This window comes from Rhinolophus sinicus, linkage group LG11 (assembly GCF_036562045.2).
Source record: "Rhinolophus sinicus isolate RSC01 linkage group LG11, ASM3656204v1, whole genome shotgun sequence".
In the NCBI taxonomy this organism is placed as follows: Eukaryota; Metazoa; Chordata; class Mammalia; order Chiroptera; family Rhinolophidae; genus Rhinolophus; species Rhinolophus sinicus.
Genome location: NC_133760.1, coordinates 3092284 through 3160870, shown reverse-complemented (window position 1 = coordinate 3160870; position 68587 = coordinate 3092284). Strand labels below are relative to the sequence as shown.

General features: G+C 45.0%; 3 protein-coding genes, 1 non-coding gene and 1 pseudogene across 8 annotated transcripts; 1 reads left to right on the top strand and 4 right to left on the bottom strand.

Moving 5' to 3' along the window:
- Positions 1–14559: 14559 nt before the first annotated feature.
- LOC141567588 (non-histone chromosomal protein HMG-14 pseudogene) lies at positions 14560–18548 on the bottom strand (annotated as a pseudogene).
- A 148-nt stretch (positions 18549–18696) lies between these two features.
- Positions 18697–28022, bottom strand: LOC141567586 (uncharacterized). Of its 5 annotated transcripts, none has more exons than XM_074315393.1 (4): positions 27772–28015; positions 26949–27281; positions 22015–22141; positions 18697–20504 (listed from the first exon to the last, which is right to left on the bottom strand). In XM_074315393.1, the coding sequence occupies exons 2-4, from the start codon at positions 27066–27068 to the stop codon at positions 19111–19113; spliced, it is 1641 nt and encodes a 546-aa protein (XP_074171494.1). In that variant the 5' UTR covers positions 27069–27281; positions 27772–28015; the 3' UTR covers positions 18697–19110. The 5 variants fall into 5 exon arrangements, with proteins under 5 accessions (XP_074171494.1, XP_074171497.1, XP_074171496.1 ...); XM_074315396.1 differs by lacking the exon at positions 26949–27281 and adding an exon at positions 23194–23232; XM_074315395.1 differs by lacking the exon at positions 27772–28015 and adding an exon at positions 23194–23232 and having other exon boundaries at positions 26949–27022.
- A 6852-nt stretch (positions 28023–34874) lies between these two features.
- LOC109437576 (uncharacterized) lies at positions 34875–59566 on the bottom strand. Its single transcript, XM_074315380.1, is given in 10 exon segments — positions 34875–36814; positions 36817–38349; positions 39991–40117; positions 42946–42987; positions 44758–44804; positions 50153–50308; positions 51530–51656; positions 53551–53795; positions 54643–54739; positions 55341–59566. Coding segments are annotated over 7 exon segments (2010 nt in total). The 5' UTR covers positions 51564–51656; positions 53551–53795; positions 54643–54739; positions 55341–59566; the 3' UTR covers positions 34875–36743.
- Positions 59567–59699: 133 nt separating this feature from the next.
- On the bottom strand, positions 59700–68129 carry ZNF304 (zinc finger protein 304). Its single transcript, XM_074315381.1, has 3 exons — positions 67611–68129; positions 65359–65485; positions 59700–63538 (listed from the first exon to the last, which is right to left on the bottom strand). The coding sequence occupies exons 1-3, from the start codon at positions 67641–67643 to the stop codon at positions 61719–61721; spliced, it is 1980 nt and encodes a 659-aa protein (XP_074171482.1). The 5' UTR covers positions 67644–68129; the 3' UTR covers positions 59700–61718.
- On the top strand, positions 66857–66963 carry LOC141567751 (U6 spliceosomal RNA). The gene has a single exon (XR_012490580.1). It is a non-coding gene; the product is annotated as a U6 spliceosomal RNA (small nuclear RNA).
- Positions 68130–68587: the final 458 nt, after the last annotated feature.

The following is a 68587-nucleotide window of genomic DNA, read 5'->3' as shown; positions in this document are numbered from 1 at the left end:
GAGTCCATAAGTGCTTCTGCTGAAAGCGGGACCTAAGGGAGGATCAGAGCTTTGTTACTTTCACTTTCATCATGGCCACAGACAAAAAAACAAAGATAAGTGATTGAAACACTTAGTATTTTAGGTGAAGAGAAAAATAAAGCATGTAAAAGAGAGGAAAAAATGTTTATGGACTTGTGCCTTGAAACCAAGTGCAAAGCCCCTCCATAGGGGTCATAGTTGGTGTGCTTAGTAGTAGCAGTCACAAACCTAGTATAGTGTGGCAGGACCCCCACTCAGCCAGAAGAGAAGGAGGAGTCATTGGACCAATGGTGGCTGCAGATGCAGTTCACTGGCCACCATGGCTCTAGCAAACACAGGAGGGGAAGAGAAGTTGGGCTGCACTTTACCTCCCTGTCCCTTCCTCCCTGCCCGTCATGTCAGAGACCCTAGAGCTGGCTAGGAAGCTGTAAACAACCCAATGGTGATGCCATTGCTGGCGCTCATTCCAGGGGTGTAAGCATGGTTCAAAATATGCAAATCAATGGATGTGATATACCCCATTAAAAAAATAAAGGATAAAAATCATATGATCATATCAATAGCTGCAGAAAAGCATTTGACAAGAGGCATCAAAACATTCAATTCAATGAATACAGAAAGAAAGTACCTTAACATTGTAAAGGCCATATATGACAAACCCTCAGCTGGTATCAGACTCAATGGTGAGAAACTAAAAGCTTTCCTCTAAGATCAGGAACAAGACAAGGATGCCCACTCTCACCACTTTCATTCAACATATCCCTGGAAGTCCTAGCCATGGCAATCAGGCAAGAGAAAGGAATGACTAAATTATTTGCAGAAAGACATGACTCTTTATATAGGAAACCCTAAAGACTCTACCAATAAACTAGAAGAAAGAATAAACAAATACAGTAAAATTGCAGACATGAAAACCTGTAGTATCCCTATATACTAACAACAAGATATCAGAAAGAAAAGAAAACAATTCCATTTACAACCCCAACAAAAAGAATAAAATACCTAGGAATAAACTTAAGAAAGGATGTGAAGCGTTCATAAAAATGGCGGCGTGAGGTGAGCCTCTTGAAATATCCCCTAGAATTTACAACAAATTGAACAACTATAACTCCACAAAGGACTCCCTGCACAGCAGACAGGCAAGACGAAAAGGCTCACTACTGAATTCACCTAAAGGTGGGCAAATTGCATGAGCAGGGGAGGAGGGAAGGGAGAAGTGCGGAGACGGAGCCGCGCAGGCGCAGGACGCAGACCTAGCTCAGTGCTCCGAGCTCGCCGCTTCCCGGAACTACCGCAGCTGCGGGAGAGGGAAGAGCTCAGACTGCTAGGGCTCCACTTATGGCCCACAGGGCTGAGGGGGCAGCATATAACACGGCTGAACCCAACGCTCATGGCAGAGACCTCGGAGCAAAGACTGAGGGAAGAAGGCTGAAAACGGTGGTTTAAGCCCTAACTGCCAAGCAGAGAACGGAAGCCTTAGGCACTGAGACAAGCCGCCCCCTCCCTACCCTACCAGAGCTCGCCCCAGCCCCACCTGCCCAGTGCTAGAAGCAGAATAGTAGCGGTGTCAGATCAAAAGAACAGAATATTTGCAGTTCTAAGAACTGTGGTCTGCAGATACAACTCGCAACCCAACTAGTTCCGGCAAAAGGGAGGGAGCCGTGGAAACAGGACTGGCTGTGGTGGTGGTCGCCGCCATTGCTCTGGACCACCTCTCACAACTCACCCCGCCCCTGACCCCACCTATCTGGGCGGATCCCTGCAGGAGTAAACAGAACTGCTGAAACACACGGGCTCTGAATTTGGTGCAGGAAGAGCTTTGGAACTTCAAAAGCTCTCCACATCCCCCCACAGAGGTGGCGCCCTATGACCCAGACGCACAGTTTACAGAGGAGAAGCCTGCCGTCCAGGGAATCCCCCCCATTGTGTAAGAAACCAGAATAGTGCAGAGAAAACATAACACTACAGTCTGAGAGAGAATAAAAGGCTGCAGTCAGAGAGAAAATAAAACATTCTCCCAACACCTACTGGAAAACAAAAGAAAGAACTCTTCCTATCAACCTGTTGCAGAACCCACTCCTGTAGATGTCTAGGAAGAGAAATAATAAATCATTGATTGCCATGAATAACCAAGGCAACAAGACAGCTCAGAAAGAAAATGAAAGTCTACAGAAAATGAATTTAAAGATATGGAAATATGTGATTTAAATGACAGAGAATTCAAGATTGCAGTTCTGAAAAAACTCAACTAGATGCAAGAAAACACAGACAAGTAGTTTAATGAACTCAGAAACAAAATCAAAGAACAAAAAGAACATTTTACCAAAGAGACTGAAATTTAAAAAAAAGAACCAAATAGAATTAATGGAGATTAAGAACTCAATAAAAGAAATGAAGAATGAAATAGCCAGCTTAGGTAGTAGAGTTGACCAGATGGAGGAAAGAATCAGTAACATCAAAGATAGAAATCTGGATATAACATGGCTGGAAGAAGAAAGAGACTTGAGACTTAAAAGAAATGAAAGAACTCTACAAGAACTTTCTGACTCCATCAGAAAGAGCAGTATAAGAATAATGGGCATATAAGAAGGAGAAGAAAGAGAGAAGGGAACAGACAGTATATTCATATAACTAGTCGATGAGAACTTCCCAAGCTTGTGGAAAGAACTGGATCCTCAAATCCAAGGAGCAAATAGAACACCTAATTACCTCAACCCCAACAGGTCTTCTCCAAAGCACATTTTATTGAATCTGTCAAAAAGTAACAACAAAGAAAGAATCCTCAAGGCAGTCAGGAAAAGGAAGACGGTAACCTACAAAGGAAAGCCCATTAGATTATCATCAGATTTTTCAGCAGAAACTCTACAAGCCAGGAGGGAGTGCAATCAAATATTCAAACTATTGAAAGAGAGAAATTATGAGCCAAGAATAATATATGAGGCAAAGATATCCTTTAGATATGAAGGAGGAATAAAGACCTTTCCAGAATAAAATCGCAGACATGAAAACCTATAGTATTCCTATATATTAACAACAAGATATCAGAAAGAAAACAATTCCATTTACAACCCCAACAAAAAGAATAAAATACCTAAGAATAAACTTAAGAAAGGATGTGAAGCTGAGGGAATTTTCTAACACACAACCTGCACTACAAGAAATACTGCAGGAGGCTATTCGAGCAGCAATAAACAGGGATAATTTGTTACAACCAAAACATAAAAAGGTGGAGAGTAAAGGCCTGAACCAGAATATGGGAATGGAGAAAGTAAGCGTGCTGAAGAAAATGGAATACTCTAAATATGAAGCTTTCTTTTACATAAACTTAATGGTAACCACTAAAAAAAAAAAAAATCCAGAAATGAAATATATAATGTAATAAAATAAGAAACAGAGGGAAAAATCATAGAATACCACCACACAGAAATAATAGACAACAATAAAAAGACAAAGAAACAATGGAGACAAAGTCGTACCAGAAAACCAAAGATAAAATGATAGGAAATCCTCACATATCAATAATTACCCTAAATGTAAATGGACTGAAATCACCAATAAAAAGGCAAAGAGCAGCAGGTTGGATCAAAAAAACTAAACCCAACCACATGCTGTCTCCAAGAGACACATCTCAGCTACAATGGTATCCAGAGAAAATCAAGTTAGCCATACTGATATCAGATGAAACAGACTTCAGGATAAAAAAGGTAACAAAAGACAAAGATGGACATTTCATTATGATAAAAAGACATTTCATTATTACAACAAAAAGACATAACAGTCATCAATATTTATGCCCCCAGTCAGGGAGCACCAAAATATACCAAGTAACTACTAACAGAACTAAAGGGAGAAATTGACCAAAACACAATTATACTAGTGGACCTAAATACACCATTGACACCTATGGATAGATACTCCAAACAAAATAAATAAATAAATAAATAGCAGCCCTAAATGACACATTACATGAAATGAACATAATTGACATTTGTAGAGCATTTCACCCTAAAACATCAGACTATATTTTTTTGTAGTGTACATGGAACGTTCTCAAGGATAGACCATATATTAGGACATAAAACTAGCCTCAGCAACTTTAAGAAGATTGAAATCATACCATGCGTATTCTCTGCTCACAAGGCTTTGAAATTGGATATCAACTGCAAAAAGAAAGCAGAAAAAACCACAAATACATGGACATTAAACAACATACTTTTCAAGAACAACCGGGTCAAAGAAGAAATTAGAGGAGAGATCAAAAGATACATAGAAACAAATGAGAATGAAAATACATCCTACCAAAATTTTGAGGATGCAGGGAAAGCAGTTTTGAGAAGGAAATTTATATCATTACAGGCTTATCTCAAGAAACAAGAAAAATTCCACAGAAATAACTTCACGTTTCACCTTAAAGAACTAGAAAAAGAAGAACAAATGAAACCCAAGATCAGCAGAAGAAAAGAAATAATAAAAATCTGAGCTGAACTAAATGAAATAGAGAACAAAAAGACAATAGAAAAAATTAATGTGACAAAGAGCTGCTTCTTTGAAAAGATTAATAAAATTGACAAACCCTTGGCTAGACTCACTAAGATAAAAAGAGAAAAGACACTAATAAACAAAATCAGAAATGAAAGAGGGGAAGTTATCACGGATGCCACAGAAACATAAGGTACATCCAAGAATACTATGAAGGACTATATGCCACCAAATTCAATAACCTAGAAGAAATTGACAGGTTTTTAGAAATATATAGCCTTCCTAGGCTGAATCACAAAGAACTGAAAATCTAAATAGACCGATCACCAGTAAGGAAATTGAATCAGTAATCCAAAACCTTCCCAAAAGCAAAAGTCCGGGACCAGATGGCTTCACTAGTGAATTCTACAAAACCTTCAAAGAGGATCTAATACCTGTCCTATTCAAACTCTTCCAAAAAACTGAAAAAAAGACAATACTCCCTAACTCGTTTGATGAGGCCAAAATTACCCTGAAACCAAAACCTGGTAAGGATAACACAAAAAAAGAAAACTACAGACCAATATCTCTGACGAATAAATATGCAAAAATCCTAAACAAAATTCTACCAAATTAAATGCAACAATGCATTAAAAACATTATTCATCACAACCAAATGGGGTTCATCCCGGGGCACAAGGATGGCTCAACATACACAATCCATCAATGTGATACACCACATAAACAAAATAAAGGACAAAAATCATATGATTATATTAATTGATGAAGAAAAAGCATTTGACAAGATACAACATCCATTTATGATTAGAACACTAAATAAAACAGGTATAGAAAGAAAATACCTTAACATAATAAAGGCCATATATGACAAACCCTCAGCTAATCTCATAATTAACGGTGAAAAACTGAAGCCTTTTGCTCTACATTCAGGAACACGACAGGGCTGTTCCCTATCACCTCTGCTTTTCAACATAGTGTTGGAAGTCCTCGCCAGAGCAATCTGGCAAGACAAAGAAATAAAAGGCATCCAAATTGTGAATGAAGAAGTTAAATTGTCACTCTTTGCAAATGACATGATGCTTACATAGAAAACCCTAAAGACTCCACCAAAAAGCTACTAGAAACAATCAATGAATACAATAAAGTTGCTGGCTACAAAATCAATGTACAAAAGTCCATTGCATTCCTATATACTAGCAATGAAATCTCAGAAAAAGAAATAAAAAAAAAAACACAATTTCTTTTGCAATTGCAACAAAAAGAATAAAATATCTAGGAATAAACTTAATCAAGGATGTGAAAGACCTATATGCTGAAAACAAAAAGACATTTTTAAAAGAAATTTAAAAAGACACAAGGAAATGGAAAAACATTCCATGCTCATGGATTGGAAGAATCAACATAGTTACAATGACCATATTACCCAAAGCAATATACAGATTTCATGCAATCCCCATCAAAATCCCAATGGCATTTTTTAAAGAAATAGAACAAAAAACCATCAGATTTGTACGGAACCATAAAAGACTCCGAATAGCCAAAGCAATCCTAAGAAAAAAGAACAATGCTGGAGGTATCACACTCCCTGACTTCAGCTTGTACTACAGGGCAACAATCATCAAAACAGCATGGTATTGGCAGAAAAACAGATATGTAGATCAATGGAATAGAATTGAGAACCCAGAAATAAACCCCCATAAATATGGACAGACAATTTTTGACAAAGAAGTAAAGAACATACAATGGAGAAAAGACAGCCTCTTCAAGAAATGGTGCTGGGAGAATTGGAAAGCCATGTGCAAAAGAATGAAATTGGACTGCTATCTGTCACCATGTACCAAAATTAATTCAAAATGGATCAAAGACCTAAGCATAAGACCTGAAACAATAAACTGCATAAAAGAAAATATAGGCACTAAACTATGGACCTTGGGTTCAAAGAGCATTTTATGAATTCAACTCCAAAGGCAAGGGAAGTAAAAGCTAAAATAAACAAATGGGACTATTATCAAACTTAAAAGCGTCTGCACAGCAAAATAAACTATTGACAAAATAAAGAGGCCACCAACTGAATGGGAGAAGATCTGTGTAAACAACGCCTCCAGTAAGGGGATAACATCCAAAATATAGAAGGAACTCATACAACTCAACAACAAAAAAACAAACAACCTAATTGAAAACATGGGCAGAGGACCTGAAGAGACATTTCTCCAAAGAGGACATACAAATGGTAGACATATGAAAAAATGCTCAACATCACTAATCATCAGAGAAATGCAAATAAAAACCACAATGAGATATCACCTCACACCAGTCAGAATGGCTATCATCAACAAGACAAATAGTAACAAGTGTTGGAGAGGCTGTGGAGAAAAAGGAACCCTCATACACTGTTGGTGGGAATGCAGACTTCCGTTATGGAAGGCAGTGTGGAGGTTCCTCAAAAAATTAAGAATAGAATTACCATATGATCCAGCAATCCCTCTCCTGGGTATCTACCAAAAAAATCTTGAAAATATTTATCCATAAAGACATGTGTGCTCCAATATCATTGCAGCTTTATTTACGGTGGCCAAGACATGGAAACAACCAAAATGGCCTTCAATAGATGAATGGATAAGGAAGTTGTGGTATATATACACAATGGAATACTATTCAGTGGTAAGAAAAGATGAAATAGGACCATTTGTGACAACATGGATGGATCTTGATAGTATAATGCTAAGTGAAATAAGTCAGACAGAAAAAGTAGAGAACCATATGATTTCACTGATATGTGGTACATGAAACTGAAAAGAACAAAAGAACAAGACAAACAAATGAAGAAACAAAACTCATAGACATAGACCTTATTTTAGGGGTTATCAGAGGGTAACGGGGTGGGGGGCTCTATAAGAGGGTAAACGGGGTCTAATATATGGTGATGGAAAGAACTGACTCTGGGTGGTGAACACAATGTGAGATACAGATAATGTAATACAGAATTGTACACCTGAAATCTATGTAACTTTATTAACAATTGTCACCCCAATAAACTTTAATTTAAAAAAAAATCAGGAGGGATATCTTGACTGCAGAGGTTCCCCCTGAGGGATCACAGCCTTGGGTACCAGTGCTGGCAAGAGAGGCCACCACAATATCTGGCTGTGAACCCAAAGTGGATGGCTCTGTGTGAGATGGAGAGAGGCTGGAGTCCCAGGTGTTCCTCTTGAGGGGTCCACATATGGACTCACGAGCTCTGGGCTCCCGTGGAGGGAGGAACTGAATTTACTAGCTTCAGGGTGAGGGCAGGAGAAGCAGCTCACTCCTAGAACCGAAGTACTGGCAAGTAGCACTACCCATATAGGGAGAAGGCACCAAATCCTCGCTCTCCATTAACCTGGCTAAAACCTTTCACCACCCTGAACCTAACTCATAGGCCTGGCCCGAGCCACTTCCAGCAGCTCTTCCACACAAGTGGCCTGCTTCACCCCATGCTACGGACTTTCCTAAAATCTCTCAAAAGTCCACAAACCCCAAACAAGTTGTGGCAGGCCCTGTACCTCTTGCTAAGTGGGGATAAGCCCAACACAAGTGGCAACCAGTCTCAACTTGCATTGTACCTCCCGTCAAGAGGACCCAAGCCTTACATAAGTGGTGGCCATTCTTGGCCTGGAACGTAGCTTCAACTAAGTGGCCACAAGCCTGGCACAAGTGGCGGCCGACCTCAGCATACCTTGTGGTGCCCACCAAAGGCTCCCAAGCCTGGCACTAGTGGCAGTAGGCCTTGGTTCACAGCATAGTCTCTCCAAGGCCAGCACAAGTGGCAATTAACCACAGATCACTTTGTAGATGCCAACAGGTGGCCCCAAGCCAGACACAAATGACAGCTGACCTGGGCCTGCACCAGAGTTCCTCACAAGAGGCTCCAGAACCAACACACCTGGTAGTTGGCTTCAGAGCACCACCCAACCAGCTCCCCAAATGTACACGTGAAGAGCTCACTTGGCTGGCACCAGTGTCCCACTCCAGTGGACTCTCACTCCATGGGGCCAGCCCCCACAGTCAGTCAGACTGAGGATCAACAGCAACCTAGATTCAACTACAACAGCAGGGCACACACAAGCCACACCCCTAGAGCACCTGGCTCAGGTGACCAGGGAGACTGCACCACTGGGCCCCACAGGACACCTCTTACATAAGGCCACTCTACTAAGACCAAGGGACATAGCAGATCTACATAGTACATAGAAGCAAACACAAGGAGATAGCCAAAATGAGGAGACAAAGAAACATGTCCCAAGTGAACAAACAAGACAAAACCCAGAAAAAGAACCAAATGAAATGGATACAATCTACCAGGTACAATACAAAGTTCAAAACAATGGTTAAAAAGATTATCAATGAACTTAGGGGAGGAATACATGAACTCAGTGAGAACTTCAACAAAGACAGAGTAAACATAAAAAAGAACCACTCAAAAATAAAGAATATAATACCTGAAATAAAGAACACATTAGAGGGAATCAATATCAGATTAAATGAAACAGAGGATTGAACCAGCGATCTGGAAGACAAGTTAGCAGAAAACACACAATTGGAATGGCAAAAAGAAAAAAGAATTTTAAAAAGTGAGGAGAGTTTAAGGGACCTCTGGCACAACATCAAGTGCACCAACATTTGCATCATAGGGGTACCAGAAAAAGAGATTGAAGCATGGGATTGAAAGCCTATTTGAAGAAATGACAGAAAACTTTCCTAACCTGGTATTGTAACAGCTATATAAGATGTCAGAGGAGAAGCAGATTGGGGGGGAGGGGGGTATCACTTTGTGAGGGTTGTAAATGTCTAACTATTATGCTGCTTTGTACACCTGAAACAACAGCAACAACAAAAAGCTAATGGTAGAGACTACAGAGCTTATGAAATGCATCATGTCTCTATGGATCTTGATTTATGGCTGCAGGGGTGATATAGAGCATCAGAAATGGCAGCTTTTAATTAAATTGTTCTGAGGCAATAGACTATCCAAACAGCAAAATATAAATTTAGGCCTCCAGTTGATGCACAAAGAGTAATTTCAGCTGAATAGGCTAAATTGGGAAAGCAAAAATTATCTCTTACAAGTTAACAGAAAACATGTGTGACATATGTAGTATAGATTTCTCAAAATAAAAAGCACTGCAATAAAGACATAATAAATCCAACTACATTAAAATAAAGGACTCCTATTATCATAATTTATCATAAAAATTGAAATGACAAGCCACATAGTTGAAAAAAATTTTGAGCCTTCTATAACTGTTAAAATTAGCATACAAATAAGTAAATGGTTTAAAAAGTTAATAAATTATCCTACAAGTTAATGAGAAAAAAATCAACTCAAAAAAAGAGTGAAAAACTCTTGTGCGTACACAAGAATTCCAGATGCAAACAAACAACACTTTCTAAAAATGCAAGTTAAAATAAAACCCATCCAACTGGCAAAACTTAGTGAGGTTGACACCCCCAAGTGTTAGCAAAACTGTAGAAATTAGTAAACATCGTAAACTACTAGCGGGTGTATAGATTGGTAAAATTTTGGAAAACAGTTTGGCATTATAAACTTTAAACCATTCACTACTTCTAGAAAAAAATTTATTTTATAGGATAGACAAATGGGTGCTTATAAATACCCCAGAACACATGACAGGTATGGCTACAGCAGCAATGTGTAATAAGTACAGAAAATATAGGCAAAAACATAAACAAAGAAAAGCCTTCACCAAGAAAATACATATAAAGACATTTCATAGAACACGGCACAGACATGAAAGACATGGGTAAAATTAGAATAGATTCTACAAATGAATACACATCCTAATCCTTATCATGATTCCATTCATAGAAAGGTTGAACACAGGAGAAACTAAACTATGCTCATCTGAGTATTTCCCGCATAGTCGGTAAAACTACCATAAAAAGCAAGGAAATGCTTACCTGAAACATCAGAAAAGAGCTTTACTCTGGGGACTGGGATAATGTTTTGGAAGGACTGCACTGGTGGTTTCTGAGGTCCTATTTATATCCCATTTCTTGACCTGGGCAGTAAACAGATATTAATTTTAGAGCTGGTTATTCAGCTGTACATGTAAGTTTTGTGCAATTTTCTTCACTATTTTGAAATTCAGAAAACCCAAATTTGGGGGTGGAGGGGGTTGCGGTAAATAAATATGAGACTTACATTAAGAGAACAGTCATAAGAACAAAACTATGAATTTTTTTATTGGACCATACGCATTGTTATAGCGAAGTTAATTGCCTGTGGCTTCTTTTTTTAAAACTATCGGAGTCACATTGGTTAATAACATTATATAAATTTAAGGTGTACGAACTTTATAATACGGCATCTGTACACTTCATTGTGTGCTCACCACACAATGTCTTCTCTCACCATATATTTGATCCACTTTACACTCTTCGTAGAAATGTTTCTTAATGAAATATATTGGCGTAACAATGGTTAATAACATAAATTTCAGGTGCACTACTTTATAATACGACATGTGTACTCCCCTTGTATGCTCACCACCCAAAGTCCAGTCTCCTTCCGTCACCCTACATTTGACCCCTTTACCCTTTTCGTACTTCCCCCACCCCCTAAACTATGAAATTTTAACACAGAATAGGAAAGAGTTGGATGAGGGCCTGGGGGAGGCAGCATTTACCTGAATCTGACCCTTTAGCGCAGCCACCACACCCGGAACCTGTGGGAGGAACGGGGCGGGGACCCGGGTACCACTGAGCGACAGACTCGCCCCAGAGCAGTGGGCACAGCGTTTTCCTGGTCTGGTTACCTCAGGCGGGCCCAGCGCTCCGAACGTTCTGATCGTTGGACAGATCCAAGTTTGCAAATTAACACCGGAGGAAGACAGCGGAAAGCCCGCCCAGACGCCGTCTTCTCGCACGGAAACGCCTCCGCTGAGCCTTCATTGGCCCAGTGCGGCCGACGCAGTACCTGCCGGGTAATGTAGTTCTCAGCGCCACAGGACTCAGGGAACTGTCCTCAGCACCAAGGCGGAGGGACGCTGTGAAGGGGCTCTGAAGCTCTGAGCAGAGCGCGTGGTTTCACGCCTCTTAAAGGGGACGTACCCAGATTTCTGTGGGATTTAGTCCGTGCTGACCACAGAAATGTACAGAGACGTATCATTTCTGATGTTCTCCAAAGCTACAAAGCCAAATTGGCACATGAGCTACACTGTCACTCAGACACAAAGTGCATTCACCCATAGCTGGGATCTGATGACTGTCTTATTGCTCTTCGAATCCATGTAGACCGGAGCTTTAAAATCAACTGGATGTTTCACCGTTAGGTTGAGGGCAAGAGAGCAAAGACTGCAGACAGGGCCATGGCGGGAAAGGCAGGAGACAAGGCCACTGGATGCAGTACAGAGAAGGGATATGAGACTGCCCGAAGCAGGTGGGCGTAATACGCTGTCTCCGGTTCCAGTTCCCTCAGAAAAAATATACAGCTTAGGAACCGACCCATATTTCTTACTTCCTATCCTGATATGTACTATTCAATTTATTTTTAGATGCTTGGATCTATCTGTAAAGAACAGTGATTTACCACATGCCATTTCCTGCCAGGACAGGTGAGTCTGTGGTCAGTCACAGTATTGGGAAAGGGGGTACCGGAACCCTGACGTAAAGGTTGGATGACATGATCTCCTTTCCTTGCTGGGAGGTAAATATAATTTCACCAGCAATGGCAGTGACTATGCATGGGGAGTTGAGATTATCTCAGAGAAATCTTTGTGAAATGTTGAAATTGCTGAAATCAATGATTAGTTATTCAAAGTTGGTGGCCAAAATAGCTCTTGGCCATGTGAACAAAGTATCTCAGTGAAATTTGAAGGGACACTTAACTCTGAGAAGTGAGGGAATGAAGCTGGTTACACAGGAAACTTGGCTAGCCTGAGGTTACAACTTTCTAAATTGTGATTTATTATTTCAATCATGTTTTAGTACACTGAGCAATACCAGCTTAAAGGAGGACGTAAAGAGAGCAGACAGCTTTGCCAGAATGCCAAAAACGAACAGGACATCTGTAGTATATTTATTCCCTCCTTAACAAATACTCAGTAAGTGCCTACTGCATTCTGGGCACTATTGTGGCTACATGGGATACATCAGGATCCAAGAGTCAAAGATCCCTGCCTTCATGGGGCTTTCATTCCAGTCAAAGGAGATGGACAGTAAATATTAATGACAACACAGTCAATTATGTAATATTCCTATATAAGTAATTTTCAAAACAAGACAGAAAGTTTGGGGTGCTATTAAATAGGGTTATATTTTTGCAATTTAAAACGTTTTTAATAGATTATTAAGGGAAGATCTCAGTAAGACATTAGAGCAAAAATTGAAGGAGGTAAAGGTCTGAGCCTTGTGGATATTTTGGGGAATTAGTTCCAGGAAGAGAAAGTCAGAACAAAGACCCTAAATTCAAATGTTTATTACCTTCCAGTAAAAGCCAAGGGGCCTGGAGCAAGTGCGACCAGGTGAGTGAGCAGAAGTGGAAGGAGATGAGCTGAGGGATGTTCTGGAGCCAGACAGGTAGAGCAAGGCAGACTGTTTTGAAGAGTTTTCATTTTGCTCTAAATGAATTCGGGAGCCGTGACAAAAAAACCTGAATAGAACAGAACCTGTCTATGTTGTTGATGAATTATTGTGACTACTGTGCTGAGGACTGTTAGAAGTTGGGAGACCATTTAGAGACCAGCACTAAAATCCAGGTGGGTGGGATGGTGGCTCCGATTGGGATCAGCAGTGGTGGTGATGAAATGTGGTCAGGTTCTTCTTGTTATGTGTATTTTACCACAATAAAAAATAATGATTTTTTAAAATGCCGTAAGAATTTTCATAACACACAGACATACACTAAAGACACTATTAGGAAAGCTATTCAAATAAAAAGAGAATCTAAAAGATGCTTCGCTGGAAGCTTGTGTAGGAGGTAGGTGGTTCATACATTTTTATTGATTACCACTTCATGCGTACCTGAACTTAAATTTAACTTCTTTAGCTTATCCCAGTTTCCTACATTAAACCACCTTTTTGCACATGGTAACTCTCAGAACGTAAAAGCACCTTTTCTGTTTATAGATGATAAAGTTCTAATACATGACACAGCCTTGCTAACTCTTGGAAAATCACCTGCTATGTCTTTGATTATGACAGAACAGCCAAAGGGAGAACAATCAAATTCACCCAGTCCTATATGACATAATTTACAGCTTTCTGTAATTTTTCAGAGGAACTCAAACCCTATCTGATAGGTTCTATTTCATTTGGAGTTAATCAGTAGAACCCCTTAGCAGCCTGTACAGCTATTTGAAGCAAACAGCCCAGGGAGGCTACAGGAATCCAGAAAACCTCTGGATTTGTTGCTCTGGCAGTGACAACGACTATAGGACATACACAGGTCTGTAGGTCCTGAGGACTGCTGCACACCCTCCTCCCATATAGCCACACTTACTGTGAAATTGATGGGTGCTCCTTTAGAAGGGGCTCATCTACTATAATTTGCTGCTGACTCCTCCACTTCCTACAATCCAATCAGTTTCTGCACAGAATATGGTTCCCACCCTGGGCCTTGTAAGTCTTACATCCATGGACATATAACTACATGATTTTTGACTTCAGGACGCAGACCACCAGGTAGAGCAGGGGAGACAACTATCCCTCAGCAATGCCAGGAATAGGGGACATCCTCTGAGTACAAACGACCCAACATGAGCTGTTGCCAAATGCACTGAAAACTGTCAAGGCAACTGCCTCATGCTCAAGCTGACTACAGAATTACAGTAACCCAGGGCACAAACTTTGGGGCAGAAGTCCTGTAAACTTTCCCAGGGGACCTCGTGCAGCAATATAAACTGAGCCAAATTTAGACTGAGAGCTGTTCTTTATCCTCCTATTTCCTCTGAAACACACACAGTAGAGGGTCCAACAAAACCCATTCACCCTTTCATTCTGGCAGAGTCCAATTCTATTCTCAGCCACAGCACACAGTGAATAGAAGCCTAAGAAACTAAATGTAGTTTAAGCAATAAGACCTTTATTATTACAAAAGCCAGTGGGGTGAGCGGGGAGTTCCCACATGAGAGGACCTGGAGACTGGAAAAATCCATTACAAGTCACATGAGACAATAATGCCCTCAAAGAAGGGAAACCTCTGTAAGCTGTCAGCTGAAGCCAGTTTGAGTCCTTTTGTCCAAAACTGGGTGATGTTCACACCCAAACCAGGTGGGGGGAGGAAAGGAGACCTTGCCAAAATGGCTCAAATGCCTTGAAAAGACTCTAAATAAAGCAAAAGGGCAGAGCAGTCTGCTCCCCCTGAGCATTTCAGAGACTAAGGTGACAGATACAGTGGCTCCCTGCCAGCTAACAGACGGAGGATGGCCTCTGTAATAGATACGGGCAGTGACAGAACTCCAGCAAAGGCCACAGGCAGGTCTGAAAGTACAACACAGTTCACGAAAGCTTCCCACACACCTGGCACTTTAATCAGCTGTTCTAGAAGGGAAACTGACAGTCTACTTGTCAGGGCTTCAAAACTGGGTCAAACTACTATTTAAAATTTTTAAAAAAGTATATATCAAATGCTGTGGTACTGGCATAGAGACATATAAAAGAATGAAATAAAAGAGCCCAGAAACAAACCCTCACATACATACTCAGATTTTTTACAAGCGTGCAAAGACCATTCAATTGAAAATGAGCCTTTTCTGTAGATGGTGTTAAGAAAACTGGATACCCACATGCAAAAGAATGAACTTACACGCTTGCCTTATGTGATTAAAAAAAAGAAAGAACTTAAAATGGGTTAAAGGCCTAAAATGTTAAGACCTAAACATACTATAATAATAATCTTAAAATAAATATAGGAAAATAGCTTCATGACATTGGATTTAGCAATAATTTCTTAGACATGATACAAAGGCACGGACGACAAAAATTAAAATTGGACTATGTTGAAATTTAAAACTTCTGTGCAAAAAAGGACTAAATGAACAGTGAAAAGGCAACCCTCAGAATGGGAGAAAATATTTGCAAATCATGTATCTGATAAGAGGTCAACATCCACAATATATAAAGAACTCCTACATCTAAATATTAATAACAACAGCAAAAACTGATTAAAAAATGGGCAAAGACTTGAAAAAGACATTTTCCCAAAGAACATATACAAACAGCCATCAAGCAGATGAAAAAATGCTCAACATCATTAATCCTTAGGGAAACGCAAATCAAAACCACGATGAAATAACACCTCATCTCTCTGATGGTGTTTTTTGTTTTGTTTTTTCAGTTTCATGTGTACGAAACACTATAAATAGACATGTATCATTTATACCCCTCACAAAGTGATAACCCACCTCCCCCAATCTACTACCCTTCTGACATCGCATACAGCCATTACATTTCCACTGTCTCTATTCCTTATGCTGTACTCCACTTCAACTATATAAAATTATAGTTGACATTATTCAGCTTCAGCTTCAGGTGTACAGTGCAGTGATCAGGCATCTACAGCATCCCTGAAGTGGTCTCCCTAATAAGACAAGTGTCCATCGGATACCCTACAAGATCTTTACATTATTGATTACTTTCTCCAAATTAACTTTCGTAACCCCGTGGCCATCTTGTGGTTACTGACTATGCTTTTTAATCCCCTCACCTTCCCCCTTATCCCCATCCCCGCTCCCATCTAGCAACCCTCAGTTTTTCCTCTATGTCCCTGAGACTGTTTCTGATTAGTTCGTTCATTTATCCTATTCTTTAGATTCCACATATAAGTGAGATCATATGGTATTTGTCTTTCTCTGTCTGACTTATTTCACTTAGCATAACGTTCTCTAGGTCCATCCATATCATTGCAAATGGTAAAATTTTGTTCTTCTTTATGGCTGCATAATACTCCATTGTATAAATGTACCAAGTTTCTTAATCTAGTCGTCTACCAATGGGCATTTCGGTTGTTTCCGTGTCTTGGCTATTGTGAATAGTGCTGCAATAAACATGGGAGTGCATCGATTTTTTTCGAATTAGCATTTTGGAATTCTCCAGATACCCAAGAGTGGAATTGCTGGGTCATAAGGTAGTTCCATTTTCAATTTTTTGAGATACCTTCATACTATTTTCCATAGTGGCTGCACCAACCTGCAATCCCACCAACAGTTCACAAGGGTTCCCTTTTCTCCACATTCTCACCAGCACTTGTTTGTTGATTTATTGATGATAGGCATTCTGACCAGAGTGAGGCTGTGTCTCATTGTGTTGTGTTTTTTTTTCATAACCGAGATTTTATTGGTTGTTTTGAGAATAAGTACACAGACATTTCAAATTTGTACACAATTCTTAACGTACGTACCAAAAACCTAAAAAGTCATGTAGTTGTGATTCTTTTCTAAAGTTATTCGTGACTTTCCAGCTTACAATTTGGAAGCTAATTTTCCTTAATAGAATATCAAGTACCAATATCTTCAAATGTTGATACACTGTTACATCAAAAGTCCCACTGATACACAATTTAATATCATATATACTACATACTCAAATTTTCGATCTTTCACAGCACATTAACAAAATGACTAGGAAAACTGGACTACCACGACCAAAAATGGTACAGAGTGCACAAAATCCTGACAGGGAGAGTCAGGATCAAGGAGTGGTTTTGTTTAGGAAACAAGTCTACCAAAAACGGAAATAGAATTCAAAATGTTCAAGACCTATTAAATGCACAACTGACTCTAAATGGCCACTTAATATGCTCTGTGTATTATAGGATATAAAAACTACCCCCATCTATGGAATGTTAAGCTGACACCCAAGACAATCAAAGCTTCCCATATTCAATATCCCACTATTTTCTGGTTGTACCAAAAAATAAACAACCAGCAAATGATTTCACCTCTTAAAAAAAAGCATTTACACTTAAAAAATGGGATGAGGTGGAATTCCCTCCTTAAAAATGTTTCTAGAGCTACTAAAAAACTTGCATTTACAAAATAGTTGATAAAAATATTCCTCTGGATTGTACAAGAAGGGAGACAGGGACCACTGATAAGACATGGTATGATACTAATCAGACTTGGCTTCTTTCTCTCCTGCTGCATCAGAGGCTGGACTCGCCTCCATTTTAGTTTCTCCGTTTTCTGCAGGTAAATCTTCTTTAGTTTCTTGGTTAGCCACTTCGGCCTGCTTTCCCTTTGCTCCCCTTTTTCCTTTTGTTTGCACTTTTTTGTCTGCAGATTTATCCTTTCCTGACGCCTTTTTGGGCTTCGTTTCCACTTTTGCAGGAGGAGGTTTAGCTGACAACCTCGCCGACCTCCTCTTGGGCTCCTCCTTCGCGGCCCCCTCGGCGGAGCTGACCTTCCTCTTGGGCATCGTGGCAGCGGGGCGGGCGCGTGCTGGAAGCCTGCGGACCGCAGCGCGCCGAGAGCCTTTGCGAAGCTGGGCTGCTTGGCAGCTGCCGCTCCTCCCGCGCCCGAGCTGCTGGGACTCGCGATGGGTCATTGTGTTTTTATTTGCATTTCACTAATGATTAGTGAGGCCGAGCATTTTTTCATATGTCTGTTTGCTATCTGTATGTCCTCTTTAGAAAAATGTCTCTTCATGTCCTCTGCCCATTTTTCAATTGGATTGTTTGTTTTTTTGGTGTTAAGTTGACTGAGTTTTTTTTAAATAAATTTTGGATATTAACCCCTTATCAGATATATCATTTCCCATTCAGTAGGATCCCTTTTTGTTTTATTGATGGTTTCCTTAGCTGTGAAAAAACTTTTTAGTTTGACATAATCCCATGTTTATTTTTCCTCTTACTTCCCTTGCCCAAGGAGATACAGGATAGTGTTATAAAAAATAAAACAAGAAAATAAAAAGTGCTGGGGAGGGTGTAGAGAAATTGGAACCCTTAAGGACTGTTGGTGGGAATGTAAAATGGTACAGCTACTATGGAAGACAGCCCCTCATTCCTCAAAAAAATTAAAAATTTAATTACCATGTGATCCAACAATTCCACTTCTGGAGGCATTCCTAAAAAAAATTCAAAGGAGGGCCTCGAAGAAATATTTGTGCAATCATGATTATAACATTATTCACAGTAGCCATAAGGTGGAAGCCACCTAATGTCTACTGATGGATGAATGGATAAAGAAAACGTGACACACATATAAAATGCCATATTATTTACCTAGTTAGAGGAAGGAGATTCCGACACATGCTACAACATGGGATGAACCTTGAGGAAATTATGCTAAGTGAAATAAGCCAGTCACAAAAGGAGAAAAACTATGATTCTTCTCGTATATACCCAGAGTGGACAAATTCATAGACAGAAAGCACAATGATGGTTCTCAGGGGTAAGGGAGGGGGCAATGAGGAGTTGCTGTTTAATGAGTGTAGTTTCAATTTTATAAGATAAAAAAGATTTCTGGATATTTGTCGCACAAAAATGTCAGTGTATTATTACTACTGAACCTTACCCTTATAGTTAAGATTGTAAATTTTATGTTACACGTATTTTAAGATACAACAACAAAAAAAGAAAAACCCAAACTACATAGCAGTAGTTCCCGTGCTAAATCAGAGCAGACTTTTCTTTGAAGACTTTTCCAGTTTGCAATACTCTTTAGTGTGAACTTCTTGGTGTCGAACGAGGTGGGAGTTCTGCCTAAAGCCTCTCCCACAGTTGATGCACTCATAAGGCCTTTCCCCAGTATGAATTCTCCGATGTTTAATGAGGCTGGAGTTGTATCTAAAGGACTTCCCACATTCACTGCACTCGTAAGGCTTTTCTCCAGTGTGAACTCTCTGATGAATAATGAGAGTGGAACCATCCATAAAGAATTTCCCACATTGACTACATTTATACGTTTTTTCTCTGGTGTGAATATTTTGGTGCCGAATGAGGTGGGAGTTTTGGCTAAAGAGTCTACCACATACGCTGCACTCATAAGGCTTCTCCCCAGTGTGGTTTCTCCGATGTCTAATGTGATTTGAGTTGTGCCTAAAGAGTTTCCCACACTCACTACACTCATAAGGCCTCTCTCCAGTGTGAGCTTTCTGATGTCTCTCAAGCGTGAAGCGGTACCTAAAGAATTTTCCACATTTGCTGCACTCAAAACGCCTTCCCCTGGTGTGAACTCTCTGGTGAATAATAAGTGTAGAGATGTCCACAAGAAATTTCCCACACACGTTGCACTCATATGGCCTTTCTCCAGTGTGAACTCTTTGATGTCTTTTGAGTGTGAAGCTATACCTAAACAACTTCCCACATTCACTGCATTTATATGGCTTTTCTCCAGTGTGAACTCTCTGATGAATAATGAGCATGGAGCTGTCTTTAATACATTTCCCACACTGGCTGCACTCGTAACGCATTGGCCTAGAGTGAACTGTCTGGTGGTCAATGAGGCCAGACCACTGAGTAAAGAACCTCCTACATGCAAGATGATCACAGAGGCTTGTTCCACTGTGGATTTTCCGGTGCTCAACAAGCATGTGTTTGTGGCTAAAGGCTTTCCCACATTCATCACACTTGTAGTCATTTTCATTTTGCCCACTTTCAAGGGTCTCTCTGCCCTCAGTGTTGTGTGGCTTCCTTCCGTTGTGAGGGGCCTGGTGCTGGGGGAGGTCTGTGCTAGACAGGAAGTCCGTCCCACTCTCCATGCATAGGAGGGTTCCCGCTGCAGTGTGAGTGCTGCAGGTCCTCCCCACATCCCATCTAGGCAGTTCCTTTCTATTCTGCTCCTTATGGTACTGGGAGAGATGTGCTACACATATGTCCACCTCTTGCTGAGGGTGTGTTCTTCTGGGTTCAGCCAGGCGCAAAACGTCTTGTAAAAGTGGGCCACACATCTCACAAGGCTGGGCCCTGTGGGTGGACAGATCTGGCTTTGGAGTCCTGACCTGTGACTCTCCCACAGAATCACCTTGCTCAGAAGGGGCCGCCTCATCCTGGGCTCCATGACACCAGCCTGTAAGCAGAGAAATGCCGGTGAAGTGCACATCGACTGTGGTAGGAGGGGGCAGCCCCATCACAAATGAGTGTCAGACACACCACGAGTAAGCCCATGGGACTGCTGACAGAAAAGGCGGCTAGAGCCAGAGAGAGGAAGGCCTGTTGTGCAGAGCTGGGTGGGAGACCCCTGACGATGAGAAAGGACCCAAGGCAGGGGTACAGTGCATGGAGCAGAGGCAGGGTCTCCAAATCACTCCTCTGCAAATGGCTTTCAACAAGGCCTGGCTGCTGGTGACTGGTGAGCACTGCATAGCAGGTTGTGTCCAGACCCAGAAATGTCTGATTGCAACACAATTGCTGGTATTCAAGGGCTATTTAAGGATATGTGCAGACATCACTACACCTTAAGTGAATGGGTAAGAGCTGGGACCCGAAGTTAGAGTCAAAATAACAACGGGCAAGAAAAGGCAGAAATGAGTTGTGGCCTCTGTCCCTCGTGTCATACAAGGGTGGACACAGGACCAATGTCCAGAGTGACTGGAAATCATCTCTGACAGCTCTCCATTTCCCAGCTCCCAAATACCAGGAACACATTCCTCTGAGCCTCTCCTGACATTGCAAAGTAATATCCACCTGTCAGGCACCCAGCACCCTCCTCATTGCTCAAACTGAGTAACTACTTGGACCTTGAAGAGGCCAGACCACAGGGGAAGACAGAAAAAGGGAGTGGACAAAACACACCCCAAGTGAGCCACCCCATAACAGCCAACATTCTACAATTACAGGAAGTTCAGAGGAGGGCCTTTAAAAACACAATCCAGTGGTCCCCACTGATGAAACAGGTAAAGAGTTAACAGGAATGAGCTTGTGAGTTAACAGGAACGAGCTTAAGAATTAAGCGCTGAGCTCTGAATCCCCTGGCTGGCTACAGAAACGGAACGGTTCCCCAGGGAAGCCAACTGTAATGCCAATGCCCTGCAGCTGACAAGCCCCCTACATCCTGCATAGAAAAATATAAAGCCTCAGCTAAACAGAAACCCACAGCAGCTGTCTACTCCAGACTCTGCCCCCGGCAACTCTTCTGCTGGTGCTTCTCTTCTTAAACAAATTTTCTAACTTCTATTCCGTTGTGCCTTATAAATTGTTTCACAACCCGCCAGTCACCACAACACCCACAAGTAGTGATGACAGTAGTGGCATAGACAGACCTCAAAGCATGTCAGCAAGTGCCAGCATCTAAGCTGAGTGACCCAAGCAGGGACAGGCAGGTATGAGGGCAGGTCTCAGACAAGCTTCAAGATTTCCGACTCCTGAGCCCTGTCTTGCAAGTACTCAGAGCAGCCGGGACGGGCTGCTTGGGGACAGCGAGTACAGTGCACACGGCCCGGCCATGGCAGCAACAACACACATGCCAGGAAAGGAAGTAGTGCCCACCAGAGTCTCATTGTGGGAAGGACAGAGCTGCCCCTGAAAAGAGGGAAAACAATGCCCAGCCCAGGACCCTGGGGTAGGTGTGAGGGCCTTACCTATGGCAGATAGAAGTGCGACGTTCTCCGTCATCACATGGTGGTACAGGGATCTCTGAGCTTCATCAAGGAGTTCCCACTCCTCCTGGGAGAAATGTACGGCCACGTCCTCAAAGACCACACGGCCCTGCCAAAGTGGGGACAATTTAGTCCATGAGCAGCTTCTTGTTCTGTGTTTCCTTCAATTCCGCATTTGTCTCCTTGCCACCCATTAATTACAGAACCAAACTAACGGCCAAATCTGTTTATCTCTCCCCTGTGATCCAGAGCCCAGTCTGAATCACCTCAATGAACTCTCGCACATCAAGTGGATAGTTCCCCTGCCCCAAATCAGCCCAGGATGAAGGATCAGACAACTAGGGACAGCCTCTGCCCCCCAGGTACACTACAATTATACAAACTAGCCATCCCTAAGCTTTTCATCCCACCCTCCCTGCATTGCCCTTGGAAAGTCCAATAAAGGCTCTGACCTCAGGTTTCCCTCTACTCGTGCTTCCCCATGTGGCCCTGTATTATATGGTGTGCCTCTCCTCTCAGGAAATGTAAGTAGGGCTGGCCCGGTGGCTCAGGTTGTTGGAGCGCTGTGCTCCTAACTCAGAGGTCGCTGGTTGTTTTCCCACCTGGACCAGTGAGCTACGCCCGCTACAGCTAAGATTGTGAATAATAGCTCTCCCTGGAGCTGGGCTACAGTGAACAGCCAGGGGTTGGCGTGAGCTACTGGGGCAGCTGAGTGCTGCCATGGGCTGCTGTGTGCTGCCGTGGGCTACTGTGTGATGCCATGAGCACGACTGGCTGGCAGCCATCGTGAGCGGCTGGCAGCCGGCGAGAGCTGCGTGAGCTGCTGTGAGCAGCCAACCTACAACTGGTGACCGACTGCCTCAGATGGGGGAGTGCAAGGCTCATAATACCAGCATAATACTAGGGAGCTGTGTCCTACAACCGGACTGAGAGACAATGGCTTAAACCAGAGTGGGGGGGGGGAGGTGGAAGAAAGGAAGTAATAAAAACTTTCTTTCACTGTCACTGGCCTCTCTGTGTCCTCACTTACTCATTGATTGTGCATAAATTAAAACCCCATAGGTACTGTCACTCATACACTTCTCTCCAGCACCATCAGCCCTTCCCCCACACATCCCTCCTGCTGATCCTCTTCCCGACTTCCCGATGTGGAACACTTACCAGGTGCTGGGGGCACCTGTGTCTCCTCTCTCAATAGCACTGAGTCCAGCACACAGCATGAAACAGGTGGGGGAGGGGGCAGAAAAGTGCCATCTTAGGCTCTGGCCTGGTATATGGGATCCCAGCCCTCTCCTGTCAGCCAGTTTCCCTAGGGTCTCCCAGATCTTGCCTCTCAGACAACCAAACTCAGTCTCATCATTCCACCCTAAGGGCCAGTGCCAGGGCCCAGGGCCAACCACTCACCCTTCTCACCTGCACATCACTGTTTGGACTGCCCTCCCTCACGACTCTGAACCCTGCACAGTGACAACTCCACAGACACGCCAGCCCATGCCACTGGCATTTCCTTCACCTCCTAACAGGCCACTCTGCATGTGGAAACCAGTTGTGCACGGCCAGTGCAAGCAGCATCTTAATCCGCCCTGGTTTGGCCCCAGGACAGCATTCCCCCAGGACCAGAGAGCATGGACCTCTCATTTGCACATCTCCCCACCTAACCCTGTTTCCTGCTTTAACCCAGCCACAGAAACCTACATGAGGATCCCAAGGTTCCCGGCCCTCTCCCACTTCTGAGGCCGTCCCTGACTCCCCACTTCCATCTCACTCTCCATATGAGAAAATGTGGGCAGCTCTGTGTAAAACACATCCAGAAGCCACCACTCTACTCTATCTCCACAGCCACTCTTGTCCAGCCAACAGCAGCATGCACCTGCACTGGGGCAGCGACCCCCTTTACCCCCACCATCTATCTTCTACTCTGTAGCCTGAAGGAGTCTGTTAAAACCTGGATCAGATGACCTCCCTCCTCTGCTCCAAACCTTCCCTGTTTCCACTGTCCTCATATTAGAGGCTGGGAACCAAAGGCTGTCATTCTGGGCCTGGTCCCTGCATGCTCCAACCTCCCGTCACCCCACTCCCTATCCCATCCAATGTAACAGGAATTTTCAATTTCCTAAACACCCCCAGATAGTTCTCACCTGCTAGTATCTGAACATTCTGGATCCTGCACCCTGCATGCACATCACATCTTACCCATCAGCTGTCCAAAATGGAACTGATCCATATAACCCAGGACTGAATTCAGGATCCTGGGTTTTGTGGAACCACAGGGTTTTCAGACACAAGAAAAGGAGGATAGGTGCAGAGTCTCAGGACACCACCATTCCATTCCCTACATTGGGGTACCTAAGACATCGGGGTGATAACTAGGGTGGGTGGGAGCCTGGGAACTCTCTACTCATCCCTGCTGGGTCCATAAGCATTTCTGTCACTGCCATGGGACCCAGTGGGAAGAGGAAGGCCATGAGAAATGGAAAGCCGTGTTAGGATCCGATAAGCTGCCTGGACCATTACCCCTGCCCTGCCCTAGAGCAAAGCGACCTCAGCCTGATGGTCGAAGCTCAGCTCCTCAGACCTCAGTGCTGCCTCTTACCAGCTGGGTGACACTGGAGAAGGACTGAATCTCCCTGAGCCTCAATGCTCTCATCTGTAAAATGGGCATTAGAATGCTTTCAACTCATAGGGCAGATAGTGATATCAAACATAAAGAGTAAACACGATGTATCAGCTGTACTGTCCACACGACCAATGGTTCTGTATATGTGTTGAGTGCAAATGAAGTAGTAGGGTTTTGAAAATTTGGGCATGTATTTTTTCCACCTTTTAAGGTTTTCAGAGGATATGATATATAAAACTTTACATCATAAGCAAATACTTAAAGATAAATTAACATTCAGACAAATTATTAAGTATTTAGATAAATGCAACTAATTCAATAGATTCATTTCTAACTGTCTACCTATGTGTACATACGAGGTTTGATAAGTTCACGAACTCATCCTAGAAAAAGTGCTACCTACCTCATTGCTGAATATCACTACAGTCACCTTCGAAGTACTCCCTTTAGGAAGCTATGCACCAACACTAGCGTCTAGTCCAACCTTCAAAGCAATTCTGGAACTTTTTTTCTGGAATGGCCATCAGAGCTGTCGTCATACTACCCTTGAGGTCTTGAACGCCATCAAAATGCCTTCTTTTCAATATTTCCTTTATCTTCAGAAGTCATGGGGGCCAGATCAAGTGAGTAGGGAGGGTGTTCCAATAGTTATTTGTTTACTGACTAAAAACTCCCTCACAGACAGTGCCATGTGAGCTGGTACACTGTCGTGATGCAAAAGTCATGAATTCTTAGTGAAAAGTTCAGGTTGTCTAACTTTCTCACACAGCTTTTTCAGCACTTCCAAATTGTAAACTTGGTTAACTGTTTGTCCAATTGGTACAAATTCACAATGAATAATCCCTTTGCTATCAAAAAAGGTTAGCAATATCGCTGCAACAAGTTTGCAAACTTAATTGTCACGCCTCGTATTTAGAGGGATGCTGGTTCATTCATGTTTAAGTCAATAACTGCTTTATATGAGCTTAAGTTAATAAGTTGCAGGGAGGGACTGGGCAGGCAGGTCAGCTACCAGTCCTTTCAGCAACCAGGCCTGCCTGCAACATAATCCTCTGAGGGGAGCGTGCAGGGACCCAATGACTGGACAGTGGATCACCCCTCTGGCTCTGAGGGCTGGAGGAGGTGAGGCAGCAGTGCCCTGGTATGGGACCCAACAGCTCCACTAGCCCAGGTGACTCCTGTCTTGTTCCACAGGGAGTGGTCTTGAGGTTCTGCTTAGCCTAAACTGGGGAGAATCTATACCAACTCGCACCTCAGCCTCCACCGAGGTCAGCTCCTTACTCCATCTGGACCTCTCTTCCTACAAACACAGGCCAGAAGTCATTCCACACCAGGACCGCTCCTCTCTGAAGAGGCATCAGGGATGCACACCCACCTGCGCCCTGCCCTCTAGTCTGAGGCATCCCCTACCTCACCACAGAGCCCATCTGAAAATAACAACTTTAAGATGCTCCTTCTTTAATCTGATCCCCAGACTACATCCTGGTCCAGTCCAGCACCCCTTACCCTTTTGAAAGGTGCAGACCAGCCACCTTCCCAGGCCTCCAGATCTTTATGTCCATCTGCCTATGTGAGGTCTCGATCTCTGACATCTCCATCTGGAGACATCTCAGAATCACCATGTCCAAATACAACTCATGATGGTCTCCCTGAATCCTGTTCACTGCGCTAACTTCCTCGTCTCCATTCCTTAAATGTTTAGGTAAAAAATTTGGGATGGCCTTTCACTCACTACTTTTGCTCACAGACACATGTGATGCAGCAGGAAATCCTGGTGACTCTATCTTTATGATCTATAGAAACTCTTGTCACATCTCTCCTCCACTGTCACTCCTCCTGTCCAGCCCCTCCCATAATTCTCTTGGAGTCCACTGCCCTGTCATCCTTAGCATCTTCCTGTCTCCATTTCCCATCCCCCTTTTAACAACTTTAAACTTCAAATCCCGATATGCACCTAAATTAGGTTCCATGACCCAATACCAACATACGGGGGGGGGGGGGGGAGTGACTTCCCAAACAACGCCAAGCAATTCTCGGACACCAGCAGGGTTGTCAAAGGATTCAACTCAATTCTAACGGTGTGCACCCAGAGATGGCATCAGATTCACGGATTAAGTCCTACAACACTTCAGTCCTATAACACTACCCCTTCAGATGCCAGTCACAAGTCCAGGTTGATAACCTGTATTTCTGGCCCATTAGCTATAAATCAGAGGTTCCCAACACCATCTCCTTGCGTTCAATTAATTTACTAGAACCGTTCACAGAACTCAGAGAAACATTTTACTTACTAACTTACCAGTTTATTATAAAAAACGATATAACCCAGGATCATCCAAATGGAAGAAATGCACAAGGCAAAGTATGGGGAAGAAACCCGGAGCTGCCACGGCCACTCCAGGTTCACCACTCTCCCCATATCGCCACCTCTTCACCAACTCAGAATCTGTCCTTATGGGTTTCCATGGAGGCTTCATTACATGGGCCTGGTTGTTTAAATCACTGCCGTTGGCAACTGATTTAACCTTCAGCCCCTCTCCACTCTAGGGAGGTGGGGTGGAGTGGGAATTAAAATTCCAATCTTCTAATCATATGGTCGATTCTCCTGACAATCAGCCACCATCCTCAGGTGCTTCAGGGAAGAAAAAAAAAATCACCTCATTCACAGTACAAAAGACACCTTTATTACTCTCAACACCTAGGAAATTCCAAGGATTTTGGAAGCAGTGAGCCAGACCTGTGGTGAAGACCAAGTATATACGAGGAATACATTCTGGTCATCTAAATGACCAAATACATATTTCTTATAAATCACAATATCGCAGCCCCTCTCTTCCTCTACAACGTTCCATGGCTTCCAGAAACTCAGGTCGCCACCCAGGTGACACGCCTGGCCCTGTGTCCCCTGGAGACACAGACCCGAGGTCTCCCCAGTGCTGCCGACCCAGCAGCTCCTGCAGCCTGTGCACAGGCCGCCCCTGAGGGAACCCTCCCACCTCATCACACGGCCGACACCGGGGCCTGACTGCAGGAAACCAATCGGTTCCCCTCCACCCGGGCTCCGCTCTCGAAAGTGGGAGCCGGTGGGGGGGGGGGTGAGGCCCGGGGTACGCAGCACCCACCTGGGTCGGGCTCATCGGCACGGGCCCCAGCCACAGACCCGTGGGAAGAGCGGGACCAGAGCTGGCGACCGGGGGGGAACAGGACGCCGCCGTCACCGACGGGCTCAGTCGGGCCTCACAACCGCCTCAGGGAAGCGGGGACACACCTCTTCTCCCTCTTTGTCTCCTCGGTCCCGCCCCAGAGCTCCGCCGCCCTTAGGAAACAGAGAAGAACCCTAAGAACCGCCCAAACGCCCCTACAGAGAGAAAGCCTCCGGAAGTACCGCCCCCACGTGCGTGTAGGCACGTAAACGTCTCTATGCTAAACCCTCATTGGCTCATCCCGCCTCATCCCTTGCCGCAGAGCCTTCTGGGTAGCGTAGTTTTCCAGCTAGTACCCACTCTGGCAGCAACTGTTTTTCCAGACTTTGGGGATAAAGACCAACGCACAACTTGAGGAGCTCTGGGAAGTGGAGTTCCCGAACTCCAAGGACGCAGCGCGGCTTTGTGGCCCTTAAAGGGGACGTGTCAGAAATAGAGATCTGTTATTACAGACTATGACATACAGCAAATTCCCAAAGGCTGCACGACCGAAGGGACATGTCATACCATAATGACACTCAGCGTTCACGCATAGCTGTTGGCTGTCTTGTTGCTCGTCAAATACCAATAGACTGAAGTTTTGGAGAATGTTTTATGACCTTCGATAAGCTCTGTCAGTGACAAGAAAGACCACAGACGGCATGACAGGGATTGGAGGAGGCATATTGTTCCTGCCTGGACAATCAGTGATTGTGTTCCAAGGTACAGAGCAACACTTCTATTGAGATAATATTTTGCCCTCGTTGAGATAATATTATTACTCCATATCCGAGATAGTTTCCGGATATGGAGAATCTGAAAAGGAGAGCGATTTATCACAGATCCTTTCCTGCCAAGATAGTGTGTGCCCTCCTAACCGACAAGTGTGCAAAGGGGGCCTCTTGTCCCTGAGATAAAGGTGTGGGATTCCATGAGATTTACAAAGAGTTTACAGAGCTATTTTTCTCCCACTGTACTTGATGATTAAACCACTTAATGGTTACCCTAGGTGAAAACCATACACCGACAAATAAAGATCTGAGTAATGCCGTATGGTATCTCCTGCCTGAAGATTTGCCTGAAGGAAGACCAAAAAGGAGGATTAAGAATTGAAGTGCTTATTTTTCATTTTCAGAAGAGGAAAAGGCTGTCATTTACCAAAGTCTAATGTCATGAACAAGAAATCACCATTTATTAGAGATAACTTTGGATGAATATATATGCTCTGAAAAGTCAGCCTGTCAACAATAGAATTACCCCAGTAACTAACCTTATAAAAGTTAGGAAATCATTGCTAGTACCAAGCTGCTAAGATTCAGTATGGGGACAGAGCCCCAGAAAGTAGTTTACAGGCTCTCGGCCTCACGTGGAAAGGTGCTGGCTCGGCTGTGGCTGATTGGCTGTCGGCTGTGGCCGGTTAGCCAATTGGCCGCTGGTATAACTGCTGCGGCTACGGAGGAGAGCCAAGGACTGCCGAGGATTGCCGAGGAGCCGAGCAGAGCAGAGGAGAGCGGAAGAGGAGAGCCGAGCAGAGCGGAAGAGAGGAGAGGAACAGAGTCGAGAGAGTGGAGGAGAGTCATCGGTTGGTCGGTTGGCGGAAAGGCGGATGGCAGGTCACGCGTCCAGTGGGCCCAGCCTCCAGTGAGACCATAGTGGTATGACTCCCCTACCTATGGCTCCGTGGGTGTTCCTTTTTGGCCTCACCATATCCTGCGTTCTTGTGTGGGGAGCAGGAGCAGAGACCCTGCAGGCCGCCCTGCCTGAAAAATGGCGAGGCGAGCAGGCCTCCGCCCACGACAAATGGCGCAGTGAGCAGGGTCTCCCGCACGACATTCAGCCAATCAGTGATTAGACCCATGAGGTGTGACCACACTAACAGTAGTGACCACATCAGTATACCTAAAAGTTTGTCAAACCTTAAACACTTGCCCCTTCTGAAAGTCCACTAAGTCTGAATGCCAGACTTCCCAAACACTTCTGTTACAGCAGCTTGGACTTGGTTTAAAGAAACAGCCTTAAAACTAGAGCTCTCTCGTGCAGGAAAATAGGAAGGTCACTTCATTTTGCCTTAGATACCAAATTCAAATTACTGTTACTTCATAAGTTTGCAACACTTTCAATGGTTCAACTTCTGGGTACAGTTATTTATGAGTTGATACAACCATAAGACTGTAAAATAAAATGTTTTCAATTTTTGTGAAGTTTTATATTACCTATTATTTGTGTATATTGAATAGAAAATGCCAAAATGCAAGAGTACATTTTGTGATAAATTTTCTGAAGAATGGGCATTTATTAAATGAGAAAAAATTCCTTTTGAAGATCTTTGTATGGAATGCAATTGTTCATTCATTCTTGGATATTATGCACGGTCAGATATAAACCAGCATGTAACAACATTTAAACATGTGAGATGTAAGATTTCACCTAGCAGCAAACAAAATGATAAAACAAGATTTTTATTCAGAGGGATTCAGATGAAAATTTTTTTAAAATCAAAGGAGAAGTTGTAATGGTCTTCCGCATTGTACATCATCATTAGATCATCACTCGCAACGCTACTTTTGAACCTGTCTCAATAAGGAATGTGCAATGGACAAAGGAATGAAAAAGTTGGACTACCCTGGAAGCTATGAAACAAAGTAAATGGAACATAGGCAGTAACTACAATGAATTTTATAAACAAATACTGCAAAACAAGGAACTGTTAAGGAGAGGCAAACTACCAGAGAAGTGTAATTAAAGAAAGGTATGAAACTTAGTTATACTTTCTTTCAGATGCACAAATAATTGTTTACAACACATAATTTTTATAATAAGTATGTCCCATGCAATATTTTTCTTTTTCTCTGCATAGGGAATTAGAAATAATTCAAATTTTACTGGGTCCGACATTATTTACTAAATCTGGCAAGCCTACTTTGCCACATTATTATACCTAATCACCCACTCAGATAATTTCTGCTCTCATCCCTTCTACAGTAAGTTCTGCTGGCTGGAAGGCCTTTGTTCTTAAAGAGAAAGCTTCCACCAGAAGAAGAATATTATTAAACCTGATTTGGGACATAAGACAGCTGCTTGGACCTCTTGGGCTCCTCATGCCACGTCAGCAAAAAGGGAAACACTCCACTGCCTTGGGTGGTTATGGTTACTCTTTATTGCCAAGAGAAGTTGAGTTGCTGCTCTCAGCCGAAAGCCTGGATCACTATGTCTGGAATCTGGGGCGTTGTGGGGAATGTATTAGTAAGTCCATGTCCAAAAATAAACCTGCAGCATCACAATGAAAGCAGGATCCATTGGACCCTCAGAGTGTTCTGGTTTTGAAGTTTTGGTTCACCTGACAGATTAAAAAAGCCAAACCCAAACAAAAACACCTCTGAAAAATGAATGGAAATTATATAATGCTCAACGTGTGACCAGTTACGATAATAAAGAATCTCACCATTGTGGATATTTTTTTTCCCTTTTTGGTGTGAGAGATGACTATACACATAGGCAATGGCCACACCAGCTCTAGAACTCTAACCTACCAGCTCTAGAACTCTAACCTACAATTTGTGCCAACCTATCCAGATGGCTGACCTGGTATCCACAGTAAATAGTCCAGGAAGTCAGATCACAATCTCTGGCAACCAGACCAGGAAGCTAAACAAAAACATATGCAATGATTGGCACAAGACATCCAGGACTTGATTAATAACCTTCAGCTTCTCTAATTTTGCCCACACTGCCAACTTAGGACCAAGCAGAGAAAGGTAAGGATGCATGACTAACCAATCCTATTTGATCCCCACTTTCATCTAGACCCCCCCTACAGCTGCCCCATGATGACAGCCTTCCACCAGGGCACACTGAGTACAGTGTCTTTTATCCATCACAAAGTTTTTTCACTTTTCTGCTCATGTTTGAGTCTCTCCCAAATACGAGTAATGGTGTCTGACTCTCTCTGAAGAAATGGGCTCTGCTCGTTCTCATTTGAGTACTCACTATTTCCATTGTTATCTATATTTGAAATTCAGTAACAGTACTATTGATCATGTTTCTCATTATAAACGTCTGATGGAGAAAAGAATGATATAAGTAGGATGTGACTGCTATGGTAGCTTGTCGCATCCAGCACAACGCAGACAGTAAGAGAATGAGAAGGGGTGGCAAAGGGTTAAGAAACAGAAATCAGGAAAGTTTTGAAAAAGGAGCCAAGGGTGTCACAGCCTCAAAGGACTGAGAGCTCCGAATTGGGCCACCTGGTGGCTTTTATTGATGCACATACAAGGAAGTAACATTGTTCTACGGTCTGTGAGTCTCATACACCATACCAGGAAACTGGTTCAAATCAAGCAGCCTTGCCTGCTGAAAGTCCCATGATGTATTAGTAATTGTTGTTTGTACCTCCCCAGGGGACAAAACCTTTATGCTGAAACTTGCTGAGATGGAGAACTGATGTTATCACATCAAGAATCACTTCCTAAGCAGGTTGTGGGAAGGAATACAGCCACATAGTCAGACGCAATCCTTAGACGGGGGAAAGTGGGGGGCTGTGCCCACCTCTATTGACCCTGTGAGTTCTTCTGGTGGTCCCGACACAACTGTGCCTGTCTTAGGTCGTTCCTCTTTTGAGGAATCTTACCCGTCACTGGCTACCAGCCATCCTTTGGGGGCCAAACAGAGACATGAGGTGTAAGCACAAAGGTGAAGCAAAGTCCCTGAAAGTAGTCTCACAGACTCTTCTTTCTTTTTAGGGGTAGGCACGAGGGGACAGACAGGCAGGCAACTGCGTGACAATAGAAGCTAAGCTACAATGTATCATAATTACGAGAGAGGTCCCACTGTTCCTCACTTGCGGGCTCCAGATTTCCTCCGGGTACGTTACCGTAGATGGTCCCTTGTACCTTTCTGCTCATGGCCTGTCAAGCCTTAACAAAAAAGAAAGGAAAATTCTTACGTATGCTACAATGACATTATTGTAGATGAAGTAAGCTTGTCTTGTCCCAAAAGACAACATTTGTATGATTCCACTTAGATGAGGTCCCTAGAATAGTGAAATCCATAGAGACAAAAAGTAGAATAGTGGTTTCCAGGGACTGGGGGTAGCGAGTAATTGTTGTTGAATAGATATAGAGTTTCAGTTTTGCAAGATGAAAACAGTTCAGGCAACAGGCTGCACAACAGATCATTAAACCACAATTGCTCAACCTCTTCTTCAGAGTAAACATACCAAATAGGTGGCAGGTGTTTCCAGTAACCCATAGATTTTCCCCATCTCCCAGCCCTCAACTGAAATACTAGGGCTTTTGACTGAAAAAATTCCTCCCTGATCTGTGATACCAGCTTTGCAAATACAATAGGAAGAGACTTGTTAATCAACAAGCTGCCAAAAAAATAAATCTATGAGTAAAAGAAAAAAAATTATAAGGAAAAAGTTTAAAACATAAAAATTTTGAACTGGATGAAAATTAAAATGCAATACATCAAAATCAATGAGACCCAGGAAGACCAAGCACTTAGAAGGGAAATGTGCAGCTTTAAAACAGCTGTATTACAAAAGAAGAAAGATGTCAGTAACTTAGACTTCCAGATTAAGAAACCAAAAAAAAAAAAAAATGAAACCAAACAGCCACAAAGCAAGAAGACAGGAAACAAGAAAGATTAGAATAAAACCAATGCAATAGAAAACAAAACAACAAAATTATAAAATTGGCGTAACAAAAAGTTGGTTCTCTCAAAAGATTGGTAAAATCGATAAAACTTTAGGTAGGCTGACAATTAAAATAAGTCAAATTAAGGAAATCAGAAATGAAGGGAAGACATGACTACTGATGACACAGAAATTAAAAGTATTATAAGAGAATATTATGAACAAATTTTATCCCCTGAAGTTAGACACCTTAGTTGAAATGCATAAATTCCAAGACACAAATCATCAAAATGACTAAAGAAGAAGTAGAAAATCTATATACTAGAACTACATTACGTAATTTTTATTTAAAATCTTCCCACAAGAAAATCCAGGCTCAGATGTCTTCACAAGGGAAGCCAGTATTTTGTTGAGGATTTCTGCACCTATGTTCATGAGAAATGTCGGTCTGTAGTTTTCTTATGTCATTATCTGGTTTTTCCTATTAAAGTAGCGCTGGCCTCGTAGAATGAGTTGGGAAGTATTCCCTCTGCTTCTATCTTCTAAAAGAAATTGTACAGAATTTATCCTTTTATCATTAGGTAATGCACCCCTATATCCCTGATAACTTTCCTCAGTCTGAAGTCTGCCCTCTCTAAAATGAATATAGCTATTCCTGCTTTCTTTTGATTACTATTACCATGGTATATTTTTCTCCATTTACTGTATGTTAAAATATATAAGTATCTTTATATTTAAACCACCTATTTCTTATAGACAACATATAGTTGGTTCCTGTGTTTTGACCCACTTTGACAATGTCTTTTGATTGGTGCAGACATTCAAAGTGATTAATGATATAGTTGGATTAATATCTACCATATTGGTTACTGTTTTCTATTTGTTGCCCTTGTACTTTGCTCCTATTTTTGTCTTCCATCCTCCCGCTGCCTTTTGTAGTTTTGAGCATTTTATAATTCAGTTTTCTCTCCTTTATCAGTTACACTTTTTTTACTTTGCTTAGTGGTTGCCCTAGAGTTTACAGTATACATTTACAGCTAATCCAAATCCACTATACCACTTCACAGGTAGTGTGTGCACCTTAACAAGATAATCCTAATTCCTCCGTCTCATCCCTTGTACCATTGCTGTTATTCAGTTCACTTATAGTATATATTCACACACATACATACTTGAATGCATTGTTGCTATTATTTTTTGGACAAACTGTAATCTGTTAGATTAAGAAAAATGTTTTTATTTTACCTTTACTTATTCCTTCTCCAATGCTCTTCCTTTTTTTGTAGATCTGAGTACCTAATCCATATCATTTTCCTTCTCTCTAAAGTACTTAACAACTGAAAGACACTACTAGAAAAAAGAAGTCAAATAAGAAAAACCTACAAACATAATTCGGTGGAAACTTGTGTACAAGGCAGATGACTCAAACATTTTTATTGATAAAGAATTCATATGAAACAGAATTTAAATTTGTTAGTTTAACTTCACTTTCCCACTTGAAACAACTTTTTCTCAGTGATTCTCAGAACATGAAAGCACCTTTGTTTATTACACATGCCACTCTAATACATAACACAGAGCCTTGCTTATTTGATGCCATGCTTTTTGTACACACATGGATAGTACTAAATATATATATGTGTGTGTGTGTATACTTGTATATATACATACTTCGTGAAAACAGCCATATAAGAGTTTATATAAAAATCTAGAAATGCAAACTATACCGTCTACCTGGGATGGCAAGTTGGTTAAGGCTGGGAGAGAGCGACTATAAAGGAGCCAATGAAAACTATAGGGGCAATGATGTGTTCATTATCCTGACTTTGGTGATGGTCCCGTTATACTCACACATGAAAATACATTTTACACTTTTAATAAATGCAGCTTAATGTATGTCACTACCTCAATAAAGCTGTTAAATAAAGATTCCAGGGCCGGCCCGGTGGCTCAGGTGGTTAGAGCTCCATGCTCCTAACTCTGAAGGCTGCCGGTTCGATTCCCACATGGGCCAGTGGGCTCTCAACCACAAGGTTGCCAGTTCAACTCCTCGAGTCCCACAAGGGATGGTGGGCTCCGCCCCCTGCAACTGAGGTTGAACACGGCACCTTGAGCTGAGCTGCCTCCCGGATGGCTCAGTTGGTTGGAGCGCGGGCTCTCAACCACAAGGTTGCCAGTTCAATTCCTCGAGTCCCACAAGCGATGGTGGGAAGCGCCCCCTGCAACTAAAATTGAACATGGCACCTTGAGCTGAGCTGCCACTGAGCACCCAGATGGCTCAGTTGGTTGGAGAGCATCCTCTCAACCACAAGGTTGCCGGTTCGACTCCCGCAAGGGATGGTGGGCTGTGCCCCCTGCAACTAGCAACGGCAACTGGACCTGGAGCTGAGTTGTGCCCTCCACAACTAAGACTAAAAGAACAACAACTTGAAGCTGAACAGCACCCTCCACAACTGAGATTGAAAGGACAACAACTTGACTTGGAAAAAATAATAATAATAAAGATTCCATATAAAATCTAAGTCTCTTCCTCTAGAAATACATCTGGCAAAAACGTACTGACTCCATTGGCACCATTTCCCATGTCAGGTGGGATAATCTGATTCCTTCTCAAAACAGCAGGAAATGCTGACAAATGCTTCAATGTGGGGAAATTATGCTAAGCAAAATGAGCCAGTCACAAAAAGACAAATAATATATGATTCTACTTATATGAAGTATCCAGAGTAGTCAAACTCAAAGAAACAGAAAGTACAATGTGGTTGTCAGGTGCAGTGGGAAAGGTGGGGGTGGGGAGGGAGGAGGAGGAGTTATTTAATGAGTATAGAGTTTCAGTTTTGCAAGATCAAAAGAATACTGGAGATTAGTTGCACAGATATATGAATTTTTTAACATTACTAACCTGTACAATTAAAATGGTAGAGGATTAACTTTGTTACATGTATTTTACCACAATTAAAAATGTAAGATAAAAAAAAAAAACACATTACAGTAGCTCCCAGGGTCTTTTGGCTGAAGTCTCCCCATTTGCAGTCCTCTCTCTGGTGTGAACTTTTCGGTGCCAGAATGTGGTGGGAGTTTTGGCTGAACACGTGCCCATGTCTGCTGCCCTCATAAGGTCTTTCTCCACTGTGAAATCTCTGACGTGTGATGGGGCTGCAGTCGTACCTAAAGACTTCCCCATATTCACTGTACTCAGAAGGTGATTCTCCAGTGTAATGAGTTTAGAGTGGTACCTACAGGATCTACCATATTCTCTGCACTCATGAAGTCTTGGTCAGTGTGAATTCTGTTTAATGACACTGGTGTTGTATCTAAAGAATTCCCCACATTCGTGGTGCTCATAGGCCTGTCCTGACTGTGGATTTTCTGGTGATGAACGAGGTGGGACTTTCTAATGAAGGCTTTCTGACATTTGCTACACTCATAAGGCCTTTCTCCACTGTGGATTTTCTGGTGCTCGACAAGTATATGTTTATGGCTAAAGGCTTTCCCACATTCGCTGCACTCATAAGGCCTCTCTCCAGTGTGATTTCTCCAATGTTTAATGAGGTTGGAGTTGTACCGGAAAAATTTCCCACACTCACTGCACTCATAAGGCCTTTCTCCAGTGTGAACTCTCTTATGTCTAACGAGTCTGCAGTGGTACCGAAAGGCTTTCCCACATTCACTGCACTCATAAGGCCTTTCTCCAGTGTGATTTTGCCAATGTTTAATGAGCTTGGACTTGTACCTAAAGAATTCCCCACATAAGCTGCACTCATAAGGCCTTTCTACAGAGTGAACTCTTTGATGTCTAATGAGTGTGGAGGTGTACCTAAAGAACTTCCCACATTCACTGCACTCATAAGGCCTTTCTCCGGTGTGGACTCTCTGATGTTTAACAAGTGTGGAGTTGTACCTAAAGAACTTGCCACATTCATTGCAACCATAAGGCCTTTCTGCAGTGTGAACTCTCTGGTGTCTCATGAATGTGGAGCTATACCTGAAAAATTTCCCACATTCGCTGCACTCATAAGGCCTTTCTCCAGTGTGAACTCTCTCATGTCTTATCAGTCTGTAGTTATACCTAAAGAATTTTCCACATTCTCTGCACTCATAAGGCCATTCACCATTGTGAATTCTCTGATGTTTCATGAAGTTGGCTTTGTACTTAAAGAATCCCCCACATTTGCTGCACTCATAAGGGCTTAATCCAGTGTGAACTCTCTGGTGACTAATGAGTGTGGACTTGGACCTAAAGGCTTTCCCACACTCACTGCACTTAAAAGGCCTTTCTCCAGTGTGGATTTTCTGGTGCTGAACAAGGTGGAATTTTCTAATAAAGGCCATTCCACATTTGCTGCATTCATGAGGCCTGACTCCAGTGTGAATTTTCTGGTGCTGAACAAGTATCTGCTTTCGGCTGAAGCCTTTCCCACACTGAGTGCACTTGTAGTCATTTTGTCCACTTTCAAAGGCCTCTCTGCACTCGGAGTCCCCATGTGGCTTCCCTCCACTGCGAGGGGCCTGGTGCTGGGGGAGGCTTGTGCTGGTCTGGAAGTCCTTCTCAATCTCCATGCACGTGAGAATCTCCTCTGTCATGTGAGTGCTGCCATTCATCACAAATGAAGGCCTCCCCTCATCCCTTTTGGAAAGTCTGTCTCCAATCTGCTCCATTTGGTGCTGGTAAAGATCTGTCCCACAAATGTATACCCTTTGATCAGGGTACATTCCATCACGCTCAGCAAGATGCAAAACGTCTTTCAAGAGTGGGCCATGCGCATCACAAGGCTGGGCCCTGTGGGTGGACAGATCTGGCTTTGGAGTCCTGACCTGTGACTCTCCCACAGAATCACCTTGCTCAGAAGGGGCCGCCTCATCCTGGGCTCCATGACACCAGCCTGCAAGCAGAGAAATGCCGGTGAAGTGCACATCGACTGTGGTGGGAGGGGGCAGCCCCATCACAAATGAGTGTCAGACACACCATGAGTAAGCCCATGGGACTGCTGACAGGAAAGGCGGCTAGAGCCAGAGAGAGGAAGGCCTGCTGTACAGAGCTGGGTGGGAGACCCCTGATGATGAGGAAGGACCGAAAGCAGGGGTAACATCTTAGTCCATTCAGGTTCCTATAACAAAATACAATTGACTGGGTGGTATTTTAACAACAAAAACAATCTTCTAAACAACAGAAATTTATTTCCCACAGTTCTGGAAGCAGGAATGCCAGGATCAGGGTGCCAGCATGGCTGGGTGAAGGCCCTCTTCCAGGTCGCAGACTTCTCGTTGGTTCTTCACATAGTGGAACGGGCTCGAGACCTCTGTGGGGTCTCTTTTATAAGAGCACTAATGTCATTCATGAGGGCTTGGCCCTCATGACCTAATCATTCCCCAAACGCCCCATCTGCTAATATCATCACCTTGCACATGAGGTTTTCAATGTATGATTCTTGGAGGACACAAACATTCAGACCATAGCAGGTACAGTGCAGGGAGCAGAGGCAGGGTCTCCAAATCACTCCTCTGCAAATGGCTTTCAACAAGTCCTGGCTGCTGGTGACTGGTGAGCACTGTGTAGCAGGTAGTGTCCAGACCCAGGAATACGTGACTAGAACAGACATGCTGCAGTTCTAGGACATTTAATGATACGTGCAGACCTCGCAACTTCGTAAGTGTAGATCAAATGTTGGAGAGTGCTGCAGAGGGAGCAATGAAACAGGATGGGTGAGAGCTGAAGGCCACCTAGGTATGGTTGGAGTGTGGCAGAAATGGGATTAGAAGTCAGAGTAGAAATGAAAATGGGGAAGAAAAAGTAGACATGAAGTGTGGCCACTAACCTGGCATCGAGCAATGACAAACAAAAGCCAGTTTCCCAGCTCTGACATCTCGTCCTCGCCCAGCCCCTTTGCAGGGCCATGTACTTTAGAGTGTCTCGTGCCACTGACATAATAATATCCACCCTATTAGGTGTCCAGGGTCCTCTCCATTGCTCAAGGTGAGCACTGACATGGCACCTAAAGAGGCCGGTTCTAGGTGAAAGACACGAAAAACATGGCCAGCATGTGCCCAGAGTGACCCAACACCGGACATCCGTCATTCTCAAATTCCAAGAACTTCACAAGGTAGACAGTATAAACAATCCAGTGGTCCCCCAAATTAGTAACAATGTCGATACCTAAATTCCTGGCACAGGAAGACTCCAAGAAATGTCAGCAAGAGGAAGGGGAAAGGCCCAGGGCACCGAGGTTCTAGCATCTAAGCTGAGTGACCCAAGCAGGGACAGGCAGGTATGAGGGCAGGTCTCAGACAAGCTTCAAGATTTCCGACTCCTGAGCCCTGTCTTGCAAGTACTCAGAGCAGCCGGGACGGGCTGCTTGGGGACAGCGAGTACAGTGCACACGGCCCGGCCATGGCAGCAACAACACACATGCCAGGAAAGGAAGTAGTGCCCACCAGAGTCTCATTGTGGGAAGGACAGAGCTGCCCCTGAAAAGAGGGAAAACAATGCCCAGCCCAGGACCCTGGGGTAGGTGTGAGGGCCTTACCTATGGCAGATAGAAGTGCGACGTTCTCCGTCATCACATGGTGGTACAGGGATCTCTGAGCTTCATCAAGGAGTTCCCACTCCTCCTGGGAGAAATGTACGGCCACGTCCTCAAAGACCACACGGCCCTGCCAAAGTGGGGACAATTTAGTCCATGAGCAGCTTCTTGTTCTGTGTTTCCTTCAATTCCGCATTTGTCTCCTTGCCACCCATTAATTACAGAACCAAACTAACGGCCAAATCTGTTTATCTCTCCCCTGTGATCCAGAGCCCAGTCTGAATCACCTCAATGAACTCTCGCACATCAAGTGGATAGTTCCCCTGCCCCAAATCAGCCCAGGATGAAGGATCAGACAACTAGGGACAGCCTCTGCCCCCCAGGTACACTACAATTATACAAACTAGCCATCCCTAAGCTTTTCATCCCACCCTCCCTGCATTGCCCTTGGAAAGTCCAATAAAGGCTCTGACCTCAGGTTTCCCTCTACTCGTGCTTCCCCATGTGGCCCTGTATTATATGGTGTGCCTCTCCTCTCAGGAAATGTAAGTAGGGCTGGCCCGGTGGCTCAGGTTGTTGGAGCGCTGTGCTCCTAACTCAGAGGTCGCTGGTTGTTTTCCCACCTGGACCAGTGAGCTGCGCCCGCTACAGCTAAGATTGTGAATAATAGCTCTCCCTGGAGCTGGGCTACAGTGAACAGCCAGGGGTTGGCGTGAGCTACTGGGGCAGCTGAGTGCTGCCATGGGCTGCTGTGTGCTGCCGTGGGCTACTGTGATGCCATGAGCACAACTGGCTGGCAGCCATCGTGAGCGGCTGGCAGCCGGCGAGAGCTGCGTGAGCTGCTGTGAGCAGCCAACCTACAACTGGTGACCGACTGCCTCAGATGGGGGAGTGCAAGGCTCATAATACCAGCATAATACTAGGGAGCTGTGTCCTACAACCGGACTGAGAGACAATGGCTTAAACCAGAGTGGGGGGGGAGGTGGAAGAAAGGAAGTAATAAAAACTTTCTTTCACTGTCACTGGCCTCTCTGTGTCCTCACTTACTCATTGATTGTGCATAAATTAAAACCCCATAGGTACTGTCACTCATACACTTCTCTCCAGCACCATCAGCCCTTCCCCCACACATCCCTCCTGCTGATCCTCTTCCCGACTTCCCGATGTGGAACACTTACCAGGTGCTGGGGGCACCTGTGTCTCCTCTCTCAATAGCACTGAGTCCAGCACACAGCATGAAACAGGTGGGGGAGGGGGCAGAAAAGTGCCATCTTAGGCTCTGGCCTGGTATATGGGATCCCAGCCCTCTCCTGTCAGCCAGTTTCCCTAGGGTCTCCCAGATCTTGCCTCTCAGACAACCAAACTCAGTCTCATCATTCCACCCTAAGGGCCAGTGCCAGGGCCCAGGGCCAACCACTCACCCTTCTCACCTGCACATCACTGTTTGGACTGCCCTCCCTCAGAACTCTGAACCCTGCACAGTGACAACTCCACAGACACGCCAGCCCATGCCACTGGCATTTCCTTCACCTCCTAACAGGCCACTCTGCACGTGGAAACCAGTTGTGCATGACCAGTGCATGCAGCATCTGACTCAGTTCCATCCCGCCCCTGAATGCCAGTCTCCCAGGGCCCTTCCCATGTGGGGACCTCACATACCTTAGCCTCCCCCTTCTGCATTGCACTAGCTGTCCCATGCTCAGAACCCTCCTGTCTCCTCACTGAAAGCCAGTTACACTGCCCTCTCACCCATACTCCCACACCCCTTAGTCTAGCAACTCTCCTGGCTGACCCATTTGTCCTGTCCACATCCATGTCATGTGCACGCTGGCCTGGGAAGACTGTCACTCCTACTCCCCAAAACACACACACACACACACACACACACACACTCCGCTTCCTCACCTGTGACCATCCAGTTGCCCAATCAGAAGGCCTGGTACTCAGGCCTTTCACTGCCATTGCTTGTGTTCCAGTGATTGCAGGCCACCATGACCTACAGATACTGCCTCTGACACCCGCTCCCAGATCCATCCTAGTCCACACACTGGCCCCTACTTGCTGTCTCCAACCTGAATCCATCCCCTGAACTCCAGGCCTCTATGTAAAAGAGCTCACTTGACCCCTTCCCTTGCAGTCTCTGGAACATCTGTGACATGATACAAACTGACTCTTCATGTTCCATCTGAACACTCATCATCCTGCTGACTTTCCCGTTTTAGTTCACAAGGCACCCATCCTTCCTAACAAGGCTGAAAACCTGGGGTCATCCCTGATTCTCCCTTCCATTCCACCACCTCATCTCCCTCACACTCCATATCCTAAAACATGGGCAGTTGTAGTTCAAATAAACCCAGAAACCAACCACTACTCTATCTCCACAGCCACCACTCTGTGTAGCTACTGCCAACTGTTGCAAGAAATTCCTGCCAGGTCTCCCTGCCTTCACACACACACCCTGTCTGTCTTCCACATTACAGCCAGAGGGAGCCTGTTAAAATCTGGGTCACAACACCTTCCTCTTCTGCTTCAAACCTTCACACCAACTAGACAGAGGCCCAGGACCTCAGCCTGTCATTCCAAGCCTGATACCTGCGCTCCTCTACTCCCGCCCCCCGGCTCCCCATTCCCACTGGATATAACACAGACCTGCAGTTCCCTAAACATTCCAGCTAGGTCTCACCTGCAAGCATTTGAACATTCTAAATCCTGTGACCAGGACTCCTTGTGGACATCAAGGACTCCCTGCTACATCCAACCCTATCAGTTGTCAGAAATGGGAACTGCTTCATATAACCTGGGACTAAATACAAAATCCTGGGCTTGGTGAAAACACATGGTCTTCAGACTCAAGAGAGTGAGAAGAATGGGAGAAGTCTCAGGACACTATATATCGAGGTACCAAAACCTTTGGGGTGATAATTGGGATGGATTAAAGGTTGGATGCCCTCCACTCACCTGTACAGGATCCATAAGTATTTCTGCCACTGCCATGGGACCCTGCGGGAAGAGGGAGGCCATGAGAAATGGGCAGCCATGGTAGGATCCAATAAGCTGCCTGGACCATTACCCCTGCCCTGCCCTAGAGCAAAGCGACCTCAGCCTGATGGTCGAATCTCAGTTCCTCAGACCTCAGTGCTGCTTCTCACCAGCTGGGTGATCCTGTAGAAGAACTGAGCTTCCCTGAGCCTCAGAAAAAAGAAAATGCTTATGGGGTTAAGAATGCTTCCGACTTCATAGGGCTCAAATTGGTATTGAATATAAGGAGTGCATACTAGGTATTGTGTGCATTACACAGTATGCTATTATTAAATCAGCTATTGCTGTCCATAGGATCAAATTTCTATATATTTTCAGTGCAGATGAAGTGGTAGGATTTTACAATTTGGGGTCTTTATTTTTACCGCTTTTTAAGATTTCACAGGATATCATATCTAAAATTACACTGCAAACAAATACTTAGAAGTAAATCATTGTCAAACCAATTATGAAGTATTTGTATAAACTGAACTTATTGAATAGGTTCATTTCTAATTGCCTACCTGTGTGTACACATTGAGAGGGATATTGGTTAGTGTTTAAATCAATAAACTTCATACAATCTTATGTTAATGAGTTGCAGGGAGGGACTGAGCAGGCAGGTCAGCTACCAGTCTTTCAGCAACCAGTCCTGCCTGCAACATAATCCTCTAAGGGGAGCTTGTTGGGGGCCCATGACTGAAGCAGTGGATCACCCCTCTGGCTCTGAGGGCTGGAGGAGGTGAGAGGCAGCAGTGCCCTGGTCTGAGACCCAGCGGCTCCACCAGCCAGGCCAATGTTTCCTTTATTCCATAGGGAGTGGCCCTGAGGGTTGGCAGAGCCTGCAAGTGGAGAATCTGCACCAGTCACACAGCAGGCTCCACTGAAGGGAAGCTCCTTACTCCATTGAGGCCTCCCTTTCTACAGACACAGGCCAGTGTTCCTCCTATGTCACGTTCCTTCTTTTCTGGAGGGAGCAGAAGGGATGCCAACACCCCCTCCCTGTGCCCTCCTGTCCCATCTGAAACAACAACCTTAAGACTCGCCCTCCTGTTTGATCCCCAGGCCTGCCCTGGTCCAGTCCACATTCTTCAACCCTTTGATATCATCTCCAATCCTGCCCCCTTCCTCAGCTTCCAAACCTTTACGTTCATCTACACATATGATATCTCCATGTTGTAACATCTGTCTTGAGACGTGTCAGGGTCACATGTCCCCATCTGAATACTTTCAAATGTTCAGGAAAAAATACTTAGGATGGTGGTTCATTCCTTACTTTTGCTCACAGGTATATGTGATGCATCAGGAAGGAAATCCTTTAGACTCTATTGAAACCTACCCCATCGCTTCTCAGCCTTTTGGCTAAGACCAAGTGTCTCCTGGAGACACAGACCCGAGGTCTTCCCAGTGCTGCCGACTCAGCAGCACCTGCAGCCTGTGCACAGGCCGCACCTGAGGGAACCCTCCCACCTCATCACAGGGCGGACACGGGGGCCTGTGCGAGGAACCGAGCGGCGCCCCTCCACCCGGGCTCCATTCTCGGAGGCGGGAGCCCGGCAGTGTGAAGCCCGGGGGATGCAGCACCCACCTGAGTTCACGGCCCCCGCCACCGACCTGTGGGAAAAGTGGAACCGGAGCCCGGCGACGGGGCGGGAACAGGGCGCTGCGGTCACCAGCGGGCTCAGTCGGGCCTCACAGCTGCCTCCATGCGGCGGGGGCGACACCTCTCCTCGCGCTTTTCCGCTCCCTTACCTCGATGCCCGGGAAACGCTTCTGAGGCGCTGGACCGATGACCAACCCTGGAGCGACCAAAATAACAACTATAAGGGACGCCGGCAGTCCCATCCCCACCATGCGCGCGCATTGGTTCAGTCGCCGCCGACGCTGCCGCCCGCACCGTAGAGACTTCTGGGTATTGTAGTTTCCACTATCGCCACCACTTATCCCCTCTCAGAGCATTAAGTCACTCATTAGTGGCGGATAACAGGCAAGGAACCAGGACAGGGGCGCTGGGAAATAGAGTTCCACAACTCTAAGAAGAGGGCGACATTAAAGGGGACATTTCCTGGAGAGCAGTGTAGGAAGTCACAGAAAGGTTAGGGACCTGTTATTTCAGAGACTGAAGCACAGCAAATTCCCAAAGGCTAACACATCCAAAGGGACCACCATGTCATTATGACACTCTACGTCCACTCATGGTTGTCAGATATCTTGTTGCTTTTCAAATACACGTAGACTGAAGATCTGGGGGCTGTTTAATGAGCTTTCAGTATATTTGGCCCAGAACAAGAAAAGACTCAGACAGAGGCATGGTGGGGAAGATGCAGAAGGGATGACAGGAGCTACAGAAGTAGGTAGAAAGGGTGAAGCTGTGCCTCGGGTTCAGAGGCACACAGAAAACATCTTTCCTGGCTGTATAATCAGTGATTGTGTATGAACCCAGTGCACAGCACATTTCTTCATATGTATACTACTCCATACCTGAGACATTTTTCAACTCTTTTAAGAATCTGAAAGCCATCTGAAAAGAATGTCACTTATACCATCTTCTGCAGGGGCAATGTGTGCTCTTTTCATTGTTGGAGCACATGTACAAAAGGAGAACCTTGCCCCCAAAACAAAGGTGTGGGATTCCATGATCTAATCTCCTTGCTGGGAAGTGATTTATCATTTCACCTGAAATTGCAGCAGCAGTGCCTTCAAAGGGAGTTGACATTATCTGTGAAAAACACTTGTGAATGGAAATTACTGTAAGGTATTAATAACGACTATGTAGTTATTCGAAGAAAGTAGCAGAAAAAGTCCTAGAGAAACACACCTGTGACATGTAAAGAAAAGTCAAGATCTCAGTGAAATTTAATCAAGACAGTTTAGTTTGAAAAGCCAGAGAATGAAGCAGAGCCTGTGGCTATGCTGGAATCTTGGCCACATTCAGGCTTTCATTCTCCAAAACATGATTTTTTTCATACTTGAAAATGTGGCTCCTTAATTGTTTGGAGTGATAGAGATGGTATTTGAAAGACTTGACGGTAAAGTGAAAATGAATAGGGGAGCTGTGCTGTATTCATTGGTCTAAGAAAGGTTCAGTGAGCACCTACTGGGTTTCAGGCACAATAGTAGGTGCCAGCTGCTCTGTGTATACAGAGCTGTTCTGTTTTCTTAGATTCGGTATTTGTCTATTTAGCATTCATTTATTACAAGGCCAAACTAACAGTCAAGTTGTGCAAGTCAGCTTTCAAGGGTTCAAAAAACTCGTACTACAAACACCCCAAAAACAAACCCTAATGTGTTTTCAATTCCTGCCAAATAGGGGATGTCCCCACCTAGGTACTCCTGGTCACTTTAGTCATTAAGGCATAATCCCAGTTTCTCCCCCACCCACTTCTTCCCACATGTGACACGTTTCATGTGGACTTCTGTGGTGTGCCTGGCCTCTTCATTTCCAGGGTGTCAAAGTGTAGTTAAGCTATTCCATGGTATTTCTGCCTTGACACTCATTGTATTTGGCCAAACAGGTTGCAGGGACCTTAAACTGATAAGGGATAGGAGAGGCCACTGGGATCTCTGACAATCTTTGAGATTTCTGAGCCCTGAGCAGCAGAGGAGGGGGTGCTTGGGGACAGACAGTACACTGCACAAAGCCCAGCCCTGGCACCCACAATAAATATGCCAGGAAAGGAATTAGGACTCATGGTCTGGATGTGGTGAACCCAGATGTGCCCTGAGGAGAAAGGAGAAAAGTAGTGCCCTGTCCAGGACACTGGAGTAGGTGTGAGGACCTTACCAAGTGATGCCTTTTATAATAATCTCATAGCTACCTTATAAGACTTAAAGATTCTTGATGGCGGGACACAACACAATGACACTTGAGTAGATACTTTGACCTTGGAATGACAGAAGGGCATCAGGTAGGACCACACAGTGGGCTGCAGAGGGGGACATGATAAGCCACCTGGAGCTGTAGAGGGCACCCTATGTATAGCAAGTGGCCTGGGGTTAGGTAGGTTTCCCAGGCTCCCTGCCAGTGGCTTCATTTGAATAATTTCATGGGCTCAAGGGCAACTAGGGGTTGTCCCGAGTTGCCTGATATCTGGTTCTGAGACATCAGAGTACAGCAGTCTAGAATGTGAGTTCCTCATAAGGACAGTGGTTGGAGTGTGGACTTAATCAGCTGTTACAAAATGGGAAATAACCAGCATCAAGCCAGGAACACAAAACTGGATCAAAATAATATTTTCATAAAACTACATATTAAAACACCATAGCACTGACATAAAGATTAACATATAGAGCAATGAAATAGAACAGAGTTCCCAGAAATGAAAGCCAGCGTATTTGATCAAATAATTGACAAGAGTGCCAAGACAATTTAATGGAGAAAGGGCAGTCTTTTCAACACTGATTCTGCGGAAAGTGGATGTCTGCGTGCAAAAGAATGAAGTTGGACCCTTACTTAAACCACACATAAAAATGAACTCAAAATGGATCAAAGACCTAACAGCAAGATGTAAACATATAAAATTCTTAGATAAAAACATAGGGAAAAACCTTCGTAACACTAGATTTGGAAATAACTTCTTGGCACTGACACAAAAAGCACAGGGAACAAAAATAAAAATAGATTAAATTGGACTACATCGAATTATAAAGTATGCATCAAAAGACACAATCAATAGAGTGAACAGGCAACCTACTGAATGGAAGAAAACATGTGCAAATCATATATTCAATAAGTGGTTAGTATCTAGATTATATACAGACTGCTACAACTCAACAATAAGAAAATAACCTGATTAAAAAATGGACAAATTTAGACATTTCCACAAAGAATATGGCCAAGAAGTCCATGATCATTAATCGCTAGGGAAATGCTAAACAAAAACACAATGAAATACTACCTCACACCCATTAGGATAGCTGTTATTAAACATGAAACAGAAAATAAAATTATGTTGAAGAGGATGTGGAGATACTGGAAACCTTTTGGACCTTTAATGGGAACGTAAAATGGTGCAGCCAATACAGAAAACAGTTCCTCAGTTCCTGAAAAGACTAAATATAAAATTAGCACATAATCCAGCAATTCCACGCCTGGCTATATACCCAAAAGAATGGAAGGCAGGATCTCAAGGAGATATTTGTACAGTCATCCTAATAGCAACATTGTAATGATAGCCAAAATGTGGAAATGAGGGACATGTCCATCAACGGGTGAGTGACTGGATAAAGAAAATGTGGTATGCACATACAATGGAGTGTTGCACAGCCTTAAAAAGTTAATTCTGAAACATGTCACATATTAGATAATACCTGAGATATGGTAGATAAAGTAAGCTGCTCACAAAATGACAAAAACTGTATGGTTCTTCTTACATGAGGTAGTGGGGGCAGTCAAATTCAAAGAGACAGAAAGTAGCATGGAGGTTGCCAGAGGCTGGATGAAGAGAGGAATCGACATCATTTAATGGGCACAGTTCCACTTATGCAAGATGAAGAAAGTACTGGATATTCATTGCACAGAATGTGAATGTACTTATTAACAGAACTAAACTGTACACTAAAATACTTAAGATGGCAAATTTTATGTATGTGTATTTTAACACAATAAAAAGAAAAAAACCCATAAATACATAATAGTACTTTACAGTACCAATCAGAGTAGACTGACTGAAGTCTTTTACCCATCTGCTGCACTCGTAAGTTCTTTCTTTGGTATGAACTTTTGGGAGCCAAGTGACTGGGAGCATTAGCTAAAGACTCTCCAACATTCACTGCACTCAGAAAGCATTTCTCCAGTGCAACCTCAACAATGTTTACTGAGGCCAGAGTTTTATGTAAAGACGTTCCCATAGCTGCTGTTCTCATAAGGTCTCCTGGCAATGTGAATTCACTGATGTGTAATGAGTCTGCAGCTGTACCACAAAAACTTCCCACATTAGCTATGCTCATAAAGGTCTCTCTCTAGTGTGACTTGTCTAACATCTAATGAGTGTGAAGCAGCAACTAAAGAATTTCCTACATCACTGCACTTATAGGACCTTTCTCCAGTATGAATTTCATGATGTTGAGTGTGAAACAGTACCTAAAAAACTTCCCACTCACTGCACTCATAAGGCCTTTCTCTGGTGTGAACTCTCTGATTAATAATGTGTGTGGAGTCATCCAGAAAGGATTTCCCACATCCGCTACACTCATAAGCCCTTTCTCCACTGTGGATTTTTTGGTGCTTGACAAGTTTATATTTGTGACTGAAGGTTTTCGCACCCTCGCTGCACATGTAAGGCCTCTCTCCAGTGTGGATTTTCTGGTACAACAGCTTTGTCTTTGCGGCTGAAAGCCTTCCCACATTCTGTGCACTCATAAGGCTTCTCGTCACTCTGCATTTTCTGATGCTCGATAAGTTTGTTTGTGGCTGAAGGCTTTCCCACATTCACTGCACACATAAGGCCTCTCTCCAGTATGCACTTTCTGATGTCTAACCAGTTTGGAGTGGTTCCTAAAGAATTTCCCACAATCACTGCAACCATAGGTCTTTCTGCAGAGTGGACTTTCTGGTGAGCAACGAGTTGGGACAGTCTAAGGAAGGTCTTCCCACACTGGCTGCACTCAAAAGGCCTCGGCCTGGTGTAAATTCTCTGGTGATCACTGAGGCCCAGTATTTGTGTATAGAATATGCCACAGTCCAGGTGCTCAGAAAGCCTGGCTTCAGTGTAGACTTTCTGGTGCTGGTCAAGGTGGGAGTTTCTAAGGAAGACCTCCCCACATTCCCTACACTCATAAAGCTTTTCTCCAGTGTGGACTTTCTCACGGTCGACAAGTTTATGTTTATGGCTGAAGGCTTTCCCACAATGAGTACACTTATAATCATTTTGCGAATTTCGAAGGGCCTCTCCACTTGCTGCCCTATGTGGCTGCCCCACACTGTGAAAAGACAGTTGTTGGAAAAGGTCTGTGCTGGCTGTGAAGTCCTTCCCACTTTCCTGGCATGTAAAGGTCCTCTCTGTCAAGTGCACGCTGCACTTCTTCACAAATGAAGGCCTCCCCTTGTCCTTTCTGGAAAGTTTCTCTCTAATTTGAAGCTTTTGGTGCTGGTGCTTTGCCCCATAAGCATACAGGCCTTGATCAGGGTATGTTCCATCCTGCTCACCTATGGACAAAATGTCTTTCAAGAGGGAGCTATATGTCTCACAGGCCTGGGCATTGTGGGTGGATGGCTCTGGCTTTGGAGTCCTGACCTGTAACTCTCCCACAGAATCACCTTCCTCAGAAGGGGCCACCTCATCCTGGGCTCCATGCCAACAGCCTGTAAGTAGAGAAATGCCAGTGAAGTGAATGTTGACTGTGGTGGGAGGGGGCAGCCCCATCACAAATGAGTGTCAGACACACCACGAGTAAGCCCATGGGACTGCTGACAGGAAAGGGAGCTAGAGCCAGAGAGAGGAAGGCCTGTTGTGCAGAGCTGGGTGGGAGACCCCTGACGATGAGGAAGGACCCAAGGCAGGGGTACAGTGCAGGGAGCAGAGGCAGGGTCTCCAAATCACTCCTCTGCAAATGGCTTTCAACAAGGCCTGGCTGCTGGTGACTGGTGATCATTGTGTAGCAGGTTGTGTCCAGACACAGAAATGTCTGATTGCAACACAATAGCTAGTGTTCAAGGGCTATTTAAGGATATGTGCAGACGTCAAATGTCCAGGGCACTGCAAAGGAAGCAGTGGAAGGGAACAAATGAAAGGTGAAGGCCACAAAAGTGGGGAGAGCTGGGGACCAGAAAATTAGAAATGACAATGGAAAAGAAAAGGTAGAAATGAGGCGTCACCAGTGTCCCTCACATCACACAACGGTGGGCACAGGCCTGGTTCCCAGTATGATTTGAACCCAGTTCTGACAACACGGCTTTTCCTAGCTATGAAGCACCAAGGTCATTTCCTGTTGCCATTGATGGAGTGATGTGCACACTGTCAGGCAGCCAGGCCCCTCCCTTTTCCTCAAGGCAACCTTGAACAGGCCAACCAAATGAAACACAGGGAAAGGGAGTGGACAGCATGTCCCCAGAGCGATCCAGCACATGACACCCCACATTCTAAAATCATGAACACTTCACAGAAGGGTCTTGCAGAATCAGTGGTGTCTACAAGTAGTGACTACATTGGTGCCTAAAATTCCTGACACAGGAAGACTCCAGGAAATGTCAGCAAGAGGAAGGGGAAAGGCCCAGGGCACCGAGGTTCTAGCATCTAACCTGAGTGACCCAAGCAGGGACAGGCAGGTATGAAGGGAGGTCTCAGACAAGCTTCAATATTTCTGTCTCCTGAACCCTGTCTTACAAGTACTCAGAGCAACAGGGACGGGCTACTTGGGGACAGCGAGTACAGTGCACACGGCCCAGCCCTGGCAGCAACAACAGAGATGCCAGGAAAGGAAGTAGTGCCCACCAGAGTCTCGTGGGAAGGACAGAACTACCCGTAGGGAACAGGGGAAAAACAGACGCCAGGCCAGGACCCTCAGGTAGGTGTGATGACCTTACCTAGTGATGACAAATCTGCAAAGTTCTCCAGCATCACATGGTGGTACAAGCGTCTCTGAGCCTCCTAAAGGAGGTCCCACTCCTCCTGGGAGAAATGTATGGCCATTTCTGTAAAAACCACTTGCCCCTGCCAAAATGGGGACAGGTCAATCAATGCGCACTTTCTCTCTCCAGGATCTTCAGTCTTTCCCCTCACACCTTCATTCCCTCACCCTCCACCCCGACTTCCAAATGTGGAAGAGATACCAGGTACTGGTGGCACCAGTGCCTACTCTCTCCTTGTCACCACTGATCACTGTGCCCAGAATACAGTAAAAACAAGTGGGGTAGGGCACAGATAAGCATCATCTAAACTCTGGGGCTGGAATGGGGACTCCTCTTTCATCACTAAATTATCTTTAGGTCCCCCAGATCTTGCCTCCCAGACAATGAAACTTGAACTCATCTTTCTCCCTTAAGTGTCCAGTGTCAGGGTGTGGGGCTAGACACTGCAGATCATTCTTGAACTCAACCTCTCTACAGACCTTGTGGTCCCTCCACTTTAACAACTCAGTTACTGATACCCCCCACCCACCTACTCCATAGGCATTTCCGTGGCCTCCATGCCACTGTGCACATGGAATCCAGGCAGTATTTTGTAAATGGAATTACATCCTTGCTCTGTATGCCCAAGACCTGTAGCACCAGAGAGCATGAGGGTCCCTTTATAGTTCTCCCCACCTGGACCTGACACCTGCGTCACACTCACCCTCCCAAGGCTAAGGTGCAGAACCCAGACTCGGCCTGCCACCGTCTTCACTGCATGTGCTGTCCCATACGCAGTCATGAACAACCTCTCTTTACCTGACCCTCATTCAAAGCCCAGATACACTGAGTCCTCTGCGCTCTCTCCAGGCATAGCAATGCTCCTTGCTCTCCTTTTTCACCTAAACTGATCTACCAGCCTAAATGAAACAAAAAGGCCTCACCAAGAGTGACCACCAAACATTGGTGAGTGCAGGCAGGAGCAGAGAGCCCACCCTGGGCTCACTGACATCTCACCTCCTTCATGGAGGTGCTTCAACATCTACCCCACATTCTTGGAAGCCTTGGAAGCCGACACCCTTGGAAGCCTTTCAGACTCCTCTGCCCGTCTCTCCCAGGCACACTTCCCCACAGGCACTCTGCTTCCTCACCTGCCTATGTGACATCCATCACCACCATCCAGGCTCCCAACAGAGATACAAACCTCAGCCTCCTGCTTCCCCTTCCTGCCACCATAACCCAACAATGCCCCCTCCGAAATCTGATTCAGTTACACTTTGGCCCACATGCTGGCCACTATGCTGTGGCTGCCTGCAATCTGACCACATCCCCTGACCTCCAGCTGCCCACGGTGTTCAGCTGCCAACTGGGCACCTCCCCTCAGAGTCTCTGGGACATCTGGACACCTGTGACAAAACCTGACTCTTCCTATTCCTCTGAAAATCCCTCCTACTACTGACTTCCCCATCTCAATTGACAAAACATCCATCCTTCTGCAGAAAGGAAAAAACCTTGGGGCTGTCCCTAACTCCCCCTTCCATCTCATCTCCCAGCTCTCTCACTCTCCGTATCACTAAATGTTGGCAACTATGTTCACAACACGTCCAGAAAGCAACTAGTCCTCTACCTCCACAGCCTCTATACACAGTCACCTGCATGATCACAGCAACTTCCTCCCAGGTCACTCTACCGCCACCTTCCCACGCACAGAATCTCTTCTACTCTGCAGCCAGACGCAGCCTACTAAAATCTGGGTCAAATCACCTGGCTCTTCTGCTCCAAATATTCCCTAGCTCTTACTTGCTTCAGATTACAGACTCTAAACCTTAGGTTGTAATTTTAGGCTGTGTACTTTTATCCCTTAAACACTCGCACTGCCATCCTGCATCCCACCAGATATAGCAGACCTATAGTTCCCTGAACATTCCAGCTCAGTGTCACCTCCAATCATTTGAACATTCTGGATCCTGCGCCCAGGACACCCTTCCACCTCTTACCTCATCGGATGTCAGAAATGGGAACTTCTCCATATAATCTGAGGCTGAGTTCAAGACCCTGGGCATTGGTGAAACCACAGGGACTTCAGACCCAAGATAGGGAGAAGGATGGGTGAACAATTTCACCATTCTTTATATGGGAGTGGCAAAACCATCAGGGTGGTCACTGGAGTGGATGAAGACCTGGCATATTCTCCATTCACCTGCACAGGATCCATACGCATTTCTGCCACTGCCATGGGAACCTGTGGGAAGAAGTGGGCCATGAGAAATAGGCAGTAATGGTAGGATCCAACAAGCTGCCTGGACCACCACCCCTGCCCTGTGCTGCTCAGTTTGTCTGACTTCAGTGCCACTATAACCAGCTGTGTGACTATGCATAACACTGAACCTCAATTCCTTTACTGTAAAACAAGGATAACAATGGTTCCCACCTTATAGAGATAACAGTATTAAACATAAATAGCACACATTACCTGTCAGCTGTAACTATCCACGGGATTAACAATTTTGTATGTTTTCAGTGCAAATAAAAGGATAAGGTTTTGAAAATGGTGGTGTCTGAGCAGACAGGTCAGCCATTTTTCCTTTAGGCAAGCAGGCCTGCCTACTACATGACCCTCCAAAGGGCGCCTACAGGAGCCCGTTACTGTATTACTCCTTCATTCCCCTTGTCTGGAGTGGTGGAGAAGGTGAGACAGCAGTGCCCTTGTCTGGAACCCATATGCTTCACAAACCTGGCTGTTTCTTTGTCCTATAGAAACTGTCAGTTGACGTGCAGAGCTGAGTCTACCTTACAGGCCATCAAGTTACCACATTCAGGCATCCTTTTCTATAGACACTGGCCAGAATATCTCGTATGCCAGATATGCTCAAGGAGCATCAGGGAAGCTGAAACCCCTATGCCCTGCACTCAGTCTCAGCCCTCCTGACACTCACTACAGGGCCCATCAAAAATAATGACCTTAAGATGCTCCCTCCGCAGTCTGATCCCCAGACCTGCCCTGCTCCAGTCCAACACCCTCCACCTCCTGGATAGCTCCAGCCCAGGTCCCTTTCCAGGCCTCTAGATCTCTATGTCCACATACTCACGTGATGTCTCCACCTTGTGACATCTTAGGATCACATGTCCAAAATCCAACTCATGATCTCCCTGAAACCTGTTTCCTGTGCTCTCCCCATCTCCATACTTTCAGATGTTCAGGCAAAAACAAAATAAAACAAAAAACTTAAGATAGTGGTTCACTCCCTACTTTTGCTCACAGATATGTGTGATGCATCAGGAAATCCTTTAGGCTGCATTGAAATCAACTCAGAATTTCACCGCCACCGCCCTGGTCCACCACCACCAACCACCACCAACCACCCACCACCAACCACCACCACGTCCACCACCACCACCACTCCCCTGGGCTCTATTGCTGTGACCTTACCGGCCTCCATTCCCCGTCTTGTTTTCACCCACTTTAAACTTCTAGCTCTGGGCGTGCCCCTCCTCACCGCCGTCCCTTCAGAACCTTCCACAACGTCCAGAAGCTCAGGTCGCCACTCCAGGCAACACGCCTGGCCCTGTGTCCTCTGGAGACACAGACCCGCGGTCTCCCCAGTGCTGCCGACCCAGCAGCTCCTGCAGCCTGTGCACAGGCCGCCCCTGAGGGAACCCTCCCACCCTCATCACACGGCGGACACGGGGGCCTGACTGCAGGAAACCAATCGGTTCCCCTCCACTCGGGCTTCGCTCTCGAAGGTGGGAGCCGAGCGAGGTGAGGGCGGGGGTACGCAGCACCCACCTGAGTCCGGCTCATCGGTGCGGCCCCCGCCACAGACCTGCGGGAAGAGCGGAACCGGAACGGGGCGATGGGGCGAGAACAGGGCGCCGCCGTCACCAATGGACTCAGTCGGGTCTGACAGCGGCTTCCGTGCAGCCGGGGACGACGCCTCTCACACTTCCCATTGACCTCAGTCACTGACTCAGGACTGATGACACTCAGAACCAGCAAACGGACGCCAGAGTACCTAAATCGCCCGACGTCACTAGCAGGCCGTTTAAATCCCGCCCCACGCGCTGCGCACACACGGAAACGTCTCTCCGCTGGGTCCTCATTGGTCGGTTGCCGTCACTGCTGCACTGCCTTCTGGGTAACGCAGTTTCCACGCCATTATCTGCTCTGTCTCAGAATGTAGGTGGTTTCTGACTGTGGATACCCGCCAAGCTACAAAAGAGGCGCTGGAAAATGAAGTTCCTGTGTCCAAAAGGGGCGGGCCTTCGCTGGCTCTTAAAGGGGTTATACTCAGATTTCGTTGGAGTTTAGTGCAGGACACGTTACAGAAATGTTTAGAGACCAGCTATTTCAGACTCCGGGAATCGCCAGTTTCCAAAGGCTGCACATAGAAAAGGACACACCACACCGTAATGACACTCGGCGTCCCCTCACCGCTGTCAGCTATCTTGTCAAAGACGCTTTGGAGTAGTTTTTTGAGCTTCAATAGGTTCAGTCTGGGACAGTAAGAAAAGCTCCCAGACGGGGCTATGATGGGGAACTTGGAGGCGGGATGACAGGAGGCACTGAAGTAGTTAGGGTGACGCTGTGCCTCACCTTCCCACAGAAAACATCTTTCCTGCCTGTATAGTCAGTGATGGTGTTCCAACCTAGCGAACCACAGTTTTATTCAGATAATATTTATTAATCCATATCTGAGATATATTCCATTTAAGAATCTGCAGGGTGGCTGGTTAGCTCAGTTGGTTAAAGCATGGTGTTAATAACACCAAGGTTGCCGCATGGGCCACTGTTAGCTACACCCTCTTTAAAAAAAAAAAAAAAAAGTAATTTAGGGGCAGCAGGGTGGCTCAGTTGGTCAGAGCGCCAGCTCTGAATAACAGGGTTGCCAGTTCAGTTCCCACATTGGCCAGTGAGCTGCGCCCTCCAGAACTAGATTGAACAGGAACTACCGCTGAGCTTCCAGAGGGGTGGCAGGATGGCCCATTGGTTAGAGCCTGAGCTCTCAACAAGGTTGCCGGTTCAATTCCCACATGGGATGGAGGACTGCGCCCCCTGCAACTAAGATTGAAAACGGCGACTGGATTTGGAGCTGAGCTGCGCCCTCCACAACTGATTGAAGGACAATGACTTGGAGCTGATGGGCCCTGGAGAAACACACAGTTCCCCAATATTCCCCAATAAATTAAAAAAAAAAAAAAAAAGAATCTGAAATCTCTCCAAAAGAAGAGGGACATATCATACCATCTCCTGCTGGGACAATGTATGCCTTTCTGACAACTTGACCGCATGTGCAAAGCCGCGTGTGCAAAGGGGAGTCTTATCCCTGAGATAAAGGTTTGGCTATCCAAGATCATCTCCTTGCTCGGAAGTAGTTTATCATTTCATCTGTAATTGCAGCAACAGTTGTCTGCACAGGAGTTGAGATTATCTCTGGAAAAACACTTGTGAAATGGATATTACTAAATGTTGTTAATAATGATTTTGCAGTTTTTCAAGGAAAGTGGCCGAAATAGTTTTAGAGAAATGTATCTGTGACAAATGTGGGGAGGGCTGTTAAGATCTCAGTGAAGTTTGAGCAAGAGGCACTGTATCTGAAAAGTTAAAGAGAATAAAGTTGAGACTGTGACTGGCTGAAACACTAGCTACACTCAGGGTTTGGTCCCAAAATGTGATTATTTTTAATAGTTGGCAACATTGTGCATTAACAGCTCAGAGGGAGAGGTAATGATGGTATTTAAAAAGAGTTGTAAGAAAGGTAAACATAAATAGAAAAGTTGTAATGTTGTGTATTTACTGATCTACAAATGTTCAAAGAGCAAACCCTACAGGGTTTCAGGAACAATGGTAGGCACATGGCACACATCAGGCATAGGACTGTCAGCTGTTCTGTGTATATAGCACATGTCCCATATCCTGTATTGACACAGTCAGGATGCCCTAATGATCCTGTATCTAGCTTTTTAAAATACATTACAAAAAGTCAGTTGTTAGAGCTTTTTTTCTCTCACTGAATTTGGCAATTAAATAATTTAGTGGCAAAACTAGCTCAAAAGCATATCTGCATAAATAACCTTCTGGAAAATACCTTATGGTCTCTCCTATAGGTTTGGTTGAGGAAGAACAAAAGGGGGGGCTAACAACTAAGTGGTTGTTTTTCACATTCAGGAAAGGAAAAGACTGTACTTTGGCCAAATTCCAAAGTCATAAACAAGAAACAAAAATTTGTAAGAAAGAATTGTGGATGACCTCTGAAAGCCAGCTCAGGCAACAACAGCCTCATCCCAGTAACTCAACTTCTGAAAATTAGCACATCATTGATAGACCCAAACTTCTAAAATTCAGCCAATCAGTGTTCAGGCCCCAGTCCCAAAAGACAGTCAATCAGTTATAGACCCAGGTTCCCAGGCAAAACCACACACCACCAAATATACTATGGGTAAAAGGAGAAAGAAATTATAAGGGAAATTTTAAAAACATAAATATTTTGAACTAGATGAAAATAAAAATGTTACCTATAAAAATGAATATGACAGCTAAATTAAATGATTACAGGGAAATATACAGCTTTAAACTTAGTACAAAAGAAGAAAGATGTCAATAACCTAAGCTCCCATGTTAAGAAACCTGGAAAATAAGACCAAACTTGCCCCAAAGCAAGGATAAGACAGGAAGTAATAAAGATTAGAACAAAACTCAATGAACTACAAAACAAAACAAAAACACTTTTAAAAATCAGTGAAACAAAAAGTTTTTCTTTCAAAAGATCAATAAAATTGACACAACTTTAAGTAGGCTGACAACAGTAGACAATACATTAGCATAATCTGGAATGAAGGCAGGACAGTGCTGACCCTACAGAAATTATAAGTACCATAAGGAAATATTATAAACAATCTTTATCCTCCCAAATTAGACAATTTAGTTGAGATGGACAAATTTCTAGAAAGACACCAATTATCAAAACTGACATAAGTAGAAAATCTATAGAGAACTAAATTTTTATTGAAAATCTTCCTACAAAAAATCCCAGGCTTAGGTGCCTTCACTAAGGAATTCTAGTAAATATTTAAAGAAGCAATGTCATTAATCCCTCAAAAACTCTTCCAAAAAATAAAGGACACACTTCCCAACTTATTCTGTGAGGTCAAAATTACTCTGATAGCAAAGTCAAAGATATCACAAGAAATCTACAAAGCCATTATCCTTCATCAATGCAGATGCAAAACACATTAACAAAGTATCAGAAAAGTGATTCAGCAACATATACAAAGTGGGATTTGTCCCAGGAAATGTAAGATTAGTTTAACAGTGGAGTAACAACCCACACCCACACAATGATTATCTCAGCAGATGGAAAAATTGCAACAGAGTCTAGAAAAAGATCCACAACTATATAGTCAACTGATCTTTGAAAAAGAAACAAAAGCAATTCAATGGAGAAAGGATAGTCTTTTCAAAAAACGGTGCTGGAACTGACAGACATCCTCATGTTTAAAAAAATGATACAGACATAGATCTCATACCTTTCATAAATATTTTCTGTAAAGGGATAATAGACCTAAATGCAAAATACAAAACTATAAAATACTTAGAAATAATAGGAGAAAATGTAGGTGACCTTGTTTTTGGCAATGACTCTTTAGATACAACACCAAAAACACAATCCATGAGATAAAAACTGCATAGTTTAGAGTTGATTAAAATTAAAAACTTAGGCTCTGCAAAAGACACTGTTAAAATACGAAAAGATACTCATCATATGTCATTAGGGAACTGCAAATTAAAGCAACAATGACATACCACTACACACCTATTTGAACGGCTAAAATCCAAAATACTGACACAACCAAATGCTGATAAGGACATGGAGCAACAGGAACAAACATTCATTGCCAGTGGGAATGCAAAATGGTACAGCCACTTGGAAGACAGTTTATAACAAAACTAAACAAAACATAATTTACTATATGATCCAGCAACTTGTTTGGCTTGAATCCAAACAAGTTGAAAACTTATGCCCACACGAAACCTACAAACAAATGTATATTGTGGGTTTATTCATAATCGCCAAAACTTGGAAGCAACCAAGATATCCTTCAGTAGGTGAACGCATAAACCATTGTACATTCAGTGATAACTTGTACATGAATCTTCACAGCAGCTTTATTTGCAATAGCCCAAAACTGGAAACCCAAATATCCACTAACGGCTGAATGGATGAAAAAAATGGAATAATACTCAGCAATACACATAAATAAACATCGATGCATGCAACAAGGTGGGTTAATCTCAAAATAACCATGGTTAGTGAAAAAGGCCAGAGTCCCCACTCCCCAGAAAGTACATACCATATGATTCCGTTTACAGAAAATTCTAGAAATTGCTTGCTGTTGCTTGTGAATTGTGGGAAAGGGGTCTAGAAAGGACTGAGGAAAGGCTTATAAAGGGACACAAGGAACACAAGCAATCTTTTGGTTGTTGGTCACATTCATTACCTTGCTTGTGGTGATGGTTTTTCAGATACATACACATGCTGAAACATAACACATTTTACACTTTACATACGTGCAGTTTATTTCATGTCAATCATACCTCAATAAAGCTGTTAAGAACTAAACGTTCCCCCCAAAATCCATATTTATCATCCCTCTTTGAACATGACTCCTGTCAATTATTTTGGTTCTACTATATCTCTCTCCCCACAATTTAGGAGGGTGAGCCCTGCCTCAAAGTCAGCAAAAACTGGAGAGCAATGAAGTCCATCTCCACTTTCTACATGAGGAATGCTGGCTGGGTCAGAGAAGTCATATCCTGGATCTTTCTTTTGTCAGTGCGGTGGTTCCTGCCTGTGCAGCGATGGCCATAATATCAGCAGCCCAGGGAGGTAGAGGAATCTACCTTACTTACTCTGACGGGGGCCTTGGCCACAGGAGATACAGACGTCTGAATGTCCTAAGAATTTTTGTACTCATTCCACTCAGCCAAAATCACATGGACATTTACAGATGCCTTCTCTAGAAGACACATCTCCTCTCATTGGCCAGTCATCCTCACTATATTATCTCAGTGTTTCTGGACAAATTATGATTCCCACCCAGTACTGTAGGCTTTCCAATCAATGACACCAGTCTATGGGATTCTGGACATCAGGGACAGGATCATGTACAGGTCCAGGAGATAGAAATTCCTTAAAAGTGCTGTGGAATAGGGGACATTCCTGAGTTTCAAGGGACCCAATTTGTTGCTTCCAGAAGCACTGGAGATTTTGACACCAGCTATGCCCTTCTCAGAATGAACTCGGCTCACAGGAAATCCTGACTTCCAGGCCCCAGGATTAGGCACACAAAGCTCTTCAGTCTTTTCTAGAAAGCTTTGGGCAGCAATGTAAATGAGGCCAAACTAGACTTTTCTGCCATCCTGCTGTCCCTTCTGAGGCACATAAAGTTGGTGCCAACAAAAGGTATAATTCCCTTCATGCTGGCAGGACCCAATTTATTTTCAATCCATTCTACACAATGAACAGTCCACTCCCCAAAGTAAAGACTGCCACCATAAGCCTTTCTCACTGCACAAACCAGAGCAGCATGGGGCAGGCAGTTCCAAAGTTGGGTGATATGGAAGCAGGACGAATAAGTCATGGCTCTCATGTTTACAGTCAACATTGTCCATGAAGAAGGAAAATCTTGTCTGGAAATCCCCAACACACTCCAGTTCAGATCCTTTTGGCCAGTCATGGGGGAGGAAATGAGGACCTTCAGTGAGCTCAGAACACTCATGATTCCCTCCGGGAATGAGAGACAGAGTGCAGGAGGGTCGCCTTCCCTGAGCACACTGGCGTGACTGACACACATTGTGGGACCCTGACAACTGGCAGCAATGAGATGGCTTCTGCCGAGGCACTGACATTGATGTAACTCTGTCAAGGTCCCTGAACAGTTTTACAAAGTGCAACATACCTCCTGAAAGCTTCCCACCTACGTGGTACTTATTGGGAATGTCCCCAGGATAGATACATGAATGTACAAGGTTAACCTGCTGGCTGATGCCTCCCTCACAAAAGGTACTCACAGAGCTTTCCTTGAATGTGAATCCTATGAGGTTGAACAAGGACACAGCAGGTTTTCTGCATTCACACAGCCTTTCTTTAATGTGAACTTTCTGGTACTAAACAAGTTTAAGAGATGCAGCTAAAGGGCCACCAAAACTGTTGCATTCCTTAGGCCTTTCTCCAGTGTGAACTTTCTGGTGCCGAACAAGATGGGAGCTCCTGCTATAGGCTTTCCCACATTTGCTGCACACATAAGGCTTTTCTCCAGTGTGAACCCTCTGGTGTAGAATGAGGCTGGAGTTGCGGCTAAAGAATTTCCCACATTCACTGCACTCATAAGGTCTTGCTCCAGTGTGAACTTTCTTGTGTTGAACAAGGTGGGAGCTACTAATGTAGGCTTTTCCACACTCACTGCACATGTAAGGCCTTGCTCCGGTGTGAACTCTCTGGTGTAGAATGAGGCTGGAGTTGTGGCTGAAGCATTTCCCACACTCACTGCACTCATAAGGCTTCGCTCCAGTGTGGATTCTCTGGTGCACAATAAGGTTGGAGCTGTGGCTAAAGAATTTTCCACACTCACTACACTCATAAGGCCTCTCTCCTGTGTGGATTTTCTGGTGCTGCACAAGTGTGTCCTTGCGGCTGAAAGCTTTCCCACACTCGCTGCATTCATAAGGCCTTGCTCCTGTGTGAATTATCTGGTGCTGAACAAGTGTGTCTTTACAGCTGAAAGCCTTCCCACATTTGCTGCACACGTAAGACCTTGCTCCTGTGTGGACTCTTCGATGTTTAATTAGGCTGGAGTTATGGCTAAAGAATTTCCCACATTCAATGCATTCGTAAGGCCTTGCCCCAGTGTGAATCCTCCAGTGCTCAATCAGGTGAGAGCTTTGGCTAAAGAATTTCCCACACTCGCTGCACTCGTATGGCCGCTCTCCAGTGTGAAACCTCTGGTGCTGCACAAGTGTGTCTTTACGGCTGAAGGCCTTCCCACACTCACCACACTTGTAAGGCCTCTCTCCAGTGTGGATTCTCTGGTGCTGGACAAGGTGGGAGCTTCTACTGTAGGCTTTCCCACACTCACTGCAGTCATAAGACCTCTCTCCCGTGTGGACTCTCTGGTGTTGCACAAGTGTGTCTTTGCGGCTGAAGGCCTTGCCACATTCACTGCATGTATGTCTTTTCCCAGTGTGAAATTTCTGGTGCATTTTCAGGTGGGACAGGTGAATGAAGGCCTTTCCACACTCCTTACATACATGTGGAGTTTCTCCATTGTGAATTTTTCGGTGATGTATGACAGCCGCTTTCTCCTTGGACATATTTCCACATGGTAGGCATCTAAAGGGTCTCACTTCAGTATGAGTTATCTGTTTGTCAAGAAGAGTGAAGGTGTTCAGGAAGGCTTTCCCATGGTCACTGCAATTGAAGAGCATCTGTCCATCATGATCCTCCTGGTGTTGCCCAAGGCTGGTGCTGTGTGGGAAGGACTCCATGAACTCTGTCCTTTTGCATGGACTCATCCCGCACTGAGTGGGCTGGTGCTGGAAGAGGCCAGAACTGTCCAGCAAGTCCATCCCTTCCTCCCTGCAAGTACAGGGCCTCCCTAATATGTGGACTGCACAGCTATTCACAAATGAGGCCCCACCTTCATCACCATTGAAGGGATTCTCGCCACTATGTCGCTTCTGGTGCTGGTCAAAGTTTGCATCAAACAACAATCCTCTCCCACATGGGTCACATGTGTACAGTTTCTGCACAGGGTGTAAATCCTGGTGTTCAGCCAGGTGCACAACGCCTTTCAGGAGTGGCTCACACATCTCACATGAGTGCGCTTTCTGGATAAATGGACCTGATTCAGGAGTCCTGACCTGTGACACTCCTACGGAAATGCTCTGCTCAGAAGGGGAGTCCTCAGGGGCTGCTCCACGCCAGCAATCTGAAAGCAAAGAAATGCTGGTGAAGTGCAGGTTGACTTTGGCGGGAAGTAGCAGCCCTATTACATGTGTGTGACACACCAAGGAATGAGTCTACTGGCTTGTGGGCAGGACGAGGGAGCCAGGATGGGGGTGAAAAAGGGCCCACTGTCAGTCCTGGCCCTCTGAATGCCACAGAACAGAGGGACTCCAATGACAGTTAAAGACACAATGATGGTGCACAGCATAGGAAGTAGAGGTGAGGTCTCCAACTCACTCTTCTCCAAAAGAGTTTCAGCAGGTCCTCAGCTGCTGGTGGCAGGTGAGTTCTGTGCAGAAGGCTCTGTCCAGGCCAAGGGAAATCTGACTGCAGGGAGGTAGCTGGTTCTTCACGATGATTCAAGGATGTGTGCACAGCTCATGACACATTAGAGGGAGCAGGGAGAAAGAATGAGACACAAAGGCCAGAGAAGTGGGGAAACAGCCAAGGGACAGAAGCCACAAGATCAATGAAAAGTGGAAAAAGTGCCAAGACTGGGGAAGGAAAGGGATAAATGAGGTGTAGCTATTGGCCTTGACAAAAAAACATTGGTGCATGCAGAGCAGTTTGAAGATACACTCTGAAAGCAGTCCTAACATGACACTGTCTCCAGCTCCTGTTCTACTGGGCTAGGCCCTCTCGGGGCCTCTCTCACTGTGGCGGGAGTCAGGTCTGCCCCGTCAGGCACCCAGGGCTTTCTGACCCTCTCCAACTGGACAACTACATGGGCTCTGGCAGATGGAAATGGTGAAGAAAACACAGGGATAGATGAGTGGCCCAGGTATCTATCCCCTCAAAGAAAACAAAATGTTAAAAAAAAACAACCTCACAGGGGGATTTGGCAGAACAGTCCTGTGACCTCTGCAAGTAGTGACCAGGTCAGTACTTGCAATTCCTGGCATAGTCAGGCCCCAGAAGATGTCAGCTAGAGAATGACGGCAGAACCTGGGACACCATGGAGCTGGACATTCACCTGGATGTGGAGTGCCCACGCCATGTAGAATCTGTTGAGCAGACTGAAAAGGCCCTGAGCCCCTAACCTGTTCGTTCATGGCTCTGAGCAGCAGGTGTTAGGACTGCTCAGCGAGGAAGGGGACGCTGCACATAGCCCAGGCCTGGCACCCATAACCAAAGAAGGGGGAGAGAAGACTCACTGATCTGGCTGGACACCAAGAGCTGCTCCTAGGGAACATGGGAGTAACCAACCCACAAGGACACTGGAGTGGGCGTGAGGGTCTGTGGAAGGTAGCCTCGAAGACAGCCTGAGGAATGCCTACCACCTGGTATTCATGCCCTTATATCAGCCTTGATTATAGACTAGACTGATTAACCCATTTCTAAGAAACAGAACATGGCGAACATATTGGGATGTTACTTTCAAGGTCAGGTGAGAAAAAGACCAGCTTCCATCCTGGGTATTCTGTCCTGCTCTTTTGCTCAGAGGGAAGACATCTTCCATGCTACGAGGTACACTACAGAAAGGCCACCGTGACAAGGAACTGAGAGAGGGCTTTGGCTAACAGCCAGTGAGGAACTAATGCTCACAGTTCAACAAACCGAAAGAAGCTATATCCTGCCAACAGCCACACGAGTGAGTTTCTAAGTGGACTCTTCCTGAAACTGGCTTTCAAATGAGAACATGGCTCTGGCTGACAGCTTGACTGAAACCTCACAGGAGACCCTGAGCCAAAAGCACCCAGGTAAGCTGTGACCAGACTCCTGATGCACCAAATGTGAGACAATGAATTTTTAATGTTTTAAGCCACTAAATTGGGAAATTTGTCAACTAAAACAGGGACTTACCCAGTGAGGCCACAAGCGCAAAGTTCTCCAGCATCACATCACGATACAGGCATCTCTGAGCCTCCTCAAGGAGCTCCCACTCCTCCCGAGAGAAGTACACGAACACGTCCTCGAAGGTCACACAGCCCTGCCATGATGGGGAAGTTGAGCCCACAGGAACCCCCAGTCTATCTGCTCACATACCCAACCCCTGGTCCCTCTCCTCCCAGCCTCCCAACTCAGAGGAGACACCAGGCCTCTGATCACTATGTCCAGCCCCGAACAGAACCAGGCAGGTGGGCAGACAGATACTCTGTAAGTTATGGGTCTGGCGGGAAGGGCCCAGAACACCTTGCTGCCAGTCAGTTCCCCTGGTGCCATCCAGACCATGCCTCCAAGACACAACTTTAAGGCTGTCAGTTCACACTCCTCCCAACATGTCCATCACCCTTTGAACAACACCTTTGTCACATCTGGGACCCCACTACCACTGACCACACTATATGCACCTCCAGTGCACTCCACCCCCATGCCACTCTGCACATGGTGTCCAGGAAACGACCTTATGTCTTTGTGACAGGTACCACTGCCACCCAAGTGCTTAAGGAAGATACCGAGTCCTTAGTCACACGTTTTGACTTTCTTGTTATTAACGGCACTACCACTATCTGAAGATAATCCCTCCTAAATTTAACCCACAGCTCAACCCCACTCCACACACTGGCTGCCACATCTGAACTTCTCCAACCAGAACTTAAAATCCTATGTCCAGCACAATGCCTCAACTAAGGGGGTCTTTGGGATTTCTTAAACTAAACACGTCGAAAGCCTAAGTCTCGATGTAACCACTGAAAAATTACTCCTGCCACCAACTTCTCTATCTCAGTTGCTGGCATGTCTTGTTGTCCTACCAACTAAAGCGAAAAAAACCACCCTGGGGTCACCCACGACTCTTCGTTTTCTCTTGTTTACTCTTCACATTGAAAAACCCCATCACTTATAAGATCCTGAATCCACCAAATTCTCTCACTTCCCCAGCCACCGTCAACACTCATAGCTCCTCCCTCACACCCATGTTGTTCACAACCAGACAGCAGGCAGATGGAACCTATTAAGATCTGGGTCAGACCATCTCTCTTCTGCTCCAAATCTTTCATGTCCTTCACCCTCCTCAGAAGAGGCCCATCTCCTCAGCCTGCCATTCCTACCTGACTCCTAGCCCTGTTCCCAATAGTAATTCAGACATGAGATTCCTTGAGGATCCCCAGCTCAATCTTACCTCCAAGCATTTGCACATGCTGTTCCTGGGACTAACACACCCTTCCAGTCCTCATCCTATTGGCTGTCCAGTGGGAACCTCTCTATCTAACTTCTGGACTAGATTCAGGATGCTGGGCTAAAAATGACCCACCCAAACCTCCCAGACTCAAGTGTAGACAGAAGGACAAGTGAAGAGTCCCAGATTATTGCTATGTCTCATCAGAAAATCTGGTTGGCCCTACTTTAAAAACTTATACAAGTGCTCGCTTTGGCAGCACATATACTAAAATTGGAATGATACAGAGAAGATTAGCATGGTCCCTGCACAAGGATGACACGCAAGTTTGTGAAGCCTTCCATAATTTTTTATATGTCAATTTTCCCTCAGTAAAGCTGAAACAAATTACACACACACACACACACACACACACACACACACACACAAACCCATAAACTTCTCTAACATCTACTGCCACCACTCTGGTCCACCCACCACCATACCTACTTAGATTAGTGGAGTAGACTCCATCTTATTCTCCCTGCCCACCCCCTAACCACCACCCCTGCCCCCCAATTTTTCCACTCTGCAGCCACAGGGAGCCTGTTAACACCTAAGTCAGATCACCTCCCTCCTCTGTTCCAAACCTCCCATGGCTCCCACCACCATCAGAACACAGGCCCAGCTCCTCAGGCTCCCGCTCCAGGACTGACCCCTGACCTCCTGCTCCCTGTTCTCACCAGACATAACAGAGACCCGCGGTTCCCGAAACACTCCTGACTCATTCTCATCTCCACGTATTTGTACCAGCTGGCTCCCGTGCCTTGGAAACCCTTGCACACCTCATCCCATCGACACTGGGAATGAGCACCTCGCAATATATCCGCCGGAGTGTCCGCCCTCCATGGCCTTTATACTTGAGAGGAGGGAGCGATGAGGGCGAAGTGATGATGGTCCTAGAACACACCACCCACTAGATCCGTGTCAGTGAGGGCTTACGGGACCCTCCACTCACCAGAGCCCGGTCCGTCAGCGCCGCAGCCGCCATGGAGTCCCGAGAGCAGACCTAAGACTCAGCCGAAACCCCACACTTCCACAGGGCCGGGTGACCTTGGGCTGACCGTCGCACGGTGCGTCCGTCCCCCAGTTAAAAACGCGCACAGGTCTCAGGGTGACGCCTCTGGGGGCGGACGAGGACAGGGCGCGGGCGCGAAGGCCTCGAAAAGAGCGCAGCCCGGGCGGACACCTCGGCGCAGGGCCACCCGTCCCCGGACGGGGATCAGGGGTCGTAACAAAGGCGTGGAGGGACGTCCTTTCCTTTATCGTCCTTTCCGGCTGGATTCCGAAGGGCCGCGCGGGAAGCGAACCCCACCCAGGTTTTGGAGCCTCTACAGCCAGAGCGGACTGCCTGACAGGCCCGGCACAAGATAAAGACGTCAGGACGACGGCACCGGAAGTTCCACCTCTGCCTCACCCGCAGCAGGAAACGCCCATTTTTCGGGCTGCCATTGACGCAACGTTTAGGCGCCGGGCAGAGACTTCTGGGTAATGCAGTTTATGCACTACATCCACTCCAACCGTGTGTACTTTTCCGGCTGTCCAGGACAACAGCGCGAAGGCCAGTAGTAGGGAAAGTTGGGGAAATAACGTCCTGAAAGGCTAACGGGCATCTTAAAGGGGACGCATCCAGATTTCCGTGGTCACCTGGGACAATGCTACGTCCTCAGGGGTCTCCAGCAGGTGATCCATACTTTAATCCCTGAAGAGCTGCTTCACGTCTCTCAGCTTTGGGGCCTGAGATTTAAATTGAACAATGAATATACCTCACTCGTGGGGGATTTGTGTAGTGTTAACATTAAATGTTTCTCGAATTCGCTGACTCCCAAATTTGGGTCCTTGATTTCGCAGTATCAGCATCATTTGTGAACTCAGAATGCACCTCCTCCGGGAGGCCTCTGTGACCAGCCCCTCAGGTGGGCCACCACAGTCCCC

Excerpts from the sequence above, each read along its gene's own strand:
- ZNF304 (XM_074315381.1), bottom strand. The coding sequence starts at position 67,643 with ATGGCGGCTGCGGCGCTGACGGACCGGGCTCTG. Across the intron at positions 65,486-67,610 it reads CGCTGACGGACCGGGCTCTG|GGCTGTGTGACCTTCGAGGA; the intron begins GTGAGTGGAGGG and ends CCATCATGGCAG. Across the intron at positions 63,539-65,358 it reads TGCGCTTGTGGCCTCACTGG|ATTGCTGGCGTGGAGCAGCC; the intron begins GTAAGTCCCTGT and ends CTTTGCTTTCAG.
- LOC141567586 (XM_074315393.1), bottom strand. The coding sequence starts at position 27,068 with ATGGGGAGAGTGGTGAACCTGGAGTGGCCGTGGCAGCTCCGGGTTTCT. Across the intron at positions 22,142-26,948 it reads TCGTTTTTTATAATAAACTG|GGCCGTGTGGTCTTTGAGGA; the intron begins GTAAGTTAGTAA and ends CCACTTTGGCAG. Across the intron at positions 20,505-22,014 it reads CGCACTTCTATCTGCCATAG|GCTGGTGTCATGGAGCCCAG; the intron begins GTAAGGCCCTCA and ends CTCTGCTTACAG.